At 44.3% G+C, this 72,089-nt stretch overlaps 1 protein-coding gene across 1 annotated transcript; it reads right to left on the bottom strand.

Annotated features, from left to right (window-relative positions):
- Positions 1 to 36,909: 36,909 nt before the first annotated feature.
- Positions 36,910 to 48,483, bottom strand: cenpw (centromere protein W). Its single transcript, XM_042107126.1, has 3 exons — positions 48,283 to 48,483; positions 39,330 to 39,443; positions 36,910 to 37,223 (listed from the first exon to the last, which is right to left on the bottom strand). The coding sequence occupies exons 1-3, from the start codon at positions 48,367 to 48,369 to the stop codon at positions 37,197 to 37,199; spliced, it is 228 nt and encodes a 75-aa protein (XP_041963060.1). The 5' UTR covers positions 48,370 to 48,483; the 3' UTR covers positions 36,910 to 37,196.
- Between the last annotated feature and the right edge of the window lie 23,606 nt (positions 48,484 to 72,089).

Below are 72,089 nucleotides of genomic sequence, written 5' to 3'. Positions count from 1 at the left end.
CTCTCTCTTTCTCTCTCACACACACTCACACACATACACACACACACACACACACACACTCATCTGCTTTCTATGAGGAGTGCCTGTCCAACAGAGCCCTTTTTCTCTCGCACTCCCTGACTACATAAACAGGAAAAGAGAGACTTGTAACCAGACGCTTTGCAGGGGCTGGGCTGTGCTACGCTGGCTGGATCATTAGAGGCACAGCCCCCCCCCCCCCTTCCCTCCATCACGTTCACCAAGACAGGTTGGAACCCATTTGGGGTCCTGCTGCTCTCGAAAACAAACAGTTCCCCATAAATTTGGAGCAACACACAACATCATAAAAAACATTGTGCTACATGGGGAAAAAACCCAAGAAAAAACAAGAGTGAGAGAAAAACTGAATCACGAAGCCAGCTTTAAACAATTTGTGTAGGTGGGGGGAGAATATGACTGTCATGACTGACTGAAGTGTTTCACGTCAGTGCCAGCGAGATTATGCACAAACATGAGCATGACGAGAGCAAGAGAGCAGGACGTGTTCCGACAAGTTATTTACTACCACTGTCCTGGGTTCGACATCCAAGAGGAAGCGCAACACCACATGAAAAAAACTAAACAGTCACACATGTGTTTGTTCAAGAGAAATGTAATTTTACACTTAAGCATTTTCACTTGTGCTTTGCTCATCTCTGCCCCGTGCCGAGGACGCTCCCTTGTGAACGGCTTTTGTGGGGATTCTCTGTAGCTCTGGGAGATTCACACAGATGATCGGACACAGGGGCCAGAATAGTGCTGGTACCCTATACGGGATCTAAGGGTACTGAGGAGGCGTGGCGGTGGTTTGTATGGATGCTGGACAATAGAGTCACTGTTTTAATCGGCTCAAAGACTTATGAGCTTTCTTTTTTTCCTCTCCTTCTTGTCCTAACATATGCCTCACTCTGTCATTGACTTATCCAAATCGGACTCAAACATTGACTTAATTGAAACAAATTCTTTCATAGCCAATTTTGTTTTTTGGTATTTCCCGGAAAGTATGTTTGAAAAAAAGTCATAAATTTAAGGAATAATAGATCATCCCACAAAATCTGCAGTTCCTACTTGCTGTGTTTGTGGTTCAGGCACAATTTACTGGTCGCTCTAAACTTAAACCCTACAAAATTCCTAAACAATGCCTTGCGGGCTCATACATTAAACCATGTGAGTTTGTTTTCTAACCTCTTTTTCAAACAGAGCTTTCATAAATAAGAACGATTTATTGTAAAGCAGTAGTGGCGATGGACTCCCTGCCAGTCTGGCTTATAGATGACCGTGCAGAATTTTTAATGGAGCTCTGTTGCCACGGTGCTGCAGTGTGTTACTGTAGGCTAGGGGGTAAAGTCAGCAGCGAAAGCGCTGGCTGTAGCAGAAGCCTCTTTGCCTTCGCAGACCACAGCCCCTGTCAGACATTAATCAAGAGGAGGAAGAGGAGGTTAACAAGCCAAGGATAAATGAGGAATCATTCATTCTGTCTATCAAGGTGTTGAAAAGCCTTCAGAGGGAATATAATCAAAAGTAATGAGTTTTGTAATAAAAGTAAAAAAGAATAATGTACTTGCATAAAAACAATCAGGGCTCCTGCTACATTGAGATAGCTGTATAGTTCAAAAGGGTGTCTTCAAAGCCACAATGAGCCTTTTATACCAATTCAGCACAGCGTTACAACAATCCTAAAAACTGAAAAAGAATGGCTAAAGTATGAGACCAGAGGATGCGCTGGCCTGCTTAGCTCGCACCTCTCTGCTCCACATTGGCATTCCTCGTCATTCCATCACTCTCCTCTCTCTTCCTGCTATCTGATCTCTCTCCCTCTCTTCATACCTGTCTGGAGCGGGCCCATCTGTGGACCCCCACTGCAGAGCCTAATCTGTCTGTCCGTCAGTGGCTGAGTAATTGGAGCCATTTAGGGGGTCATATAATCCAGGTGGGTGGGGGAGGAATGTGTGATGGCCCATGGATCACAGCTTCCCACAGTTGAGCCCCACTCCGCCTATAGAGTTCGAGCATTACCCATGGACACTGAACAAGACCCCCTACAATCAAAATGTTTCCCTCCTTAAGTCAGACTGGTCATCAGAATGCCCCCCCCCTCTATCTATCTATCTATCTATCTATCTATCTACATTTCTTTAGTGTAATTATAGTGAGAAATGTCTAACCCATGTGTAGATGTATTTGATGTTGTCTGTGATGAGTCCATTCTGCCAGATTTGTCAGCTCATGTTAAAATCATCCTTCAAGATCTTAGCCGCTTTCACTGTCTAACATACCAATCAAGTTACCAATGGCCACATAATTATAGCTGTCTACAATCAGCTAAAAAAATCTTAGATGCAGTTGAGATTTTTAGAAACAACCACAATGTGACTTGCAGTTAACCTCCTCAGAAGGCATTAATCTAATTTGGCAAAGGGTGTTGTGTGTGCTGCGTTTGGATTTTGATGTAGTGTAGACATGACTCCATCTATGAGAGGCATGGGTGGTACACGGCTTGAGTTCATCTCCCTTTTGTTTTTGTTTTTCCCAGCGCGTGCTGTGCCGCACTGCAGATGGGAATACCCGATATCGCTTTAAACTGATGTAATTACCAAAGCTGAGTAAAGCGCCGCGACCTGAAGTGAGTGCACTTGTGTCAGATGTGATTATGGTGATGGCTTATAACAGTGCTTCATTTGCCGTTGTGAATACGGCGCAGGGGGGTGATGGGAAGGGGGTAGAAAGGGGAAAATAAGCACCAGGAAGGAGCCAGGTTATCTTAAATGACTCTGACAGATGCAATTAGCAAAGCTTTATTTGTCCCAAAATACTGCCAACACTTTGTTGTCTGGCCTGGATAGACTGCATGGCCATGAAAAGCAAGTCTGGTGTCAACCCTGGTCAGGTCCTGCTGTTACCTAGAAACATAGACCTCAGAATGGGCCACAGTGTTTTGGTATCAGTTTATGTAATCGTTTTCTCTAAGCCCAGTTCGTGAAGGATACTGTAATTTGTATCCATTAATTTACTTTTGAAGTTTGTAATATGCAGTGAGTTTTTATTCACTTGTTGCATTAATATATTCAATAACTATTCTAAAAAATATGTGGAATAGGAGATGTGATCACATGTTGCATAAATAATAATGGATGTGGGCTTGTATTTAGACAAAATGCATCTTCATGTGTATGGATGGTGAGACAACATCTTATGTATATGTAAACACTAACAATAAGAAGAAAAAAAAACTTCTTACAGGAAAACCTGGAAATGCCTCCTGATGCAAAGGAAAGATATTAGTGTGGCCCAGTATGATGGGGCGAGAGGGCATGACACACACTGATGGTTTGTTGTCCTGTCTGTTGGGAGGTCATAGGGCACAGCCTTAAAAGCCACCCGCACTCCTGGGAAGAAGTCATCATTTATCACCTGATTATTCACCCAGATAGAGTTACCAGCAGACAGAGGGAGAGAGAAAGAGCGAGGATAGTTCTAAACCCTTTAAGTCTTCTTTTCAAAGTACATCAGATAGAAATTCACTGAAATCCCAGCAATGTCAGCACAGCAGCTACATTTTTATGACGTGTGGTTGCATAACATCTGAAGGGTTACCGGGTTTGAAAAATGTTCTTGCTGGTGTAATATTCTCTGACGTTGAGGGATACTTGGTTTGCACATTAAAAATGGAATTTTAAACATACTCACACTGTCCTGCCAGCAAAAATTATACAAGCATAACTGCGGGTCTCTCCAAAAGCGCAAGCAAAATCAAACCGTTGTGATAACGCAAGGTGTGAGGTTTGTTGATACTGAAGAGGGAAGTTTTATGAGCCTTGTCAGGCCATACCCCCATGGATACTGGCCTAGCCTGGCCGCAGGGTCTGCTGCAGAGCTTGCTTCACTGCTAAACTGGACGGGCCTAGACCTTGGTTAACTTAGCAAAGATGTGTGGAATAAAAAAGCCCTTCAGCACATGCCAATAGCTCGCCAAAGACAAAACAGTTTCGAAAACGTGCGCTCTCCTCTCCAAAACCCCAAAAGACACAAAGATGGGATGAGAAATGGAATATTCGAGCGGGCTTGTCTGCATCGATTTTGCCAGCGATGACGGGGCTGGATAATTGTAAGCAGATAACATCTGTTCCAAGGGAAATTAGGACGGAACCCCGGGCATGCTTACTCATGTCCTAATTCGACTGGAAGTTCAGGGGATATCGGGGGACCCCTATTTTTCTCGGAACCATGCTGGGCTCTGAAGTGTCTGGGTGACAGCGACTAAATCTTTAGGGGGAAGGAATGGAGTTGTTGTTGTTCAGGGGACAGTCCTGTCCCAGCCCCCCCCCCCCCCCCCCCCCCCCGATCTGTGGGATGCTGTCTGTCAGAAGTAACGACCTTGCCTATGAGCTCCCTTTGGAGTGCGGTGACCATGCAGGGCTGGGTTCACTGATAGGACTCACTCACTGCCCCCCTGCTTCAAACGCAGCCTTCCACCAGCGCCGATGAGTACATAAACAAGAGGACTGCTTCTCTGTCGCTTACCATGAAGGAATGGACAATAAACCTGAAACACAACAGCATCATCCCCTGTTGTTAAACAGACGTTCTGGGCCCATACTTTTCTAGCGGGGAGGGAAATCCATTGGAAAGGCATGCTAGGGCAACACTTACTCAGTCACCACTAACTGACTTGTACTGTCTTGTAATTGAATAAGCAAAAATAATGATCAGTGAGGAGAAGATATATAAGGAAACAGAATACGTTCCTATTTCTTAGTTTGCTATGGAGATGCATTGTTAGTTGATGTAGTTGTTCCTATGGAGAGGATGTTTATGCCGCCCAACACAACTTGGCCTGAGGGAAAAAGCAATTGGTACTGCAGTGCACTAGGGACATTCATTGATGAATTAAAAACAGAATCAGCATTTCACTGATTGGCATCTTGTTCATTTACCAAGCAGAAGAATAATGAAAGGGGATTACATTGCCCAGAATATAATGATGAAATTTTACCATACGCCACCAAAATGGAATAGGTATCTTTACTTCTCTTCCAATGCTCCATCGGCTCATTTTTTTTTATTTTCGAAAAGTACATGTTGACATTGTGCGGCCAGCAAATCTAATTACTGACCAATTACAGTCCTCTAGGAAATGGGGCTGAGGTTGAGGCCAACAAGTGTGTACTCATGGGTGACATACGCTGACTTAACCCTGGTGGCAGGAATTTGGCATGTGCTTTTCAAAAAAGAAAATAGGGTATAGGGTAATTCCAAGACGCCAATCCCATTTCGGTGGGGTATGGCACAATTTCATCATTAAACCAAGTGCAATGTCATCCCTTCTCACAGTTTTTCTGGATAGTTGTTGAACAAGACGCAAATCAATGCATTGATGATTTTGTTTTTCATTGTGGCATGTTCACGCCACTCCATGCAGTGAAAAGCAAAGCCTCTTGTGCGTTTCATTTCCACACGGCAGTTTCTGCATCCTGCATGCTGTAAAACAATATGTCTAACCAATGTTTTACTCTCATCACAAATTAATGATTGAAATTTAAGGTGGCATGAAATCCAATACGTATTTCCCTCCATAATAATACGAATATGAAGACCCTGGAATGGAATGCCATGTGTGGAGTGAGTAATTATTGTTCCACTGATTTTCTTTGTGGCCCGCTGTGCCCAGGATACACCGGGGTCTTGATTGCACATGTGGCTTGACATGTCACCACATTCCTTAAGTGTTTTTCGAATCGAGCCTGAGATGCATTTGCCACTGGTTCGTTATGATTTTGTTTAGGTTTGTTGCGGTAGACAAATGGCTCTCTTCGACTGTGCCTCCTGCCTTTTATTTTCCTTCAGTTTTCCTGATCCCTCGACCTCACAGGCTTCCACCACCGAATTTTCCACATGCCAATGGGACAATTTCAAAGTAGTCTTTTTAACAAACAAACAAATAAACAAACAAATCATGAATGACCTTTCACTAAATGCTAATGTCTGCATCTGTTCAAATTTAAAATGTCTTTTCAAATAGGCTTGCTGCTGTTTAAAGATCAGACCATGGGCCTCGCAGTGGTGCACCATGGGAACCTCCCTGTGTGTTGTGAGCCATTAGTCCAGGCCACAGGGCAGTATATCCTGCGACAGGCCCAGACCTACTCTTAAATTCCTGGGCTGTGCAGTATTGGATTACGGCCTTGTAGCGGGGAAAGCAAATACCGGCTTTATTGCAGCTCATCCATTTGGTTTATGCCTTATTAAATTATGGACCAGCCGGGGTAATAACAGGTATGTCAGACATGTTTTCCCCCAACTTTATATTGTTTTCATTTAGAAAAACACAAGGAGGAATGATGTTCGTTAAGTGGAGAGCATTCATGTGTTGTTCTTCCCTCTGGACAAACATACCCAGTTTGAGTGCCGTTAGGACTCCAATCTCTGACTGATGAGATCTCATACAGATTGTTGGTTCTACCTGAGAGTCTGAGAAACAAATCTGTCAACATGTAATTTAGTCATCTGTATCCATAACAGAACTTGTTATAACCAGGTGTGTCTACCTACTACCCTCACGTTACTACTGTGACCACTGTAATTAATCGGTATCTGTGCACCACTGTTATTTATCGCTAACACTTTAAATTATTGCCTGAGTATTACAGGATAAGAACCTGGTACAGTAAAAAAACAAAACAATGGATTTCTTATTGTACATTGTATGCAGATACATGTAGTACTAAAACATGAAATGTAATGCAGTTTTTGAAATGCCATCAAATGTGAGTATTTTGAGAGGCGTAGCGCAGTGATTGACTGTATGTTCCTCTTGGATTGAAAACATGTGCTAGTGTTTTAAAATAATTATTTAATATTGAATCAGGCTCCCTATGTTTTCATCAAGTTGTGTGTTTGGAAATGTTATGGTTATGGTTACGCTTTTGTCCAAAGCGACATAAAAATACAAAACAATATAATGCTTAAAATTTAACAGGGAACAAATTAAGATGTTGATCAGACCATAATAAGGAGAATAGCAATAATAAACAACCATATAAATTCAATCAATATGGAGAATATCAATAATAAACAACAATGTCAAATTAATCAACAGCCTAATGAAAATAAAACAATACTATACAAGCCATAACACATAAGAAGTGCTTAATGAACTAAGTGTATGTTGAATATATGTCTTTAGATCCCTCTTAAAAGACCCAAAATTATCACAGGAACGGAGAGCACTAGGCAACTCGTTCCACCAACATGGAACCACTGAGGAAAAAAGTCTTGAATTTGTCCTAGTGTTTATGACTGGTCAACACAACAGATGCTCTTTAGAAGACCGCAGTGGGTGGTTGGAGATGTACGTCTTGATCATTGAATTAAAATAACAAGGAGCAGATCCAGTCAGTGTCCTATAGGCCAAAGTGACTGTACACGAGTATCTGGTCTGGAGTATCTAAAATATGGTTTTCAGCAGAAAATTAACTTTGGCTAATTGGCTAATTGTCTGATGTAGTATGTGTTGCTGTGTCAAGAGTTAAGAAAAAGTGTTTATATGTAAATGCTTGTTAACAATTGTTAAAAACGTTTAGAGGAAGCTAAAGGAAAGTAAAAGGTACTTACGCTAGACCTAGTGGCCAGAAAAGTAGAAGGTGAAGTTTCACTTTCATTTACAGCCGGTGCAGCCTATGTTGCAGTGTAGAAGATGTTATAGGAAATTACAGGGTAATAAGCTACTAGTCAGCTACAGCCCTCACAACATATATACGACCTGCAAAATAACTGTAAATGACCCAGTAATAACCACTTCTACAAACAACCCTTAGTAACAGTAGTGTTCCTTATTTGTAAAACGTTTGTAAGTTACCCAGTAACCACTTAATTCTACCATCATGTCCATTAGTACATTTAAGTAAGTCATAGGTACGTTTAGAAAAACTATGGATTTAAAACACTTCCTGAAGTGTCTGTAACATATTTGCCACTTACAAAGTAATAAGCGCTTAGTTCTGTAATCATACCCTTTACTACTCCTTACTACTGTTACTATATGTTTGTTATGCCTTATTTACCCACTACTTACCCTCTAATGTTCGGGCTGTAATTTTTGGCCTGTAAGTCTTACCATTTCCTGTAGGAATGAATATTTCAGGAGAACATTCTGAGCGAAGAACATTCTGCTTTCCAAGAGTTAAGACAAACACAAAACACGAAATGTGTCCAAGAAAAGCTAGTTTTTCCAAAATAACGTCATGGAAGAATGCGCTTCCTCTTCACGTACAAGGTGATTGCAGCCTCTCCATACGGGTCGTTAACCTGGCCTGATATTCGGCTGCTGTACCATTGCCATGGAGATTCTATCAAGCTTTTGGCAATGGAAGGGGTGATTTGGGTGCACCACAACAGCACCATGATGTAAGTAAGGTTGGAAATGCACTATGTCCTTCTCATTTACCGGCATCCAAATGCCTTACTGATCTCGGCAAGGAAAAAATAGAGCAAGCAAGTCTGGTCTGTTCTGACCTCGGTATATCAATGTTATAATTAAAACTACATTTCATGTCTCAGTTGCTTTTCCCTAATATTTACCCTCCCATAGGTATACATCAAGAGAATTCCCCTGAATATGATATCACTACACGAGTTCAAATAAACAGCCGCTTTCAGGGTAACAGGTTTAAAATGTCACAATCAGACACTCATCCATCTTGCTCTATGGCAACTGCCTGCTCTCACCGCTGTAATGAATAACAGGAAATGAACATCAAGGATCGAAAGTCTGAGCTAGACCACTCATGCTGTGTGTGTGTGTGTGTGTGTGTATGTGTGCATGCACGGTGTGCCATGTTCCTCTCTGGCTGGATATGGAAATAATTAGTTGAGGAATAAATAAAGTCAAATTACAATATACACACACGCTGAGCAGAGCGGGAATACTCACACAGACTTCTGGCTGCCGTGGTGTGATCTCCTCCACGCTGCTTAGACTCAGGTTGACCTGCAAAACGTGTACACACACACACACACACATCCGCACACACACACACACACACACACACACACATATACATACACACACACACATATACATACACACGGAAGAGAGGTAGCACTTGCATTGTAAAGCTTTGATGACTGTCTCAGAAATGGAAATCGGCCGCGCCAGTCAAGTAAGGTCACCACTTTATTTGTTTGCAGCCCTCTGTTGACTTTTCCAGAGAGTAGTCACCTTAACAGCTTGAAATATCCTCCAAATGAAATCTGTCTTGAAGTCGATTTCCTCTCGCTTTCCCTGTCTGAGAGGCTGGCTTGTGGATGTCTCCCTGTAGGGCCTTGTCGTTGACTCGTAAAAGTGTCAGGACCGCTGTAGACGCTCGTACTCCCCCACCTTGTGCCTGCTGATCCTTATTAATATGTCATTCCCTCCATGGCAGCCTCTACCCTCAGTATAAAGACAAAGTGTGGTTTCCTCTTTTTTTTTGGCGGGGGGGGGGGTTCTATGGTAATGGTGCTGGAGGTTTGTGAATGACACACAGACAACTGCAACTGCTGAGCCTTTCAAAGCCTAGTGAATGCCTGTGAGGATTTTAGTGACAATGAGCCTTGAAGTCTGCTGCACATCATTCTTCAAGTAAATGAATGAATGCGGGTACGGGTAATCGTGTAGAAAAAGACCCACAAATGAGCCTGAAGGCAGAGGGAGTCTTTACTCACTGGCAGATGGCATCTATTTGTGCTTTATGGGTCAAATGGATTTTGGTTATTGCTGTAGCCGAGGCAGGAGTGTTGAGGCATAAAGAGTCTACAGGCATAAAGTGTCTGGTAGATGTATACTCGCTGTTGTGCTCAGCTTTTGCTGAAACAGCAAAGATATGATTTAAGGGCCACTGGTAAGTAAGTGCTTTCTTCAGATTTGCCCCAGGAATTAGGGCACTGTGTCAAATGATTACACACAGAGGACTTCTAGCAAGAATAGACAGAAACCCCCTCAACAATCCAGCAGCAGTTCAGGTGTAAAATGTTACATTTTGAACGTATACATAAATATGAAACTCGAGTCGCTCGAGTCCGCACACACAGCCAGAGAGGGTGCACTCCATGACTCTGAATCAATGGCCTGTTCTCACCTCATCTTTCTCCCCAGTGCCTCACACATCAGGTATGTCCCCCCACCCCAGAGCGCCCCCCCCCCCCCTACACTCCCCACCCCAGAGCCCCCCCCCCCCCCCCCAGTAAGTGGCCCACCCACAGGCTGCTCCTTAGCAATGACCACAGGGGACAGTGGCGATAATGGCCTCCACATGTATGTACTGTACATTATGGTCTCAGTGCAGACAAACGCGACAGCAGGATCGCAAGAACTTTCTCACTCTGGCTTCCGCCGCCCTTCCTCACTCCTCTCCACCTATCCGGGTTGCTGCTGCTGCTGCTGCTGCTGCTGCTGCGGGGTTGCTGGGTTTGCGGGGTTGCAGGGTTTGCGGGGTTGCAGATGTTGGAAGAGTGGGTGAGTGGGGGTTAGTCTGAAAGAGTTACGTAACGACAATACTGTGCTATATGGGGGTCTTTCCTTCGGAATTAAAACTGGTAAGGAGGACCACCACATACCTGCACCCTCGCGACCGTACCCCAAGAAAACATCTCATTACAGAGGTCCAGAGAAAAATAGCAGTGAGGTGGGGGCCACAGAAACATGATGTACTTACATAAGCACACTCTGAACCTCTCCCTGGTAATGGATATAATGGATGTAATGTGTGACCATTTGCTGATACTGACTGATGTGTGTGTGATGTGAATCATGTGGAGAAGTTAGCTTCACAGGATTGTAAATTGAATCGTTGCCCACCGAGGCAGTGACTTTGCAAAGAGTGGGGAACAGAAAAGTACTATTTAATATATCAGAAAGGAATGTAGGAATAAAAACATTATTGAAACAAGTGCTGTCAATGCTGCCAGGTGCAAGATATCCAAACACTATTCTCCCATCAAAACTACATGATCCATGACACTTTCCAGGAACTTGAAGTGAGACAGTTAGTGGAATGATTCATGTCCATTTGTAAAACTCAACATTTTATTAGAACTGATAGGCCTATTCAGTTTTGACAAAGAACAGTCCTTCAGAGTCATTCTTCTGGTTTGACTTGATCACTCTCCAAATGCATGCTGAAAAATACCAATATTTCCAATCAATCACTGAGTTCCTACGCAGACTGCAGCTGGTATGTAAAGAGCCAGAGCACCCGGCTCTACCATCAATCAACGTCTGCTCTTCTGCCTCTCTGTCAGGGGCTGCCTGGGGAGCAGACACTACTCCAGGCCTGCCTGCCGCAGCCTCGCTACAGAGAACTGCACTATCACAAGGATTCTTAAAACGGTGTGACTTTGTTCCCCCCAGATGGCTCCTCTTGCTGCTGATTTGACCTCTAACCCTGAGATGTGTTGGAGAGGAATTGTGGCAAGCGACTGTCACGGTGGACTCACTGTGACTGGGTTTCGATGGAGGGTTGTATATGTGTGCATAAACGAGTCTGTATGTGTATGTATGTGCAATGTCTGTGAGTCTGTGAATATTGTGTGTGCCGTGTGTGTGCATGCATGTTATTACGTAGCACGGTGGAGTTAGACAGCATAGTGGGGTGCTGCTAGTTAAGGCCAGGTGGTAACCGCACGTTAATAACGAATGACAAAGCTGACAAGTGAGTTATAGATGCGATCCACAGTGGGTGCTTTTCATTAGAGTGTGTTGTGATCCTCTCGTTATGAAATGACCTGACTGTGAGCCTGTGCATTATCTGTGCCAATTACCCTGAATGAAAGGCATAATTATGACAAATCTGGAAAGTCCTGAATATGGTGATGAGATGTTCCCAATATGAGGATTATTTTGTACACTTACCGACATCATTAGTATGTGTGCCATTTGAAAATGTTCTGTTCCCTTGAATCGTTCCTTGGGAAAACAGCCATCCATGTACGTAATCTTAGTGTTAATACCGCTGTCTAGTTCAGTGGAATTATTTTTATTAATGGAAATATTTCTCACCCCAAAACACATAAAATGCCATTCAAGAACAACTTTTCCTCATGTTGTCTTGTCATTCTCATATATCTCATTCTTGGGTATTCACATTTCATTATGTTATGTATAATAACACACATTCTATTTTTATTGACATTCCCTCCGTGGGTTCACGCTTAGTGAGGGATTGAAGCCCCTTTATGTGAAGCATCTCAAGGACAGCTGGTGGACCCATGAGATACAGTCTTCACAGACATAACAAGTCAGAGGTGGAGGGAAGGCACTCAGACAAACACTTTTTGGTGTTATCTAATGAGACAGGGCAGAGCTGTGCAGGAGGGGAGGTGACGCTGTGAGAACGACGCCTCCGTGTGCGGAACCTGGAATTCCAGTCGGCCCAGACCATCAATTCTGCAGTGGCCGCGGCAGTGCACGCGGCTGACAAACACAGGGCAGACATTTCCGGGAATTTTTTTGGGGGAAACACACACACACACACACACACTCACACAAATACCCACAGGGACATAGTGTACGCACACTCACAGCAACATATACATATCGTTTCCCATAAAAACACTCACATGCATGTACCCAAGTCACACACACACACACACACACATTTTCACATAGGGCCTGGAAGGACAGGAAGAGATGCTGATAGCCAGGTGTGGGGAGGGCTGACGACTGAGAGGGGGTGAGAGGGAGATTAGAGAGGCTCCTCTCACTCGGAAGAGGTGTCCTTGGATCAGCCTCATCAAAGGGCTGAGGATCCTCCATCACACAGAAACAGGCTCTCACTCACATGTGGGTGGGTTGGAATGAGCATGTATTCATGTTTGTGTGAGTGTCTATGGTTGTTTAGTGTGTTGGCTTACTGTATATTAAGTGTATGAATATTGTTTGTGTACGTGTATGTGTATTTCAATGTGTTATACTAGGCCTGATAGACTCCTTGTTGGAACTTTCATATAATGTGTTTGTGTGTTAAAGAGAGAGAGAGAGGATGTGTGTGTGTGTCTCAGTATCTCTGGAGAACTGACCATGGTTAAAGCTTTAGATTCGTCTCACACTCATGAACCTCTTCTGCCAACTGGAAATAGCCCTGCAGGGCTGGCAAGCCCACTGAAGTGGCCCCCAGGTTCAAGGGGGCCCGGGAGGTGTCAAGGAGGGGTCAAGTGAGCCGGGAAAGGAGGGTGGGGTTGGTTTGTTGGGCGCAGTGCAGCACAGCACAGCCTCCATACTGGGGCTCTGAGGGGGAGATAAACGTTACCTTCCCCACTGAGCCTGCCATCGGTCTGGCTGGCAGGGAGGCCATCTTCACCCTCCACTCAAGTTCTTTCCCTCTTCTGCTGGACGGAAGCACTGGATCTCACAGTCAGATAGATTAAAATGCAGCCCACACCAAGAGCTACAGTATAGTTATAAAGACCACTGTATACGTATAACAATATAGAGGTCCCCTGACCACATTTACATTACATTACACTTATTCATTTGGCAGATGCGTTTATCCAAACTGACTTACAGCAATAGAATAACATTTAAACTATTAACATTTAAGCATTTTAACAATTAAGCTACACAGCTACAGCAAAAGAATAACAATTAAGCATTTTAACATTTAAGCTACAGTGACCAATAAGTAATGTACAATACAGTATGTCAACAGAGAGACCGAAATAGGCAGAATGGTAGAGAGACTGTCAGAGTGAAATATAGACTATTTCATGTATGATTTGTTTTATTTCAATGTTTTTTTTTATTAGCAGAGAAAGTTACAGTGTGGCATCTGTTGGCTTGAAAAGGAACCAGACCTAAAATCCTGGTGTTGCCAGCATCCTGCTCAACCAAATTGGAAACAGACATATACTGTACAACAAATACTGTAATTATAAACAAAATGATCAGGGTCTGCATTTTATCATTGAATCTGTTTGAAGTAGACCTTATGTTGTGTTTGTCAATAAAATCAGGACACTTTATGAGGTTCATAAAACAAAAGGCTTACACATAGTCCTGCTAACGTTTGGTTCACATCATGCAACATAAAATTGATCTATTCATACTATATACCATGATACAGCGGGTGTCCTGTTTGCCTGAGTTCAGGATTGTGAGGGGAAACTTGGACCCTAAACTGTTGTTTTTAGTGGTGATTTGTTGAGTTCCTTTGAGGACAAACAACATTTGCCACGTGACCAAAACAACCCACTAATTTTTATGGCTTTCTTTGGCATCAGCTTAGAGTATCTAGTAGAACATGCACATTATCACTGGGACTTTCTGTCATGGTTTTTGCAGAATAATTGTGTCCTTTCTCAAATAGCTCAATGACACAACGAACAATCAGATCCGAATACTGGAATTGGTTTCCCGCAAGTCAAAATGACGTTAGTTGCATTATTATGAAATATGTAGAGAAACTGGATCACAGTGCCACAAAAATAAATGTGTGTGTGTGTGTGTGTGTGTACAGAGACTCTATTTCTGACTGGGATTTCAGGCCTCACTGCATTATCTGTCCAAATGTTATTTTATCCCTTTATCTCAGCCTTCTCTAGCACTCACCCTCTTCCCCGGCACAAACAACTCACGAGACTCAAAAATGAACGAAGTGGGAGTGTCTCGGGACATAATGTGTCCTTTTATGGCGGTCAGGGAATGTAGAATGCTGAAATGGGCAAATGAGCTTTATTCCTTACGTTGGATTTTAGCAGTATACATTAGCATTGATAAACTGCCTGGTAGAACTCACAGACCCTGTCAGAGATGCATCAACTACAAACCACAGCTTTAAGCCAGAAGCACCAAGGGTCTATTACAGACAGGGAAAAGGAGGGTGCTCGGTAGACACCAAGTTTAAACGTTCAAGGGCTTGCCACAGAGCCATGCAGATCTTTTTAATGGGGTATCAGATGCAGGGGAAGCCCCTGTTACTCATCACGGGCACTGATGGTGACCTACACTATAAATGCTAATCTTCTGACCTACACTATAAATGCTAATCTTAATGAACCATAGGGGCCCCTTAGTAAAGGCACCAGGCCTTAATAGCCCCAGACCAGGGGACACTCCTACCCACGTAGGCTGCTGGAATCTTTCTCAGTCATCTGTCCTGTAAACGCTAGTGTCTCCCGAGCTGGAAATGATAGCCGGCGTGACTCAGTGTTTTGGTTGGTGTCTTCAGCGAGAGGGGGGTGTTTTATGGAAATGGAAACATGGGGGGCTTAAAAAAGACAGCACAGACGGACAAATTAGATCAGCATCTGCAGCAACTTGAGTAATTGGATGTGAGCTGTGCCTGGCATTCTGATGAGTCATCAGGGGCAAACACAATCACAAGAAGGTCCATATGTCAGTGTATGCATGATGTCACCCTTGCATTGGTCGGCGCGCTTTCATTGGGGTTTGGCCTTTCCATCACAACAATTGGATTCCTCCGTCTGTCTCTAAAAGACTCTCAATGACGTGTCATTTTTTTAATATTTGGGAAAATAGGCATGTAAATCATAGGGTTTCTTTTCTGTGGATATTAATGTCATCTGAAAGTAACCATTACTTACTTGTTGACACCATAGAACTGTCAATGAGATGACATAGCACAACACAGGAAATTAAGCTAAGATGTTATTTTTCTAGCCAAACACACAAAAATTCACAACGACATTTCATTGGTGTGTGTGATGCAACAACAATTCTCAATGACATTTTATTCATTGATGTATTTTGATGCAACATCCCAGTAAATGTTCTCAAACTGAAAAACTGAAAAAAAGTGCTATTGACATCTATAAATGTGCAAAGCGTACAAGTATTCTTATGAGGATCCAAGCCTACTCATTTCACACAATGTAATGTCCATTATGATGATGATAATGAGGGGGATGACGATGATGATGATATGGCCTTTATTTCTCTTCCCCAGGTTCCCACCAGAGCCCTGAGATCAAAGTTCACACAGAGTAGCATCAGGGCACCGATGTCTGGCAGTGGACAACCCCCCATGTACAACCACACCACACGCCACCACGCCACCACCCCCTCGCTTCGTTATTCTTGGGTGTTGTGGATCCGAAGGAGCCGTAAAATGGGAAACGCAAACCTCTCAGCCATAACAGTAATACATCCTGAGTGAAACCTAAGACGGCCATTAAGATAATGGGCCACTCAGGCCAGGGTAACGGCCTCTTCGGGTTTCATTCACGGAGGCCCCCGGACCTCATATTGATATAAACACAGCGCGGCCACTCACGTTTATGAAGCATTAAATAGACTGTGATGGCAGCTCTCAGGTAAAGCAAATTCGATCCAGGTGTCAGTTGTTATTTCAATCAGAGGTCCCAGCCTTTGGTTGGACGGACGGTGAAGAGTGAGCAGAGGGGCGTGTGTGTGTGTGTGGGGGGGGGGGGCTAGGTTAGCATCACCTCAACACGGTTTCAGTTTGAATTGAAGGGGCAACCATGTCAAAGCGTGATGTATGTTTGGTAGGTTTAGGGGACGGAAGGTTGCTGTAAGCGGACGGAGATGGATGGTCTGTTAGGGCAGTCTTGTGAAGGTAGAGGGCATTTAAGGGTCAGGAGAGAGGAAACCCAGCAGTGTAGCTATTTGCATATGTGTGATTACAACTCATCTGTCTGTGGTCCATCAGTATATGCCAGGAGCAGGTACAGAGAAACTTTTCAAAACACTTCCAATACGTATGTGAACACAACACATCTCTCTCTCTCTCTCTATCTCTCTCTCTCTCACGCTTACACACACACACACACACACACACACACAGAGGTCAGTCTGCCGAGCCTGAGTTTACAGAGCACATGAGCGATATGATTCACAGCATCTAAAACTATTCACTGAATGACCAAAGACAGATTGTAGCCTAAATATTTCAGGACTAACAAGCTGTTAATGAAAGACATATTCAAGAGTAGCTGAATCAGGGGCAAGAATCACAGCTTAAGGAGAAAGAGAGAAAGGCCAGAAAAGTGAACTCAGCTCACTCTAAACCTCTCTCTGTATGAATGGATGGCTCGGAGGCAGCAGTGCAAATTTGCTGAGTTGGACTTGGCTGCAGCTCTGAGATGGCAGGAGAGAGAGAGCGAGAGAGAACGAGAACGGGACCAGGTGTGGACTCTGCAACCTACGCCAGGCTCTGTGTTTATCCACATGCACCGGAGTAGCATGCACGGACAGACACCGCGCTGGAAGGGCGAGGGAACGAACTAGAGAGAGAGTGAGAAAGAGAAAGTGCGTGAGAAATAAAAAAGATGTATGGAAAGTAGAGAGAGGGGAGAGATATAGAGTATGTTTGAATTACATGTAAAGCCCGGGACACACCAACCCATTGGACATTGGACGTCGTCGGGCGAGGTCGGTGACTCAAATCTGTTCGGTGTCCCGTACCGTTGTCGGTCAGAGGAGCCGTCGGCGTTCATTTTGCTCGATTTGACATGTCGAATCAGCCAGTGGCAGTCGCCTCAATGACCAATCTGATTGGTGGAGTACTAACCCTTGACTAAACATTATCTCGGATTAGTATGACCATTAGCCCTACATTCAGCGATGTAAGTTATGAACCCATTTTCATAAACTATCCTAACATATTTTTGCTAGAACTAGTAGACTACCACACAGTTGCTGAACGTACTATATGTTATTTCAGGTTACAGGTTAGTCTGCAACAACATACAAGTTTAACCAAAGTCCTTAGTTGCTACCTAGCTAGCGAACATCACTAGCAGTTCCCATTCACTTTTCGTTTACTATGCTAACGTTAGCTAGCTAGTTAGCTAGCTCGGTTAACAGGCAAAAATAAATTATTTATTCCATGTACGAAAGAGTATTTCATTGGCATCACACAGAAGCAATGACAATAAAATAGTACACAATATATATTTATATTTATATTATATATCTAAACAGAGAGGTCCAAAACTAGTGCCATTTCGTTCCATTGGCGAATCCTTACCAAGATAATCTTGGTAACTAGACAATCGTTCCGGCTCTGAATCTTTTAGCTCGCCTGTTATGGAAATGTATTACGCCTTGCTCACGCGCAGAACGTACGCTCGGTGTCGGGGTCACTTCGGTGTGTTCCGAGGCACGTTTTTGACCGACTCGAGGAGAAGGGAGCCGACTGATCTGTCCGACTGCTTTTCTGCCGATGGTCGGCTGTCGGCTTAGTGTGTCCCGGCCCTAAGAATATATGATTCTCGGCAGGTGACAGAGTGATGGAGTGATAGTAGCGGTAGTATTGACAATTGGTACCTGATAATTGGTTGGCCTGGGTTTGATTCCCAAACTGCTGTTGTGACTTTGTGTTGCTTTGGATAAAAGTGGCTAAAAAGTGGCTAAATACCTGTCACTTGACTTTAGAAAGAGAGAGGGTAGAATGAAGGAAGAGGGGATTAGAGTCTTGTTTAGGCTACAGCCCCTTTCCTCTCAGTTGGTTTTCAGCACACAGAGTGATACCTGTGCTCAATTAGTGGGAAAGTGCTTTTTTATGGGGCTCTGTAGGGTGCAACATTGCTGTTACACACATTAAAGACACACACACACACACAAATGCATTTTCTTTGTCATTTCCTGTCTCACACACACACAGAAACAAACACACACACACACACCTATAAACTCTTACTGTGAGGTCTATGTGAGAAAACAACTCACCTGGACCTCACTGTGACATAACAACATAACTGTCACAAAGTGACAAAATAGACTCATAAGTACTGTAAGCGATGTTTCTAATTATGTGTGGCGCACTGTCAAAAGCTTATCACAGGACGAGGAAGAGAGAGAAAGAGGCAACAGAAAAATAGAGGACCGTAATGACACGTCACCTTGGTATGACATCGACATGTCACGACCTGTGATGTCATTCTGTCCATTTGATCTGTCATCACTTTAACTCAGTGACAGACTTCATCTGGAGGGTTTCAGTATCGCATCGCGAGAGCGTTTCTCTTTGAGTGTTGATATTGAGTGTGGAGAGCTGAAAAGAGAATGCATGAAGACTGAGGAAAGGGGGGGGGGGGGGGGCGGGTGGAGTAGACTAAAAATGGCTAAGACAGAAAGTAAGTATATGAGGGAGAGAAATTCACATATATATATATATATAGAAACTGGGAAAGTCTGGAGAAATGGAAGAGCAGAGCAAGTCACCTGGGGAGAGAGACAGCAACAGAGGCAAGGAGCCACAGAGAACAGTGAGTGCCTGAAAAGAGGAGAGATGGAGATGGTGAAAGTGAGTGTGAGAGATGGTGAGAGAGAAAGAGAGAGAGATGTGATAGTAAAAGAGAGAAAGAGAGAGAGATGTGATAGTAAAAGAGAGAAAGAGAGAGAGGGTGAGTAGAGTGAGCGCCTGAAAAAAGGAGAGTGAAAGAGAGAGATGGTGAGAGAGAGAGATGGTGAGAGACAGAGATGGTGAAAGAGAGAGATGGTGAGAGAGAGAGATGGTGAGAGAGAGAGATGGTGAGAGAGAGAGATGGTGAGAGACAGAGATGGTGAGAGAGAGAGATGGTGAGAGAGAGAGATGGTGAGCGGACTTTTCCCAGGGCCGTGCTGCGCGGCATCTCCACAGAGAGCAGCCCCCTGAGAGGAATCTCCAATGGCCCCGGCCCACTGGCCACCCCAAATCCCTAGACCCACTGGCCACTCCAAATCCCCAGACCCTCAGACGCGAGCTTCATTTTCCCTCTCTGTATGCTCCCCGGCCCACCACCACCACCATGATATCCTCAATCCCCCACTCACACTGTCCACCCCCAAAACACACACACACACACACACCTCCTCTGCACTACAATGACAAGAGAGGTGTGGGAGCGCTGAAGTGGTGGAGGTTTTCCTTTCTCTTCTAGAACTAGGGATGTAAATACCAGTTGCCCCCCCCCCCCCCCCTCCCCCCTGGGGGCAAGAGATAAAGCGCTGTTACCCCTCCCACTCCCTCTGTGTGCCCCCTCCCTCCCTCAATTCTCTTTTCCACCGTGTCCCTCCCTCTCTTCACCCCAGCAGGGTCTCCAGAAAGTAATGAGTTGGGGACGGCGGGGTCGGGATTCCATGCCGGCGCTGTGGAGAAGGGCTTTCTTGACGCTCTGCGGGGCAGGTCCTGGAACGCCGGGAACGCCTGGAGGCCTGGGATTCCAGACCCAGCTAACCCTATTTCTCTGGTGACTGCTCCAGTCACGGGGGTGAGGTATTAAAAAAATGTTGTCGCTATCTTGCCGCTACTTGACTACATTTTCTCTCGCACCCTGTTATTCCCTGTTAAATTCAGTTCTTAATTTCTAGCATGGTCTATGCTGCTTGTTTGACTTAGTTCATATATTTGTGTCTCTTTACACCTTTTGCTGAATTAAATTATTATCCTTCTTTGGCATTAATCCCCCCCCCCCCCACCCCATTTCTCAATACCCCCCACACAGGGTTTAATTTCTCCTCCCCTCATTTCCTGTCCATGCCTGTCTTCTCTTTTCTCCACCTCTCTCTCTCTCTCTCTGTCCCTCTCTCTTTCTCATCTGCAGGAGATCATTCACACACACACACACACACTTCTCTTGAAACTCCCAGCCACACACATATTTCTCTTGAAACACCAATCCATCTCGCAAACAGTTAAAGTCTCCACACACTGCTCAAAATGGATTCCTTCACTGCTATTCCTCACTAAGACGTCCATCAACATACAACCTAAGACTGCAGTAGACCCTAGGGGTGGTGTTGGTGTGTGTGTGTTGGGGTGGAGGGTGGATGTGAGGGGGATCCATTTTATGTCCCCCACCCCACCACCACCACCACCATATAAAAGCTCATTAAAGCTAATGTTGCGCTAACATGCCACTCACCAGGGGTTGGCTGAGGCAGGTCACAGTTCACCAAAGCTGGGGCGATAACGAAAGTTAATTACGCTCTCTGTGGTGGTTTCTGGGCTGTTAAACCCCCCAAGGAGGATGTGAGGATGCCCCATGGAGACAGAAAAGAAGGAATAAGCTTTTGCCCTCTCTGCCAGACCCCACTTCCTCCTCTCTCCCCTTCTCCAAACCCGTGCCATTATCCCCAGTCACTCTGACAGAAAAAAGACAAAAAGACCCAATTTCACACATTGGAAATGGCTGCAATAGCTTTCATATGAGGGCCATTTTCTCAGATTGCACACGGGGATGATGGCGAAAAGCCAATCTTTCCAGACATCTGAGAATTTAGTGTTTTTGTGTGTGTTTGTGTGTGTGTAAGAGAGAGACAGAGAGAGAGAGAGAGAGCATGTGTGCATGTTTGGTGTGCGGTGACATTTTTCAATCTGTTCATTTGGCCCATGGGGTCCAGTTCTCTGTAAAGTATATTTTTGACAAAGGATTTTGTTTAAAAAAAAAAAAACACTGCAACAATATACCAAATTAAGTCAAAATAAATTAAATAAGTTGTTTTTGTAAGAATGATGTTAAATTGTAGCAATAGTGTATCCCAGAAGACTGTCTAGAGCCCCGATTACCACGGTGGAGGCCTTTTTTTGAGTGTGTGATTCTGTGTGTGTTTTGGTGTGTTTGGAAGGGGTGATTTAGGTAGAGGGCACAGACTCAGACAGCCTCCAGAGAGTTTTGCCAGTTCTCTCAGGGGGGTGGATTTGCAGAGTTACACTTTATTTTCACTGCATTACGCACAGAATCTGTCCTGCTTAGTCAAGTTTCCTGTGAGGAATGGAACGCGACCCCCTGCAAAAGACAACCTCACTCCTCGTCTCCATGAGCAATGGCTACTGAGTGAGACAGATGGAGAGAGACAAGGTGAGTGAGTGAGTGAGAAATGAGTCTTCAGACCTGGAGACAAGCTAGTAATCATGGCTACCATGAGAACCATTTATATTGGTACAGATATTCCACGTCTGTGACATTTCAAACTGAGATTAACAACATCTCCAAACAAATTCACCCCAACATTTTCTGGCAGCAGCCCTCCTTGTGTTCTGTGTAGCATAGAGTAGCGAGAAGCAACCGTGGCTAACTCACCCACGTCCACCCTGAGACAGGTCTTTATCACTGGATATTAGGGAGACCTTCATTCACACACTCAGTCTCTTCTTGCAACGTACGTCACAGATGAGTTTGTCCTCCTCCAACCAAGCCTACATTATTCTCATGGCATGGGGTTGTTGTAGCCCCTCACTCACCTCTGTACAGCATCCCGCAGGGTCTTGCATTTTAAAGGGGGGGGGGGGTGGCAGGGTGTCCTGCTGGCTGGATATAGATGCTGATCTGCACTGGAAAGAGGGATATGCAAGCCCCACGCACACCCACAACGCTCTATCTTTTTGGATCCTCCCTTCCCACTTTTCTCAGTGAATCACGGAGGAAGCGGACACATCCCCTGGACCTTTTCCATCTGTAAACATGGTATATAATGTGATTACTGTGTCTATCCTGTTTCGAGGGAGTTACTAAATATTTGCCCGATGCACCCTGCCCGCTCTGATTTAACCCAGAGCGAGACGAAAGGGAGGCTGAAGTTTCCTTCCCCTCTGTGGGCGACGGCGTGGGTCTTTTAACCCCGGATGTGGAGCCGCATCCTTGGGGGAGCGCGTGTGTGGCCTCCACACTGTAACTGCTGACAAGCGTGGATGCAGGATGGAGCGCCTAGGGACTTCAGACTCCCGCTATCAAAGCAGACTCTCTCGCAAGTCTTTCTCATATTCCACCCTCTCTCACTCGCTCTCAGCTGTTATCACTATTACAAGGCTGTTCAGAATCAATGTGAAGCTCATTACAGTCAAAGCGTGAAATGAGCATCTGAGCATCTAGGATCAGACTGCCACGCAGTGCAACAACAGTACAAATTGGAAACGAAAGCTCATAAGCTCTGAAGAAAAAAACAAACAATGAACAACAACAAAAAAAATATTCCTGTCCTCTGAGTTTCCACTACAAACTTCAATCCGCTTCAAATCAACTTGTCTGACAAATTTGAAAACAGATGGTCTCTTCCAGACCATTTTCATGGCAGCCTTCCCTGATATCTGGTACCACCAGAGGCATTCCACATCAAAGTCTGGACCTAGATATCAGGAGAGACCTGCATCCAATCCCCAGAGCCATTAATGAGCGGAATATCCACAGAGGGATTCCGAAAGACAGCACCACAGCCCACTTTGCTTTTCCAAGAACACTTAATCTGGTGCTTTTTTTCCGAACCACAGCGTGACAAAACAAGTGCAAAACAGGTTCTTTCTCAGGCTGTGGGCTGTAGTCCTATAGGCCTTACCTTAACCCGACATCTACATTTTATATGGGAGGGGGGAATCTAAGTTAACTTCTACCCAGAGGTAGAACTCAAGTTATGAAGTGGTGGAATGTCTACCTTGTTGTTGTATGGGGTTATGATAAATTCTTAAACTTGTTTGAGGTAAAACCATGAGGATATTTTTACCCATGTAATTTTGTTACAGATAATCACTGTAATTAATTACTGATAATACTGTCTTATAACCCCGCAAATCTAATGTTCTTTTTGGTTGATAAGATAAATTGGTATTTTATTAATAGGCAATCAATGCCATGATTGCTGCATATCACATTTTACGTGTTTATGCGCATCAGAATATCATAACTGTGCCAGAGATCGGCATACTACAGATGTAGTGATTTCTGTGAACGCTGCTCCTTAACCACATATCCAAAACATTGGAGGAAGGGAAAAAAACCCAGGAACAACATTCATGAAAAATGTTTTTATAGAAGGTGAAGTGTGGTTTTCAACACACTCCTTATTCCCAAGCAGGGTGGTTTCAGAGTCACTGCAATTTAACCTCATCAGGCTCTGAAAAAATCACACTCCGACGATTATACAGCACATCTAAGTGCAAGTCATAAACGTAGCATGAAAAGATGGAGAAGAAAGGAATTTGCTTGGGAAGCTTCTGGCGTTAGCTTTGAAAAAGAGCCAGAGTGATCGGCCTCTCTCCGACCATGCAAGCCACCGTTGACAGAGGTAGAGATGGCATCCACTGATAGAGAGGCATTCATCATCACGTTTCTCTTCCCGGCTGAAGTGGAGGACTATGGTGAGCTAATGAGGGGGGCATGTGTGTGTGTGACGGCTACGCACTGTGGGCTTATGTGTGTGCGTGTGGTTGTGTTGGGAGTGGGATGAGGGGCTGTGGGTACACTACGACGCCCTTCACCACACCGACGACCACTTGTGACCGCATCTCTCGTACTCTTACAACAGTGTGTAAAGAATGTTCAAATAAACCCACGGGCAAGAGAGAGAGAGGGCGAAGACAATAAATAACGTCCAACTGATAGATAGACAAGGCAGAGGGGGAAAAAAGAAAACATACAGAGTCTCCCACCAAACAGGGATTCCTCTGGAAATGGGCTTGCAGTTGGATTTTAGTGTCAGGAGTGGATGATGGAAGGCTTGCAGCCAGTAAGAGGAACATTGTTTATTTTGGAGAAAAAGAAGAAGAAAATAAGGGAAAACCCCCTCTGCATCTCAGACCATATATAGCTTCATGACAATTTGACATGATTTAATAAAGTAATCTGCTTAGTGATATGAAGACGGGACATTTTGGCTCCTCCATTTAGATCAGTCAATGCCAGAATAAAATATGTGGGCATCTTGATACCATCAGCCTATATTTGCCTCACTGCTGAGTCTTGAGGTCCTTCTGCAAAGGTTTAATTTGTGGAGAGAAGGTGGCCTATAATCTGCTTCCCCTTGATGTGTGCATGGTGTGTTTTTGCCAGTGTCAAAGTGAGGTTGTCCATTGCACAAGGAGAAAGAGAAGAGTAAATGAGTTTTACAGTTTGAAACCAGTTACAGTTTCACACTCAACTGATGAGAAGCTGTATTGACATAAAGCATACCAACATAAAGAGAGACCAGTTCAAAATCGATCATTTGAGATTGATAGGTGATTCAAGCAAAGAAATGCCCAGATGGAAGCAGATGTTTTGGAGGAGGATTTTGTAGCTAAGATCAGACATGCACTATTGTATATGACAACATGACAAAGAATGTGGTCCTCAGACGTTTGTATTGTGTTTAGGGTTGCAACGATTAATTGATTAGTTGTTGACTATTAATTTAATCGACTGCTATTTTGATAATCGATTAATCAGTTTGTGTCATTTTTTAAAATGTTTTAATCAAAATTCTCTGATTGTAGCTTCTTAAAGGTTGTATCAGCGATTGCAGGCCCAAAAAATCTCAAATCAAATGATCACATTCATCTAATCTTTCCTAACGATCCGCTAGCTGCCCGCCCCATAAGCAGGCCGTCAAAAAAATGCGTCTGTAGGCAGCCTAGGCTCTGAGAGCTGCACATAAAAACAATTGCTATCAACAAGTGTTGCCAACCACTTAAAGGCAAAACCAATAACCGACGAGATTATTCAGGAGAGTTTCAATTGCACGGGAGAGAGGGGAAGGGAGTAGCGAGCTAGCTCTCTGTTTTGTTTGAATGTCAACAGAAGTGACGTTAACCCGCCATCGCTGATACAACCTTTAAACTTAAATATTTTCAGCTTTACTAACTTCTCTATGATAGTGAACTTTGGTGTGGACAAAACAAGGCTTTTGAAAACCTAATCTTGGGCTCTGGGAAACAATGATCAACATTTTTTCACCATTTCCTGGCATTCCTGGCGATCAAACAACTAATCGATTAATCGAAAAAATAATTGGCAGATTAATCGACTATGAAAATAATCGTTAGTTGCAGCCCTAATTGTGTTATTCTAAGTAGGCTCTAAGTATTGTTTTAAGAATTTAAGTGCATTGTAAAGTGACAGCCCACACTAGTCCAGACATGACTGGTAACTGCAACCTATATAGTATAACTCTGTCAGGCGGGTACACAAAAAACACTTTTCTGACTAACCCATTGTCAGCAAAAATGATTTTTGACTCTGAAAGAGCCAGTGAACCCTCTAATCTTCATCCAGTTCATTTCCAATGGGTGGTGTAGATTGCCCTCTGTCACCTCCTTGGAGTATGGCGCATATGAAAGTAGGCATCGCGGTCAGAATAACTGCGGTCGTCCCTTGTGTAGGGGGAGGACTCTGACGCCTCTCCGAGCCCCAGCTTGCTCTTGCAGACCAATGAGGGCATCGGAATCAGAAACACATTGGGCAGTGTGGTGGGAGAGGGATAGTTTTTTTGGGAAAACACTTTGGGAAAAGGGGTCACTTAATGTCTTCCATGTCCTCCTCTTACTCAGTTCTCCACCTTCTCTAAGCATGTTTTTACGCAGACTAAGCAAATGGACACTGGGTTACTGCCCAGTTGTTGTTTTTTTCTTGTTCTTTTTCGCTCTCTCTCTCTCACTTTCTCTTTTTCTCTCTGCAAATGCGCACACACCACTTTGTTTTGCTTGGCAAGTGAAAGCAATGCCAAGCCATGGCACAGCGTGTACTGGAGAGGGGCCTTGTCAAGAAGGCTCTCATTCTTTCTGCAAGATCGGCTTCCCTGCCCTTCACCTGTAAATGCACCCTGCCGTACAAATTATTTTCACAGCAGGAGGGTGAAGCACATATCGCTGTATTTACCGTAAGAGCACATCACAGTCATGGAACCTGCTCTACAAAAGAGAGGAGGAGCAGTGGATAATAACAGTGATAATCTGTGGATGCACATGTCAACAGATGACACTACACAACAGTACATTTAGCATATAGGCATATCGAAATCACAAAACATCTATGTCGTTCCACTCCTTTGCTTTAAGAGTTTACTGCTTTCTTGTTGTGTGTCCTTCTTTACTTTTGAGTTACTTTGGATAACAACTTCTGGCCACTAAAGACTTCAAGGTAAATGTGATACACCAGTGCTCTCAGTGTTGTACCTGTTACTTATGGTAATCCACAGTATGCACATGAAACTTCCTTGTATCCTTGTATCCTTGTATCCTTGAAAGGAGTGAGACCCTTATGGAGGGAGGCAGAGGAGAGGGGAGGGAAGGCTCCATGTCCGTTTTGCTTTCTGCCAAATAGCTGGTAGAGTGGGGCCTGCCAGGGGCGGTCAGGGACGATTGGGCCTGGGGGTTTGTTTTCCCATGATTCATCTGTAAACACCGCTCAGGTGCTCTCTGTACTCCCTCTGTATTTTACGCACACACACATTCACACACACACATTCTCTCTCTCTCTCTCTCACACACACACACACATGCTCCACAATGATGTCACTGTGATGAAAAATGCTCAGAGCAGCAGAAACATAGTTTAGCTGGTTTCCATGGTTTCTTGCAAAATACTTACAAAAGTGAAAAGCTACCACACGTAGAGCAACAATTTCCTTATTTCTGTTAGTGTTTTTCATTCAACAGCAATACATCTTTCCTAATGGCTCTGTACTGTAATAGGGAAGATACTCATACATTCTGTGATCATGTGCAAACCCTAACCGTTTTATTAAAGCAGAGGTTAATAAAAAAACATAAACACACTCATTAATCAGGAGGATAGTAACAACGCTTTAAAGATGATGCGTTGTGGAAAAGTGTTGAGCCTAAATTGAACTTAAGTGACCCCCAGGTATATACTACTAGAGTATACTGTACAGGCTTCTGAAATGGAAATTAAACATTATTAATATAATGACGACATCTCAGTTATACCACAATAACTATGACTATACAAACTTTGGACCATAATGCAGTGTGTGCACTGCCCATCCAAAAAAAAGGAGATCCTTGATAGGCCATGGGCAGACCATTACCACAGGCTCCTGTATTGGATGAAGAAAGGCACCAGTTACCTGTTCACCTTTGCACCAGATTTAGCTGGACAGCAAGTTGAGTCATTGGTTTGCACTTCGCTACAGTAACTAAAAAGCGGGGAGCATAGTCTTCGCTTCTTCCCTTAAAAATAGCCGTTAAACAAAAGGTTCTTTGGCCGAGCCAACATCAACATCCAATAAAGCCCAAAGATAAACACGGACCAGGCTCCATGGCTGAGTAGATTTCATCCCCTGGGAACGGCAGCCAATTCTCTCCCATCTGCTCAAACACAAACCTGCTGGGAGACAGAGAGAGAGAAAACATAAAAGCCAGGCCTTGTTAGTAAATTGTAGGCCTACCTGGAGTCTTTTTTTGTTTGTAGACATCTTAAAACAGCCTGGCTTCTACTACTTTTTTCCTTGTTTCATTCCTTAAATGCAATAAGAGGAAGATGAGATGTAGAATGTGGATCTGTAGTACTTCGCTCCCATCTGCTACCTCTTTCTCCTCTCGCACAGCTTGGAGGGAAGAGGGAGGCCTGACTTAAAAAAAAAACAAAAAAAAAAAACATCTTCATTGTTACCATCTCACTTTCACAATGTCCTTGACTTCTTACCAAGATAAAGAGAAATCTCAGTGTTGGACTTGGGTCAGAAAACTGGACGAGCTGCAGGTGTTTCATGTCATGGCTGAGAAAATGGTTTTGAAGGTAAACATACAGCATACATGTGGTATAGTATGAGTTCTGATATAAAACACGAGAGGCTGCTAATACTATCCATGACCGAACTATCATTGCCAACAGGAGGGGAGGGGGGGGGGGGGGGGGGGGGGGTAAGCCAGCTAAGCAGGTTTTTATGTATTTTGGGATGAAAACAGATAATTTGGGGTAGATATGATCCCACCTCCCCCTATATTTATTACAATTATCATGTGGTTATCGCTCCGTAAACATAGCTGCACTGTGATAGCTATGTTCACTCACACTGCTTTTGATGAGTAGTTCCAATATTTTTCATAGATCAAAAATACATTACCCACTTAGGTCAGGATGATCAGTCAGTTCAATACAGAAAATCTTGACAGTGTCTCGTTAGTGTGCCGGTGGAAATCACAGCGGAGTGTTTTGGTCAAAGCTCAAGTATCTTCATCTTGAAAGTCTTCTGTGACGAGTTGCAGTTCAGTAGGCTGTAGCCATCATCTGTGCTTTATTTGCGCTGTAACAAAGTCCACAGTCTGTTGGCAAATGTTTCATGACGAAATGACTAATAGCTCATCAGCTTTATCAGGCAGTGAGGACTGAGCCAAGGTAGTGTGTCTGAGTCTTCTTTTCTTCCTCCTCCAAACCATGTGATTTTCGGTATGGAAAGAAGGAATGACAGGCCGGCTTCACACCGAAACTTGTCCAATGCATACTCGAATGCAGATGTGCATTGCTCATATGCACACACCCACACATATGCAAACGGGCAGCTGCATTGACGAGACATCAGTGCAACCTCTATCTCTAAATGGTTGATTGATAATGTGGTCCGCCTTCATAGCAAGATAAAAAAAGATCTTTAACCGAAAGCAGATTTCTTAGGGCCCACATGTTTACTTCCAATATACATATACTTGATGAAAAAAAAAATGGCATGGACTCCAGCTTTGAGCCCTGGGATAAAAATCTGTCCTGAATTGCATGACTGGTAATGGCATCGCATACATAGCCTAGTCTAGCAGCTGTTAACCTATAGCGGTTTCACCTCCTGCAGAGTAGGCATGGTAGAGAAAGCAGGGAGAAGGGGCAGGGGGTTGAGTTGAGTGTTCCTGTTCAGGAAGGAGGACCGTGTTCGTGCATCATACCAATATATTGCCGCTATGTCACCCCGTGCCAGTGACCAGATGTCTGCTTTGGGATTTCTTAGGATCTCTTTAAACCATACATTCAATTAAACAACTGCTGTTCTGGTCAAAATAACAGCAACATGAGTCACAGATGAACATCCAAAAAAAATAAAACCCCAAACACTTAAGATTTGGACCAGGGCCTCAGTCAACCCTGAGAGTAACAGTCACTGCAAACGGTTGATTTCCATAGTTCAGCATTGTTTAGACCGAATCTCATGACCAGTCTTTGACCAAAACTGCATTTATGTAAACTATAGCCTCATGCCAGGGCCACTTGTTCAGAACACACAAAATACATGACGTTGAAAATTAATTCATAATTAAGTTTTCAGGTGCCAGTAAGCGAGAGATTTCAGTAGGCTTCCTTTTGTTTTGCAAGGAAAAGCAGCACAGAGAGCAAACTCAATTAGACCATGTGTAAGCGTCTTGAGCCCGTAAGCGTCACAGGACATCTGGAGAGAGAGAGAGAGAGAAAGAGAGAGAGAGAGATGGCATATGAGTTGATGCATAACACAGCAGCGTGCAATGCCAGAGAACCCTGATAAAAAACGTAATCTGATGAAGGCCTTGCAGAGGACCAGAAAGCCTGTTTGATGGATGGTGCTGCACTTTGAGTGGGTGATTCCAGCACTGCATTACTCTGTGAGTGAGGATATGTGTGCGTGTGTGTGTGTGAAGTGATGATTTTGTGAACCTTCTGGCCATAGCAAGGCAAACCTTGTAGTTTTTTTTTTTATCTTAAAATAATAATGGCTTCAAATTCATTTGAATGACACAGAGACATAACAGACAGAGCTGCATCTCTGTTGATACTGATGCACGCAGAATGCCTGCTATTGTACTGTATAGCTTTGTTGTGTTAGCTCACCACACAAGGACATTACAGTTGGATGGGAATCACACAGAACAGCAGCAAGCCATAGATTTTCCATTGTTTGCTATGGTTCTGCCTGTGACAGTAGGAATGAGTGAACTTGATTTAACTTCCACACACAGCATAACACCAGGCTCATCAATGTCAATTTAATGTGTCTGAAAGACATTTCCAGCATTCAGACCAATAAAGCAGTAAGATTCTTTATATGGACGTTTTTTCTCTGTTGTACAGACATTAGTAGTTAACATCACTTAGCAACAAGAGAACTCTGTTTAAATGAAGATAATTATCATGGTATGAGCATTGCAAGTGTAAGCTTTGCTGTTTCATTATTTCCAGTGTGATCTTGGCGTTAGACTGAAATCAGTCAGGTGTGCTTATGTTAGGTAAGAGGTTACAATGCAGGAGTGAGCCACAGGAACGCTGAGAATAGCTGCCCTTAACAAGTCTTTGCCCCAAGGAAAGGATGCAGACACGAAAGCCACGGGAACATAAAGAAGTCCAGAAACGCTCTCGGTCTTTAGTAGCTCCAACAATTCCCGATTGAATATCTAGGCCTGAGCATAATCAAATGCACCTGAATCGTGCATATTCTAATTCCCCTCAGAAAGATCATGTTAATATTACATCCCCCTGTTGTTAGAAGGCCTCGCCCAAAGATTTTACCAGCTACGTCACTGGAGACTGCACAAGGTCAAACTGATGTAAACAGTTGTTATTGCTTTCCAACATAGCTCAACTGCTCGTACCCTCTCTGCTGGGCTCAAACATCAATGAATCGGGGATCATTTGTTTCCTGGGTTAATCCATGCCCTATGTCTCTTGACAACTGAAAAGATTACAGAAAATCCCGGGAAAGTGGTTGTTTATGTGGCTACATCCTTAGTGCTTGGAGAGTTTTTTTGGGGGGGGATCTGACAGAAACAAGAGACATGGGAGGCTGAGCGACTGCTGTTCTACTTCACCTGTGTTTGATCTATCAGAACTTGAGCCCAACTTCTGGTCGGTAAGGGCCCCAGCTAAATCACACTGGGCCATCAGCCAAGGCACATCAGGGTTCAATGTCTGATCTCAAATTATCTTCATTTCACAATCACAAGTCACTCAAACAGCAAGGCTACACAGGCGCCTTCCAGTGCCTATACGCATTTTGTAAATTATAGTGTAACAGTGGGCACAACTAAACTGGCACAGCCACAACAAGGCACAATACGGCACTAAGGGCCACATGCTGCTAGATATTTTTGCACAGAAGCTGCTGAGTGTGATAAGCCAGTGTCACATGCTCTGTTCAACCCCTTGAAAAAAAAAAACAGTCTCTTCCCTGCAGGCTTTTCCCAAACTGCACTGCAGCTTGAGGAAGCCGTGCCAAGTGCCAGTCCCTGCAACACCATGTCCAATTTCGATCCTTCAGCATTTTATTCGGTTATCTAATTAAATCTGCGCTGAGTTGGTCCCAGGCATTGTTGGAGCAATGTGGGTTTTTTGGACAAGCAAAACAAATCGAGACCCCAGAAAAGCGAGATTAGAAGCAGACCCGCCATGTGCCTTTAGTACAGAGAGAGAGAGAGAGAGAGAGAGAGAGAGAGAGAGAAATCTGTATTTGTGTGTGTGTGTTACGGGAACAGTGGATGATTCAACTGTGAATTGAGGTCTGTACTGGTACTTTGCCATGGCTCATCTTCATTATACAGCCAAGGCTATTAGTAAAATGTTCCATTCGGACAGGTGGCTGGTGAACTGCTGGCCATCTCTGTGAGGGTTAAAACTCTGCCACCACTATGCCCGGTCCGTGTTAAGAAGCTTCACCTGGATCAGCATCTGTAAATACCCAGCTGTGTAAATACATATGTGTCGGCAAGTAGCATGGGCCAAGCACCCCGCATGAGGGTATCAGCTAAGCAAACAAACAAACGCAGGGCTGTTTAAAAGAGTAATGACTTCTTAAGGACGAAAGCAGCGATGAAATTGGCTCTGTATATGCACCTTTTATGTTTGTTCTTTCTCACACATCTCATTACATGACTTCAGGAGCCACAAGGGCCCTATTTCCACCACTTGCACTAGTAGTGTTTTGATGTTTGAGTTAGCATTACACAATTAGCTATTGGAAACAATACAATACACTGGGGGAGGAACTTAGCAGCAGTTTCTCAATACATGGAGCTAATCCCCATTCAGAGAATTGTGAATGTGGATGCCTGGCTCAGTTCAAATTGAAAATCACTGCAAGTTTTTTTCTATTTCCACAAAACACACCACCAAGCAACAGAAACATACCCATAGGTCCCTCCTCATTTGGCAATTCCAGTTGGCAATGTTGGGCTCAATTATTGATAGTTTCGATTCAATTTCTGTGTGGAGGAAACCAAACTTCATTTCAATCAGGCCTGTAGAACAGGATGGAGAACATTGTATGATAAAAAAATGGAAAAATGAGGGCAGAAAATCGGCGGTAAATATGGAAAACGCTCACTGTTGCCTAGGACATGACTGGTGCCAACAGTGATCAACGGGACAGAGAGTGGTGTGTGTGTGTGTGGGGGGGGGGGGGGGGGGGGGTACAACATTGTCCCCCAAAGCCCCATCAAACACGCCACAGTTCAGAGATGGAAACATCACCTGGACCTTCAACTACTGCCAAGGTCTTTTCAAACACACACACACATACACACAAAGCCAAAGTGAACATAATGGCAAGAAGGTAAGCTTTCCTACCACAACTGAGAGCGGCATGCTTTGTTGCGAAGGGTAGAGCCAAATCAATAGCCTGACTTGTGTTTGGCACCCACCTGGCCCTGTAACACCCCAGTGCTTTTTGAGGCTGCAGCATGAGATCAGGGGGTCCAGGGGCCTGTTAAAGGCTGTTTTTCCATGAGGGCACTTGCCCTCTGAGTCATGATGTGGTCCGAGCCACGCGCTAAACAGGTGGAGAGACAGGATCCTGAAACGGCCCCCTAAAACCCACAAGGGGGCCGTCTCCAAGGTGACACCATACAACACCACACCGCTGTGTGTGTGTCTGTGTGTGTGTGCATGAATGTCAGCCAAGAGCTGGGCCTGCATCTGGCAGCCAAATATGCTTCAACAGATTGTATTGAGCAAGCAGGAAGCACAGCTTTTCCCATAATGCTACCGTAGGTGGCAGTGTAAATGGCCATAACCCTGTTGAAGTGGCGGCAATGGTTCCGTTACCTCAGTCCTGTGCATGACTCACAAAAACTTAAAATGGACTTTTTTTTTTTTTTTTTTTAAATGAAAGGGCTGGTAAGCTGTGACACCACAAAATGTTACATTTCTTTTTCTTTCTAGCTTTGCTCTTTCTTGACAAATATGTTTGGCGATCTCTGCGCTTTGCCTGCTCCTTCTCAGGGAGCTTGTCAACTTCCATCCTCCTCTCTGGGTATCGGGTCTTGTCGTTCCAAAAACATATTTCACCAGGCAACACATTCCCTTCCATACAACCCCCCCCCCCTCTAATGGATGAAAAGCATGGAGACAATGTCCATCATCCATGAAGTTCTGACCAGCATTCATACTCATAATAACAGGGTGCTCATAGGCTTCCACATTTCTGAGAGTATTGTAGCAACACTGAATCTGAAGCTATATGGGCCTGCAACTTCTTTAGTTGTATACGATTGCCTGAATGCTATGGACATATTCTTGAGTTTGGACATTATGCTCCTGCTGCCACCCTTTAAAGGTCTAATAAAAATCAAACTTACTTTAAACTTTTACACCATTACCAGATATTTACACCAGGGTGTTTGGACTACAACCCTACCTTAGTGAGCCATTCAGCATGGTCCTTCATACTATTTATTTATTAGACCATTTTAATCTGGCAAAATACATATTTGATCACATCATACATACCATGTGTGAAGATTTATTCAATCAGAAAAATCAAATATCATAAAGGCTTGTCTCAAAAAAATTGAATATAGTGGAAAAGTTCATTGCCCTGACCAGACTGAGAGATTAAAGGCTCAGGAAAACATTGGCAGTGTTTTGACTTGCAAAATTATTCATCCCCCTTGGATATTTCCCCTTTTATTGCTTTAATAAATGCCATCTTTGTCCATTTAATTTGGCCTTTTTTACACTAATTTACAAAAATCCCTTCTTTAATGTCAAAGTGAAAGCAAATTTCTACAAAGTAATGTTAAGTAATAAAAAAATATATAATGCAAAACAAGTGATTGCATAAATATTCATCGCCTTCAAATCAGCATTTAGTAGATGCGCCTTTGGCCGCAATTAAAGCATGGAGCCTGCGTGGATAGGTCTAAGTTAGGCTTGCACATCTGGATACTGCAATTTTACTCCATTTTTCTTTGGCAAACTGCTCAATCTTTGTCAGGTTGGAAGAGAATCAGGTGTGAACAGCCCTTTTCAAGTTGAGGTCTGGGCTTTGACTCGGCCACTCGAGAACATTCACCTTGCCATCTTTAAACCATTTCTGTGTAGTTTTCGCTGTATGCTTCGGCTCATTGTCTTGCTGGAAAGTGAATCTTCTCCCAAGTCGTAGTTCTCTTGCAGACTGAATCAGATTTCTATATAATTTGTTGAATTTAACTTTAACCTTTACAAGCCTTCCAGGGCCCCACAGCATGATGCTACAACCACCATTCTTCAAATTATGGATGGTGCGTTTTTGGTGATGTGCTGTGCTTGATATCCGCCAAACATAGCATCTAGTCTGATGGCCAAAAAGCTCAACTTGGCCTCATCAGACCAAAGAACCTTCTTCCATTTGACCTTGGAGTCCTACCACGTCTTTGGGCGAACTTTAGTCGAGATTTAATAAGAGCTTTGCCACTCGCCCATAGAGCTTTGACTGGTGAAGGACTCGGGCAGAAGTTATTGTATGCAGTTTCTCCCATCTCAGCTGCTGAAGCTTTTACCTTCTTCAGAGTTGTCATAGGTGCATTGGTGGCCTCCCCCATCATTATTTTCATTGAACGGTAAACTGAACTCAGTTTATGGTGACTGCCTGCACTAGGCAGATTTGCCCATTTGCCATATTCCTTACATTCCTTAATGATGGATTTTTTTTGTATCCATCCGCTCAATTTTTTTTCACCTTGTTTGGAGTGTTCTTTTGTCTTAATGGTGGAATTATAGCCAGGAATACTGATTGTCCAAAGACTGGACTTCCAGATATGTGTTTATTAAATGCGCTATATCAATAACGTTTTGTTACCTTACCTTACCATAGACTGTCAGGGCTTCTACACAGTTGCGTTCCGTCAACGCATGCGGGTGAGTGTTCCCGATGGTAGCTATGCAAATGACTTAAGGTATAACCGTAATTTGATTGGCTGGTGCCGTCCGTCGGTGCAGCAACAGCTGAACTTCTCAACGCGAGCGACGGGAGCAACGCGACGCAACGGACCCACAATTCAGTTCGGCAACGGATGACGTAAGCCCATGTAAAGTGAACGGGATGCGTCTCCAGCATTGCAACGCACACAACTGTGTGTATGAGCCATCAGTCTGGCTCTGGATAGGACATCATTTACAGACATCTTGGACATCTTTTACAGAGCCACACAGCACTCTAATAACTGAGCCATGGGGAAGCGGGGGGGTGCTGTGGGGCAAGTACTGATGAAGACTTCAAGCTTGAAGATAAGGAAGGTGGTGCCAGAGGTCTGGAGAATGTTCTCATTTTTTCCCCTTCCCTCTTTCTTTGGGGAGCTTGTTATCAAAGATTGACTTTTAGCGACCCTGAACCTTTTCTTGTAAGCGAAATGCAGAGGAAACTCGCAGATCAATCCCTGACAGCCCAATTAATTCTGACAGTCGGATTAGGGTGGGGTTACTCCTCGGTCATGTGATTGCCATTAGGTGATATGGTTTCGACACCCACACACTTCCACACGCACTCTCATACATTCTCAGTGTTATGGAGGTCAAGCTCCCTTTGATCCTTATTAAGCACCAAACCAAGGAACCAGAGGGTTTGAGTTGGTCCAGCAATTGGTCAGATTATCACTCCAGGATCCTCTAGCCTGGGACCAAGGGAATAAAAGTCAGCCAATGGGCCGTAATTAGGTTTGTGGTAGTATTTTCTCACTTCTGATAAGCAGTTCTTCGAGTTTCTGGGGCTGACAGATATATTAGGTCCTAAAATAGCAATGTTAGCAACCGATTATTAAGGCACAGCTGAGAGATAGCCATCTCCTTACAACAGGGAAAAAAATGAAATATCATCTGAATGAACTTTCCTACAACGAAACCTGCTTTCGTGTGCGGCCAGCCATAATGGCCCCACTGTTGTCTATGGCCCACAGCCAAGTATTTTGTTTTTAACAAGGAGAGGGGGGAGAGAAAAACGTAGCCGGTCACTCCACCATGTTAAAGCGTGAAGCATTAGTCGTGTAAAGTGCCAAAAAAATGTTTATTTACAAGCATTAGATAATCACTGAATACAGAAAAAAAAGACTTCAATGTAGTGGTGCAATGATGGTTATGAGGCAATGCATTGGCTTAAATCAAGATTACTGTTGAATAAAAGACAAACACAAAAGCCATTTCCTAAAAAGCAAGATTTAAACAACTCTAAAATCTGCCTGTGTGTTGTACAATCTAAGCAAAACATTACGACTTGGGATCTTCAGGCCATGATTGACCAACAGAAGATGACGAGGAGGATCGTCCCTGTGTAGTCAACCCCGGACACTTTTGAGAAGTTTCTGAAAACGGAGTTCAGAAAGAAAAACAAGGTTAAAGTATGCACAACAATGTACAATAAAAAGTACCTGAGAGAAACAAAAAACGCTTTTGGTCCACAATGCACATAATATACTGTACATCGAGCTCCTGTTAATGCTAAATGGTTAAGTCTGACGGTCCGATGTCCAAAGCTGATGAAGTAGTAACCCTGTCAGATCTCAAACATCTATACAAGCTGGATGCTAACCTCTTTTCAGCCCCTCTCACTCTGTTCCCAGCCCATTTCCTTCACATTCAACTTCAATGTTTGTTAGAAAGTTTATTTTTTCTGATTCCGATGAAATATTACACACTTGTTTTTCTGGAGTTCCTACATTGGAAGGGGCCTGTTTGAACTGCACAAAGTGTGTAATTTCAAGCGTCTTGGTTGTGACAGGCCGTCACGGACCCTTGCTTTAATGAAACAACCGGACCATTCTTCACCCTCCCGGGCAGCGCCGCATCTGTGCAAAGAAGCCCCACAGCCCTGCAGTGAATTACCTTTTAATCAAATAAGCTTCCCTTCGTCATAAAATAAACGCAGCGTGTTGACTTTAAACGGGCCGGATCTCTGCTCAGCGTTACAGTGACTGGCCTGGCCGTGGGCACGCTGATCAGTGCTCCTCCGAGGGCCTGACTCAGGGCAGGGGGGTGGTGGTGGAGGGGGGGGGGGGGGGGGGGGTGGTGGTGGTGGAGGGGGGGTGCGTTTTTAGCACTCCGGCTACCAGCAATGCAGCCGGGAGCTGCTTCCCAGCGCCTGCCAAGGCAGCCAGAGAGAGTGGAGAGAGAGAGAGAGAGAGAGAGAGAGTGGAGAGAGAGAGAGAGAGAGTGGAGAGAGAGAGAGAGAGAGAGAGAGAGAGACCCGGCGAAACAGAAAAGGGTCGCTTCTCTCTCCTACATTGGGCAGAAGGAGGAAGTGGAGAAAGGAAAACAAGAGCGCTGGGAAATGCTGCAGCTGTTAGCAAGACAAGAGAGGACAGACAGAGAACGAGAAAGAGAGAGAGACGGAGAGACGGAGAGAGAGAGAGACGGAGAGAGAGAGAGAGAAAGAGGAAAAAAGAGAAAGAGACCAAAAAAAGAAAGGGAGAGAGAGAGAGAAAGAAAGAAACGGAGCAATCCACACTATGGTTTTACATCATCATCATTCATCGTCACAGCACACGGTCATTACCAGTCAACCCACATGGGAGCACATTCCCACCCCTGACGGTCCAGAGTGACAGTAGAGCGCTGGCTGGGAGTCTATCGCAATCAGCCCACGAGGTGAGGCGGAGGCCACCATGTCAAGCCAAAGGGGCCAAAGCGTGAGAGTGTGTCTGCCATATGCGCGTATGAACTCATTCATGCAACTGGGTGGCAAAGCATGTTTTACACACTCCTCGTTCTCGGCAGTGCAAAGCAGGCAAACACCCAGAAGTGTACATCTGAATGTGGAAAAAAAAAAAAAAAAGGAAAGCCCTGCCACTGACGTTTGACAGATGGGCTAATGACTGTATTGATTGCAGCAACACATACTGATGAAGGAAGACCAATGAAAGAGCAGCATCGGATTACATCTGTTTGCAATAGGGCGTGATTAAATTGATATGCACTGGAAACACTATCCCACTAATCAGAGGGCACATCTAGCTTTGTCAGAGGGGCATGTTGCTTCGGCTGAAAAACTATACCCTTTCCAAGATGCAAGTCGTAAAAAAGAGACAGAGAGGCATGCGCGCGCGCGCACGCACACACACACACACACACACGCACGCACGCACGCGCACACACACACACACACACACACACACACGAGTTGGAAGAGAGGGAGAGAAAAGTTCCTCAGATAATGGTTTTAAATGCAGCATGTTAACAGAAATAAAGAAACCGCAACAAAGGCGTCAGTGATGTGTGAACCGCTTAAAAGTTCCTTACAGGAAACACAAAGTACGCCAATTTTATGCATGCATGCACGCAGTCTGAGATGAGGGCCTTGCTCCAAGGCCTTTATAGACAGACTTGAAACAGTACTTGAGGCTAATAAGGCAACACATATGGAGAACAACGACAGGAAGCCTAGTGCGCGAGGCAGATAATAGCTTTGTTACCTTGGAGACGGCTTGGACGTGGTGAGCTTTGATGGTGGCTGATTTTTCCTCGAAGGCCTTGGCCCGTGCCTCCTCAGCCAGTCGGTGGAGAAAGAGCAGCATGTCCAATTGCACCTAAAGGAGACACATACGTCGAAGCATTAAAAGAACAAAGGGGAAACTGGGCATAGAATTAAGCCAGACAACCCGTGTTTTGCATGTATATAACCCATAAATGGTTCATTGATGGGCATGCCATTCAAGTTGTATTGAAAAGGCTTAACGACAGTTAAGTGCATGATTTGGCATGCTGCTGCAGCAGATTTGAACGTGCCAACCTGGACCCTCTCTCTGCTATAGACGCAGAATAGAACCTGGCATGTTAGAGCAGGGCATGAGGTACTTCAGGTCATGGATAGGGACAACATTCCGTGCCCATTGCAGGCGCTACCACTGTTGACGTCCCTCATTGACACAGCTGGGCCAATTACCGTGGAATGCGTCTGATGTGTTCCATCAGGCCAACATCACAGAGCAGACTGATCAGCTACTATATTTCAAGCATTGGCACCGTGATTGTGTGGGTTTTTCAGCACAGCGACCTTTAATACTGGCACCACAACCGCATGATGAACCCCATCGAAAATGTATGGAACTCAGGTGCTGGTCCGTCCACAAAGGGAGCAAGGGAGCAGGGGGTCTGACTGCGAGAGGAACTATAAATCCATCAATCTCTTCCCACCCCCCGTGTTGCAGCCTGTGCCTCCCACGAGGCAGACCCCCCCAATGCGCACGGCCATTCTTCACATTTAGGCCTGGATTACACCAGGAAATTGTCTCCTTTTCAGCGGTTCATCCATCTTACTCCACCTTGTCACGAGATGCTGGGCACAGCGGGGTGGGGGGTGGTTGGTCAGCCCTGCGCGGGAGATCTCTGCAGGCTCCCTACGCTTAAGCGACCAGGTCTTCGGCTTATCCACGGCTTACCTGGCCAGTGCCACTGCTCCCTCACCTTGCCACCGCCCTGTGGGTCTCCATGTCCCTCCAACTGCCCATTACTCTGGACAGGTGCTTGGTTTGTTCACCCCCCCCCCCCCTCTCATCATTACTGGTCTTTCTCCTTCTGTGTGTCTCCTGGTGGCCATCTCTATCCAAATCTTTTTGACCCACATATTTTACTCTCTCTCTCCCTCTCCGAGTACTGGGCCTTGAGTCTTCACAAGTTGCTGATGACAGGCCACAGCTTAGCATATCTGACTCTTGACCGCAGTGGAAAAAGAAATGGGCTGTTGTGGAGAAATGGAAGAAACGAGAATGGAACACGCCGAACACTGTATCTCTCTTTCCAATGGAAAATCAAAAGAGGTAACAAGAGAGCTAGCGCTTCGACAATCTAAACTAAACTCTTTAATCTTTTTGTCTGTTTGAATTATTTTGCCTTGATCCAGCAATATGACTCCTGAGCAGAGGTGGGAGATCTGCCCTCATACCGATGATTGCTTAAAGTAAACCTGTAAACCATGTGTTGTGAGTTTGCCACTAAACGGAGAAAGGCGTCATTAACCACCCAGACAAATTTTGATTAATAAAAACATTGGCAAGTGTATTAAATGAAGTTTCACAATCATGAAAAATGGGCGGTACACTCTGGTCTTAAACGCTGTGGGCAGGTCCACTTACTGTGTCGTCATGCCCAATCGGGGCTAAGGTGCCATCCCTCTCAACTGTCCTACGACATATTGTTTCAACCAGACCCACAGAGAGAGAGAGAGAGAGAGTTGCCACACTCTTTCGGCTCCCGCACACAGTTGCGTTCTGTCAACGCATGCGGGTGGGTGTTCCCGATGGTAGCTATGCAAATGACTTAAGGTATAACTGAAATTTGATTGGCTGGTGCCGTCTGTTGTTCGCTTGTTCGTAATTTGATTGGCTGGTGCCGTCCGTCGGTGCAGCAACAGCTGAACTTCTCAACGCGAGCGAGGGGGGCAACGGACCCACAATTCAGTTCGGCAACGGATGACGTAAAGTGAACAGGATGAGTCTCCAGCACTACAACGCACGCAACTGTGTGCGGGAGCCGTTAGACGTTGCCACCACCTGGTCATGTGCTTCATGCACGCCTCAATAGTTCCTAAAAACCAGCTGTGTGCTGTATGGTTATCCAGTAAGAGGGCAGGATATAGGGCTTAAAGCAATACAAATGTCTGTGCCTGAAGTTATCAGACATTTATGAGGAGATCATATATACTGTAGTGTCATTGCCTACTTTCAAATCTTAAGCATACCAGGTCATGCCTGAACGCCCTGGGGATGTATTTCTGGATGCTGGAGGGCGGGATCTAGTAAACCATTGGCTACTGACTAGTTTCTGGAACTTTCACCGTCTCCATGACCAGGAAACTGGCATGGAAAAACGCTGCCATTTGTCTCCTATGGGAGTGTCGCCACTCTTTGTCTCTACGGCTCTGGTTTCAACTATTCTCTCAACAAGCTCATTCTAATTAGCACAACTCTCCAGCCAGATAGACGAGCTATTTAGTGAATACACCTGTGTTAAGTGCACAAAGTAGGCCTATGCATCTTGTTTTAATCTATGGATTTAAACTACGGAAAGCAGATTTTTAACAATGCCTGTAGTTTTCTAACCTATAAAAGGGGTTTCCATACAAATCTCCAACAAATAAACAAACATGCACACCACCACATTGTTTGTCGAATGCTTGTCAGCTGAAAATGTCAGCGCTGGTGTACGTGGGCAAGTGACATAAAAGTCGGTAAACTTATGTCGGCAGCTATTTGCGGAAGCCTTGAGGCTTATCCACCTACTCCCTCGACTCCTAAGAGGAGGGGTTATGCTAAATGCGGAATTCTCAGCCCACCCTCTCACAGCCAAACGCGTGGGGCCCACACCCTGTAAAACATACATGCCAACAGGTTATGTACTTGCAGGCTCGTCTGTAAAGCGTGGACACACACACACGCACACACACACACGCACACGCGCGCGAACACACACGCTACACAACTCCCCACTTTCTAAATCACACAGCCAAGTGTCCACAATCCCTCTGAACCACATCCAAAAAGTTTTCCAAACACTGCTAATGATTTCAATGGAAAAAACCAGCCGCTTTTCCCCGTGCATCTACATGATAGCCATTTGGATGCAATTTAAATCTATTAATACCTCATTTTCATAATTGTAGGTCATCTCTGGGCCGTCTGAATATTTCCCCCAAACAGCTGGCCCTGCAAGTGTCTTGGGCGGAACGAGAGCCGAAAGGCACGGACCTCGCAGCGTGCCAGAGCCCCTGCCAAAACTTAATGACCCGACTGAATTGATTAAAGGAGAGGGTCTCCCTCCACCGACCACCTCTCAAGACACGGGAGAGAGAGAGAGAGAGAGAGAGAGAGAGAGAGAGAGAGAGAGAGAGAGAGAGAGAGAGAGAGAGAGAGAGAGAGAGAGAGAGAGAGAAGAGAAGTGTTTGTGAAGAAAGGAGAGTCACTTTTCCCCTTCCTTGTGTTTTACCGGGCTTCACGCCGGACCTGCATCGAGGCGAGCACATTTGTTACCACTTCACCAATACCCCTCACAGCACATCCGAGCTGTACACAAACCCCAGCAAAGATAAATAAACCAGCAATTGGACAGTGAAAATCGAGCATTCAAAACCTGGCATAACAATTATTAAAAAAAAAAAAGCTCCTCTGGACAAACAAAGGACCTTCATCTTTTTTTTCTTGTTGAATTGCAATTACTTCACAATAAGTCCTCTAAATTGAGCCCTGCAAGTTTACAGTACAGGTCATGCGTCAGTCAAAGAACATGGTAATTAAGCAGAGGAGAAACTGTAGAGCTAACATTGCCAAGACGATGGAAATTCCCATGATAAGGTACACTGTAAGAAATTAACCTGGGCTGAAACGTACAGTATGAACTGGCCCCCCTAAAACACCTTGAAAACCAGCCCTCCCTGAGGGTCTGACCTAGCCTGACGCACAGTATAAACAGAGGTGTGACTTACTAAATAGCTTACCAAAGTCTCCAAAAAAATGAAAGGTAAATAAGCAGGGTGCCTTTAGTAAACGCTCATTAACCTGGTGTGAGAAATGGTCCCTGTGAGCACCAGAACGCTGTTAGCTGCACCTGCAGTATCGGAGGGCTCTAGGGTGTTTCAGGCTTCCCACATATCTCAGAGAGAGGGAACAAGCAGGACACTAGAGTGGAAGAGGGAGGGGGAAAAAAAGAACAGGAAAGCGGACACTTTCACAGCTTCCTCGCAGGATGGAACTGATTGTTTTTGCGTTCAATCGACCATCAAATGCCGCCAGGGCCATCGAGGTTCAGCAGCAGAACAAAGCCACCACAGAGAGCGCACCCCGCCCTGCCCTTTGGGTCGCCTCAAACACCAAAAGCTGCAACCCGGCAGGTCTGCCACGGGCTCCCAGAGGGACACAGACCAAACGCGGCCTGCAAAGGGGGACAACACACCGGCGGCCTTGCTGCCGAAGTACTTAATCTGGGGCACCAAGGCTGGAAGAGACAAATTATGATGGAGCAGGCTTCTGCGCCTGCTAGCTATGGCATTTGAACCGAATAACAGGCCAGTAGAGTTGAGACCACCAAGAACAGTCTACAGTACAGTCAAGTATATTGTTTGTTTGTAGTGAGATTTTAAAACAAACAAAAATGGACCTGGACTATAGATACTTACAGGCAAGTCTGTCTAGGGAACTCAGTGCCATCTTGGAAAAGTATTCCTTGTTATGGACACACAACAAGGATAAAATTAGGATAGGATTAGGATAAAAAAGTTTTAATATTAAAAGGTGTTCTTGACATACTGACAGTATATAAAATTAAACTAAAAAAAAACATTGGTTAAACTAGGCTACATGGCTTTTCTACTACATAGAGAGTAGGACTCCACCATCATAAACCTAGTGCGAGTTAGCAATAGTTTCCCATTTATTCACAAAGTAGTCTGTCTGTTCCTATACTGACTGGAAGCTAGATTCTCTATTAAAGTGAGCCGTGGACTTGAATGTGATTCAAGTCAACGATAATTTCTCATTCAGCAGGAAATACATCAACACCATAAGCTTTACAAGGTACCTGAATCACCTTTGATAGTAGATGATGAGAAGAAATTTTATGGACAAAGATTAGCCTACACATGTCTACATATTACCTCCTTATGTTAGATCAAGAGGCATTAACACTCTTGTGCGTAGGAGGCACCACCTATAGAATCCAATTAAAATTACACAAAGTGGAAATATATGACCGCAGCAGAACTCTGGCCAGCAGTGTAGTCCAAAATTAATTACAAAGAGAACAAAAAAGTGAAACTGTACAGGATGTATGGGCCGGGAGGTCGAAAACTATTCCCTTTTTCATTCCATAGCTCCCTCTTTCTTTCTAGCATTTGCTTAATTGTTGGATTAGACCCCTGTAAAGCTGCACACCTTGCAGGTGGTTTTTTTTTTTTTTACATCTCTGGCGGGCCTCCATCTCCACTCCCAATAAAGTCCAGTCCAGCTGGGAAAGCCTCTTATTTGGAGCGTGTTACAACCAGACGGCCACAGTACCACCACACTGTCATTACACACACACACACACAAAAAACCCCCTTTACAATCAGCACAGTGATTAGCCGTCTGAACCATGGCCTCTTAATACACATTAAACAGACGGTACACATCCACGCACTCAACAGAAAATGGGCTGGAGACGGTAATATTTAAAAACATGTTTAGCTTTAATGATCAATGCCATCTGTTAACTCAGAAAATAAAAAGAACAACACATTCTGTTAAGTGGTTAGGCTACTTTCTACAGTGGCATGTGGGAGGCTGGGTCAGTGACCACTTCAAAACCCTGTGATTTCTTTATAATGTCTGCCGGTCTTCCTGCGACTTCTTCCAATAACAACGTAGGGCGCAAAAACGATCTATCCTTAACCGTAAATTACAAAAACCCATACCTTTTTTATTTACATGCTTTCCCCTATGGTGACTGGGAGCGCTTGTGGTGGTGATCTGTCTATTTTGGTGTGATGGTCAACTACTGTGCATTCCTGTGATGCTGTGAAGTGGTTGACATAAGGCAGCAATCAAAAGAGTGGCAACCGACACTCACACACACCACGCCTTCCTGGGGCATCTGTGAACGCCACTTCATACAGATACATTAAGGCAGCCTAGGTCTGGTCTTTATTACCCACAATTTTGCTAATTTTGTGAATTTGTGTACTTATAAAAGTCTCTTAGCAACTGATGAATCATGGCAGTTATAAGGCCACATCAGTACAATGGCGTGCTACATTAGTGTAAGGAGTCATGGCACTCTGAACTGCTTTGAGGACTGGGCTCTCTCTGTGACTGCCTAGTGCCTATTGTAAATTCACGTCATCACAAACATAATTAAAATAGCATGTCAGGGGGAAGCCATAGTTCAGCCGGTCGCATCGGAGTCCTGTACCACTCATGGGCTCAGTCAGTGGAGTCCTATACCACACACGGGCTCAGTCAGTGGAGTCCTGTACCACGTAGGGGCTCAGTCAGTGGAGTCCTGTACGGGCTCAGTCAGGGGAGTCCTGTACCACACACGGGCTCAGTCAGTGGAGTCCTGTACCACACACGGGCTCAGTCAGTGCCCGCAGTGGCCGTGGTTTGGGTCAAGCCTGAGGCCATCTCCCGAACCCACTCCACATCTCTCTTTCCCATTTATTCCTGCCATCTCTTCACTGTCCAGTAGGATACAAGCTAACACCCCCCCTCCCCCCCTGGGCTACAATAGAGTTGTAACTTAGGGAAGGAAATATTTACATTTAGGAGTTGGTATACTACTACATGAATATTTGCATGTCAAAATTGTTAGGAGGCACACAACACTCCCCGCATGCCACTTTAATGATGCAATTCTCGTAACGCTCTGCGTGCGCGGGACACAGACGCAAGACTATACCAAACCTATTAGGCTATACATTGATAACATGATGGGGCAACATTTTATCAATGAACATAGTTCTATGAAGGTTGAGTATATAATTCTGAGAAATTACAATTGTAATAGGATATGGGTTGGAAAACAATTTGTTTAAAATTAGGCAGGCCTACAATCAGGAAAGACTGGCAATCAGGCACATCAATGGTATTCATGTTGTAGTGGGAATAATTACAAATTCATAAAGGATCTAACACTGCCCTATGCAAAATGAGCAAACAAAACTATCAACAGGACTAAAACTGCTACTATTTCCTTTAGTTGTAAAACCAGGTTTTTCAGGGATTACATGCTCTGGAATGCAGGGGGGGCATCTTGGACTTTTCTTTTTGCTAACAAGGAACACGTTCACAGATGTGGAGGAAATAAATATTTGATCCCTCACTGATTTTGTAAGTTTGCCCACTGACAAAGAAATTAAGGGTATATACTTTTAAAGGTAGGTTTATTTTAACAGTGAGAGACAGAATATCAAAAAATAAAATCCAGAAAATCACTTTTAAAAAAGATATAAATCGATTTACATTTCATTGAGTGAAATGCCCTACCAACCATAAAGAATTCTGGCTCCCACATATTAGTCATCTCGCTTTAAGAAAGCACTCCTAATCTCAACTAGTTACCTGTATAAAACACACCTGTCCACAGAATCAAACATTCAGACTCCAAGTACCATCTCCATCATGGGCAAGACCAAAGAGCTCTCTAAGGACAAAGGACAAGATTGTAGACCTGCACAAGGCCGGAATGGGCTAACTTACAAGACCATTGGCAACAAGCTGGGTGAGAAGGAGACAACTGTGTGATTATTCAAAAATGGAAGAACTCTTGAATTCTGACTATGACCCCAAGAACACCATCCTCACCGTTAAGCGTGGAGGTGAAAGCATAAAGCTTTGGGGTGCTTCTCTGCTAAGGGGTCGGGTCGACTTCACTGCATCGAGGAAAAGATGGATGGGGCCATGTACCGTGAAATCCTGGATGACAACTTCCTTCTCTCAGCCAGGACACTAAAAATGGGTTGTGGATGCGTGTTCCAGCACAACAATGACCCAAAACATATAGCCAAACAAAGGAGTGGATCAAGAAGAAGCACATTAAGGTCATGGAGTGGCCTAGCCAGTCTCCGGACCTTAATCCTATAAAAAATCTGTAGAGGGAGCTGAAGCTTTGAGTTGCCAGGCGACAGCCTCATACCTATAACGATTTGGAGAGGATCTGCAAAGAGGAGTGGTCCAAAATTCCTCCTGAGATGTGTGCAAACCTGGTAATAAGAAATAACCTCAAGAAACGTCTGACCTACTTGCCAGCAAGAGTTTCTCCACCAAGTACTAAGTGATATTGTGATAGGTGTTCAAATACTTATTTCACTCAATGAAATGCAAAATAATTTATATCTTTTATTTAATGTGATTTTTCTTTTTGATAGTCTGTCTCTCATTGTTAAAATAAACCTACCACCAAAACTATAGGCCGTTCATTTCTTTGTCATTGGGCAAACTTACAAAATCAGTGAGGGATTTTTTTTCCTCACAGAGGCAACGGACAATGGTTCAACCATCCACCACAACCCCTGAAGACCACTGGCCACTTGAAGTCATTACCTCAGGTCATCACGACAGTCACAAGTAAAATCTTATATCCCATATTGAGTCAACACAAAGGCTAAAGTTTACCCACTCGTTGACGTTACCAAAACATGCTGGCGAATTTGATTAACGTAGAGCCAAACTCCGCGTTTACGCTAGGATGTGTAGGCTAATTTCTTTGCAAAGAATCGGTCGTGTAAGTTACCGTTATACATATGTTGGCACTGGACAAAGCACTCGAAAATGTTATTCACTGAATGAACCAAGCTGTGGGTAGGTAACGTTAACGTTAAAGGTAGACCTAACCTGTGTCGAACAAACATGCATGAGCTGTTTTGTAGCGTTGTACACATACGCCGCTAAAATAAAAACTCACCATCAAATCTGCATTAGCACCAATTCGCATGTTGGTTTTCTCTTTTAAGATATCTTTGATAGCTTTTCTTGGTATTTTATTCGGCATTTTGTTTTTACTTTTGCGCGCGTTGTAAAAATACACGAGTTGACTATAAACAAAATCCGAAAGTCTCTGTGGTTCAGTTTTTCAATCTGCCGCGCATTTACTACCGGCTTTTGTTGATGACGTAACACGACGCATGTATATGACGTCATGTAATTACATTTTTAGTAGTTCGGAGAAAGTAGGCCTAAATCTTTGGAGATGCTTCTTGGGAAATGCAGAAAACATAGAGGAGCCAACTGAAAAGGTTTTATGGAGAAAGGCATGGGGAAAATGTTAGAGAAAGCAACAGCCCTCAATGCATAAACCAGGAACTACTCAGTTTTATATTAGGCCTAATGCAACATTTTTACACTTAGGCTACAGTATAGCCGAAGTCTAATTAATTGAATAAATGTGAGTAAAATAGTTATGCATAACTGCATTTAATACAAATACAAATAAAATTAGGTAGGTATAAACATCTTAAAAGTCAATTATTTAGGCTACATTTAGGCCTAGGCCTACTTGTACTTGCCCAATTCATAGTTTTTATTTTTTATTTCTTTTTAACACAGTGCATTTCCCAGAATGCTACAGCCCCATATTCTGAATGAGATCATACTCCTAACTGAAATATGACTTTCGACCTTCTACAATACTAAATGACAGTGCTAAAGGCTTTAGGCTACAGGATGTTGTGTATTTCACGTTGATCCCACACACCATCAAGTAGATGATTATCCGCAACACACTAGTCGTGTGGGTGCACATCATTATGATAAATGATAATGATGGTAAGGTTAATTATATCAAGCATGCTGTATTAACAATGTGGATGTAATTGTTTGTGCTATGTCATGAATGAATCACTAGGATTAGTTAGAATGTGCAGAACAGTTAAAATGTTGCAGTTCTGATTCTCCATGAGCCTTTTTAAGATGAGTCTTAAAATTGTGATTGTCTGACATTTTCTGTACTGTAGACTATGATAACTTCAATTGAATCTGTAAGAATATTGGAAGTAAAGTCAATATCTATTATGACACATGACACATGAATCTGATGGAGCCATCAGTAAAAGAGTTACTCTGATTGATTGTGTAGCTTGCAAAGCTGTTCCTGAAGAACTGCAATGTAATCATCAGATATTCCACGTAAAGAAGAATGTTGATTTTCAATGCATAATTATAGTAGTTATTGAAACCGATCAGTTTAAGTACCCCCACACAAATATTTGTTGAATATCTGCCAGAAATATGAAGGATCGTAAAGATGCTATTTCTGTTGGATTTTTAGATCTTTAAAAAATAAAAAGGTCTTTAGGTGCTATTTATAAATGTGATCAAAGTAGTTGCTTGTTATTGCTGTGATATTTACAAAGCAACTGATTTTAGTGAATGTTCACATGATGATTGGGCAGAAGGTTAATAAAGTTGTGGTAAATTAGTTAAATGCATTGCATGTTTGTGTCTATCAGCGATCTATAAATGACCACTACATCAACAAATGCAAGACTCAACCTTTATCAATAATAATTTGCAGCTATTGAAAGCCTCATTTTATGACACCAAAAACTACCCAAACCTGTATCTTATAGATATTTGTGTTTTTATGCTTGGTAGATTATTCTGTTTTAGAACAATGGAAAGTATAGCTTGTGTTGCAGGTATTTTGACCACCAATAGGCTACAATTTTGGACATCTGCAAAACATTTTCTGAATTAAAAATAAATTAATAAGTATAATATGGAGCTGAAACCATGCCAGAATTCAGTCCATGTAAATGTTGCATGTTCATGGTTTCTATTAATTTCTCATGGCTTTGGCATTTGGCAGAGTTTTGAAAGAGGGTAGCCTTAGGACATAGCCACCATAACTTATAAAATATTAGCTGAATAGTTGCAGTTTGTTCAGTGATCAGTTAAAGGTAATAAAGTGCAAATGGCTGGAGAGAATAATTAGACCATGCACATGTTTTTCTGAAACATATCAGCATAATTAATAAACAGACTCAGGCTCAAGATCCTTTCTGATAAGGGGTGACACAGCAGAACAGGTCTTTCATGGTTAAAAAAACACTTTTTACATTTTAGATTTGTGATTTTGATGGAACTCTTCCAATGGCACTGTTTCTTTTCTGTGTTCTTTAGAGAAATACATAATTATAAATGTCTGGGACTATGATTGTTCCAAAATGACGTCATTTTTATATTTTGCAACTATTTTCTGCATTAGGTTTAGTAAAATGCCTATCGCACGGTAACAATTAGAGGCCTTTTTGTTCTCATAGCTTTTCATGTGGGTTGATGTTTTATAGGTTATTAGAGAAATAGACATGCTCTTTCATGAAGGCAATTTAAACACTGCACATGGCATCAGATATTTCAATCAGATATTTAGATTTAAATGCTATGGAAATATTTAAGCAATGGAATGATGACTACTGTAAAATAGCAGCAGAGAATGTGTTTTAGCATCCAGGTCATTATGTTAATTTTAAAACACTCTAATTTCATTGAGATGAATGTGTGAGGGGATATATTGAAAAATAATGATTTATTAGTTTCTGTAAAATTGACAACATTTATAGCCTACACAACTGGAGTTTTTAAATATAATTTAAATTCTATGCTTTATTTACACCATCAATTGAAGAGTTTGGTTCCAAAATGCTATATCTCCGTTTTTGAAAACATTCAAGTCATGTTGTTTAATTGTGTATTTCAGGTAATATCGGTAAAATTGCAGTTGTGTTGTTTTGATTGGGTAAAGATGAATCAAATAACCCAGTTACAGTTCCACTGCAATTAAAACAACATTTAAAAAATATCTATGAAAATTCATTCAAATGGAGGATATAGCATGTTGGAACCAAACTCTTCAATTTTGCTTATACATTTTGAATACTAAATGTGTACAATCTACACAATTTGATTCCAGAATTCATTTCAGAACATTTTTATTATGGTAACATTCCATATCATTGTTTTTTCATATAATAATTTACACATGTATAGGAAGATATGAAGTCAATTATGGAACCATGAATGTAAAATTGGAACATTGTTTTGTGGATGTTTCACAGTGTTTTTGTTTACAGCTGCCTGAAAGCCCATTCATAATTAGTATGTCATTCGTGGGCAGCAACAGATTTTTCCACTTTTTGTGTCGACAAAATCCCAGCTTTCAGCTCACTAACACGATCAAAGCACCTTCATACATCATTAACTGGGAAGTGCAGCTACAACGACTTTGGACAATAAAGTTTTATCGCCCTCATCTTCACGCTCTGTTTTCAATTCCTTCATTTCCTAACATCTCAATAACCCAAAAAATATTTATTTCAGGCATTAAAAGAAAGAATTTCTTTCAGTTTACCCTTACCCAGTTTCTCCAATCAGCTTGATTTCATTATGGAAACTGCTTTCATGTCTACTTTGAGTAAGCTGACAAAAAAATCAAATGGTGCGAACATTTCATATCACGTTTATAAACAATCTCATTATATACATTTACTTTTGATTCTATTTGTTTATGGCTGCAAATGTAGAGAGGGTAAGTAACCAGATCTCAACAGAACCCACACGTTCCAGAAGCTCTTGGTTCTATCCAACAGCCTTTGTTCCCTCTGATTCACAGGCAACAGGGTGAACCCAACATATGTTTCAGTGGTTGACAGATACAACATTATACACAAGCAAACTGTCATCTGTGAAATACTTAAGTTTTAGATGTGCAGTGTAATCACTCAAAACCGTTTAGGGGGGCCCGAAGATTTATTTTATCCCTGTGGAAACCGCCATCTTACTAAATCAAATGAAACTGACAGATGGCTGTAGTGAGACCGGTGGCGGCGGCCATAGATTCAGCGTGGTGAATTACCTATGTCCAAACACTGTCCCAATCTGCATCTAATCCATCTGCGGAGCGGCCAGGGGAGGAGGGCCCGCTGCCTGGGGGACGGCAGAGCTCTGCTCTGTGTCTTGCCATATTAACGGGAAATGGCGAGTATCCTTTTCACCTGGCCTGCACCCCGCCCCGTACCCCGCAGCACAGTGACTTCATCCCTGCTGCATGCATGCCCGTAGGATACCTCTCTGTGGTCAACGAAGGCCAGTGAAGGTCACTCCCATCTCTCTTTGAAAGGTCATCCTACTGTAGGTGTCGTCTGCCACTGCACTGAGGTCATGTTGATGTTTTGCAGATCTGCGGGGCTCATGGTCTATATTCTGAATCCAACACGTGTTGTGTAGGCCATACTGTCGCCTGGCACTCATTCAGTTGTGATTAGCGATGAAATAGCCCTATGTGAAGTATTTATTCATGTCATCAAAGGCCATGGTTTGGCTCCATCTTGTTCTGGGGGTGTAATTTATGACACTGGGACAAATACAGAGGCTTTAAAATCTGAAGAGAGCCTTTGATATCATGTGATAAAAGTCTTTGATAAAAATGTGGACCTAATATGGTACATAAAGCACAAGGCAGGCACAATTATTATTTATAACGGCTTATTTTGAATAGAGAAAACAATCTGAACAATGCTGAATCTACATTAAATTGTTAGTCATAAATATGTTGGAAGAGAGGTAAATGGATACTTTGATTTTTACACGCACAATATCATTTGAGTCTCACATGTTGGAAGATATGGGAACTTTATGCGAAGAAGTCTCTCGGACATTTCCCAGCAACCTGCAGTATGCTTCAGCAGGCGTTGGGGCATCTGGGAGTCAAACATGCTCTGCAGTATACTATAGATTCCCGTTGGAGGGCTGCATAACCCATTTGGACAAGGTGATTGGTTTAAAGTGTGACCAAGCATATGTCTGCTTGAGTGCAGCTCTCCAGAGGAAATACCATCTGCATTGCAACCCACACTCTCGGAGAGTAACTCTCGGGAGACAGATGTCAACTCCTGGGTCAAAGCCAGGGTGAAGACCTCCAGTATCGAATGCAGACTTTAAACAGGTACTTTGTAGAGGGCGTAATGCTGCAAGTGTATATTCTCATGGGGGAATAAAAAAGGTGTTAAGAAGTTTCTTTTCTGTTGAATGTCAAGACACCTAGGCTGAAATCCCTCACACATGTGCAACAGTGGGTTCTGCGGAAGCGCTAGAATGGGGTGAAGGAGAACGAGAGTTTCTCCTGTGAGAAGGAAGATTTAAGATGGTCTTGTATCTTCTTTTGAACTTCCATAAGACACTTGACTAAAATCAGGCTAGACATTTGATACATGTAATGGCAGTTGTATTTGAATAAGAAACAGAAAAGCAATGACAGAATGCTGATTTAGCCCACCTACTCACTATTTGAATGTTTGCCACATGCCTCCAAACACATTTTCTTTTTAAAAAAATAGGCCTACTTTCATGGTATCGTGAGTTATTACATACGAATTTCAAATAAATCTACGTGGTCATTCAACTCAACACACAGAGCACATGCTCTCTAATGGGCGCTGGGCTTCTCTCCTTCTGGCCCCTTACCTCAAAAGAAAACAGATAACACCCTCAAGATGGCTGGTCTTGAAGGAAGCCATAAAGCCATACCAGCACCATGGCGTTGCTCAGAATTAACTTCAGCTGTCTGTGGTGGGATGCCGTAAATATCACCTCTGCTCGGAGAGCATCACACTATGAAGGTGACTGTTGGAGTGGACTGACTGGTGGAGAGTGTTTTGAAGTGATCTTGTTTTGAAGTGATCTGCATTCTGCCTGTGGCATGTAGACAGAGACTAACAGAGAAAAAGAGACAGGGAGATGTATTCATGTATGTTTGGATCAGAGAGCTCCTGGAGAGAGCATTGCTCTGGGCAATGGAGACAAGTAATCTCAGAATTCTACACAATCCGTCATGGGTCCATGTAGTATTGCCATAAGCGAGACTTCAAAGGAATATATGTGTTTTTTTTTTTTTTTAAATGAGTCAAACTCCTCTCCAGGTCCAACCAGGGTTCAAGGGCCACCCACCGCATTCATATATCAGCATATACACAAAAAGCCCCCAAGCAGACGTGAATCGATCAAAAGGCCACTGGACTGGTAGTATCCCACACCGGTGGACTGCTGCTGTGGCTAGGTCTACTACTACCTCCACTATACATACCTCCCCTTGGGCAGCACTTCAAACCCTGCATATAGACCCTTTCAACAATAAAAACAAAAACAATGCGTGAACATTCTATTTCGTTCCCAATCTACTTCCTCTGTATTAAGATAACATATGGAATGTTAAAACGGAAGCCTTGTGGGGCCAACTATGATGCTGATAATGGAACTCTCTTGAAAGGGTCTATATCTGGTATTCGGCTTTCGACTCAGCAGGAGGCATGTAGGGAAAGCTCTGAAGATGTGGCTTCAATTCCCCCTGCGGCTCACCCAGCAGCCTCTGATACATCACAGAAGGAGAAGAGAGAGAGAGAATGAAAGAGAGAGGGAGAGAGAAAAAATTAGGGAGAGAGAGAGGTAGAGAGAGAGAATGAGGAAGAGAGAGAGACAGAGAGAGAGAATGAGGGAGAGAGAGAGAGAGAGAGAGAGGCGCTGCTGTTGTGGGCTGTGCGGGAGCCGGGAGGAGGGTTCGACTGGTACCGTGTCCTCCACGCAAAGTTATTCCTCCTCTTGTCCGAGGCCAAGGAGGAGCTCTTATCACATCGGCCCGTTTCATCAGAGAGGCAGCAGAGAGGGAGCAAGGGGAAGAGGTTTCACAACACGCTCCGGAACATTCCTGGCCTGGCGCTGGCCTCGTTTCTGCCTTTGTGGGATTCAGTGGGTTTGCAACATTTAAACATTAAGCAGTTACATAACAAACATACAGTTTGTATATTCAGTCCACATTTTTTTTGTCAGCAATGTTGTGCACTGGTTTGTGTACCAACAAGGAGATGCTAGGCCATGGGATATGTGTCCCGTTGTTTGTTTTACTATTAAGAGCCAGCTATTGTCAGAAAGTGTTAAGATGTTTGCAAAGAGAAATGCACACGCTGATTGCACTGTAAGCATTTGTGAGTGGGGGAAAGCGAAGAAGAGAGAAATGCTGCTCGCTCGAGTTTGAGGAGAAGCTTGTGTGCAGCTTGCCATTAACAGCTTCCATCCAACATAAGGCACTCACGTACTGTTACCATGAGGAGAACATACAACTCGAGCTCAACTCAATTTTTCAGTCGTCCATCTAGGAGCTCCATGCGGCCCATTGTTATTCACAGACCAGAGCTCCCCTTACATCCTATTGGAGTTATTACTTTATCTAATTGCAGGCTTAATCCATCACCTCTGTGATTATTTTACCAGCTCTTCAGATTGGGGGAGTTTGAAGGGAGCCCCGGCCACCGGCCTTTGATATGGAGTCGCTGCGGAAACGAACCCAAGCAACGTGGCTCGGAAGGAGAGCAGGCGGGGTAAAAGGAGAGCGGGATAGTTTATTTGCATTCCCACGCTGTGTTTATGCCTACTGATTCCCAGTGACGGAGTCCTCCCTGTGCACCGGTCTGCTCTGCCCACTGAACAAGACTAACAGGTCCTATATTTTAGCTCTGTAAACTTCCCCACCTTAATGACAAACCCCCCCAAGACTCAAAAAGAAAAATGAACCCAAAGGGAAATGTTCTTTGAAAAAAAGAACACCTATTAACAGCTGTCAAAACTGGACGCTGGTCTCGCTGTTAGTGAAAGGTAGCTTGCACGCTGATCTGTCCAGTATGAAGCATGTGCTGGTATTTCTATTAAAATAAGCTTTCAAAACAGAAGACAAAAAAAAAAAAAGCCACACAGAAATACCCCTATCAATGTTTTTAAAGTCTTCCAGAAGAGTCATCTGGTCTCCTGCAACCATAGAAGCTTTTTGGAAGCAAGCACATGTCTCCACCCTCGCACTGTGTGGCTCTCCACCAAGAGGCATCCCATGATGCATTATTCAGTGTGTGTGTGGGGAGGGGGGGGGTCTAACCACCCCTGCCTCATCTCACACAGCCGTTTATCAGATGACATTCCGGTGTGTCAGAGACACAGTGGGTATTGCAAGAGCACACTCTCTTATCGGAACATCATGAGCTCCCACCAACACGCACAACTGTATCGTTTCTGCTGAATTTCATCACTGGACATGACACATCGAGACCTTTGTGAAAACAGAGAGTGGTGCATATAAAGTTTGTTTTGGCGCATGGCTCAGTTAGTTCTTCAGCTCTATGTATTTTGATTTCATCACAAATATAGGGTGGCTGAGAATGGCTTTTTCTGCTGGGCTACAACCTATAGTGTGGGAGACACAAGGCCGTAGCTCTGTGTGTGTGTGTGTGGGGGGGGGGGGGGAGCTGTCCCAGGAAGACCCTAAACAGAACAATATTTAAAAAGAGGTCAAAGGCTAAGAGAAGAGTGACCCGTGTAAACAGCAAATAAAACAGATTTACAGCACTTTTTTTTTTGAGTGCACTTTATAAAACTGCCACAGCCTAATTTAGCACCAAGGTAAAGCACACACAAACATACACAAGGGCGCGTGTTTGTTTTCTTCTCCAGCCCTCTTCCTGTCCTCCTTCCCCCAGGACTTTTAAGGCAAAGGACAGCGCCTCATAAAATGATAGCAATCTGGTCCTTTTTTCCTAATAGATCAAGACTCGGCAAAGGAGGGTGCGAGTTCTTCCCGGAACTTTTATTTCTCTGCAGGTGTATGACGTGTGCCTGGTTGCATGACTGCACATGGGTGGATCAGAACACACGTTTACATGTTTACATGTTTACAGTACATGTAAACATGTTTACACATGTTCACATGCTCTTTGGGGTTTTGGCCTTGGGCTCTATAAAGCTCCTTGAGACAATTATGTTTATGGTTCTATAGAAATGAATAAAAGTGAATTTAATTGATTTCCCTGAGTGTATTTGCATGTGTGCACTTACACAGTTTGGGGTCTGCTGAGTCCATCGGTGTGTATGTGTGTGTGTGTGTGTGTGTGTGTGTGTGTGTGTGTGTGTGTGTGTGTAAGAGAGAGAGAGAGAGAGAGAGAGAGAGAGAACGAGAGCGTGCCTGGTGGGCTGTGCCATGCTCCAGCCAGAATCTCTTGTGTAAGAGCAGGACACTCTCCTGAGGGAAGGGGCAGCAGCCCTGGAGGAATGGAGGGGTTAGAGTTTATCAGAGTGCTCTGCCACTCAGGGCTCCCTCTGATAACAATGCAGCCACACTCTCTCCTCCCATCAACAATCCCCTGGCTGAATCCAATTAACCGCGGGGCACCAGGGTGGAGGGGGCACGAGACGGCCTGGGGCGAAGAGGGGGGGTGGGGGAGGGGGGATGGCGGCAGTCAGACAAACAGAGGCGCATGGACAGATGAGTTCTGAGACGTGGACTGGCTTGGGTGTCAAAACGGCAGTGGCCCCGAACAGTAAGGGTCAGTAACTGGTCAAGAACTGTTATGAGATTGAGAGAGACCAAGGGAGAGAGACAGACAGAGAAAAACAACACTACTGCTGTAACTCAAAAAATGTGTGTTGTCAAAAAATATTGACTTTTAGTTGAGCAACATTTTTCTTACATAAATTCCAAAGTGAAGCTGCTCTTGTGACCGTTTTGGTCTACATTGTCATGTCATCCTCTCCTTTAATGAATTTCTCTGTGCGTTCAGTCAGAACCATCCTCCCTGAAGCCTGCAGCTCCTCCTGAAAAGAATGCAGTGCTGGCGGTGGTGGTGCTGATGCATGGAGGCCTCTGCAAGCCCAATGGCTGGTTTGATGTTTTCAGGTTCAGTGAACCTCGTCTGTGAAAGTATGAGGCTACAGGGTTAAACCACACTCTGAAAAAAAAAAAACATGGCTATTTGAATAACACATACCTCCTTCACATCAATCCCTTGCCTTTCTGGCATTCTTATCATTATCCATCTTGTAGTCATTGCATTCTTTCCCTGACATTGGGCTTCTATTCTTCACCAGTCAGCAGGTTATGGAGACCCTCTCAACACCAAGGCCTGGGACAAGTGTTCCCATTTTTTTCGGAGGAGAAAAAGCAGAGCCATCACTTATTGGCTTAAATCAACATGGCTACTAAATACTCCCCATCCGTAAGTCATCCTCTGACTTAGGGCAGGGGTGCTGAAACTGTGCAGATGTGCGTGTTTTATCATTGTCAGGCGGCTACTGAGGGCTCAATGCTGGCTGTTGACTTGGTGGAGGGCACTCCTCCATTGTGGCTCCCGTCTCTTTTCACAGTTGCCTGATTAACGGCACCTGTTAGTGCGGACTGGTGAAGCTGATTACCGAGCCCCCCTCGCTGTAATTGATCCTTTTAGTGCGCCTTTGACAGCAAGGGGTTCAGCATTGGTCAAGGCAACCTGGACTGACCAAACATTTTAAGTGTATTTCAGAAGATGAAAGGCCACGGATGACAGAGGAGAGGAGCACTTATGGGCAAAAATGAAATGCAAGATGTCTAATCGTAAAAATATACAGGGCTATAAAGAATAAAATGCAGGGAAAGGGCATTTGAGGACTTTGAAATTCTTTGTGGCTGTGTGTGTGTGTGTGTGTGTGTGTGTGTGTGTCTGTCTGTGAAGGAGAGAGAGAGGATGGCAGAAAGTGGAAGAAAGAAAGAAAAAAGAAAGAGAGAGAGAGAGAGAGAGAGAGAGAGAGAGAGAGAGAGAGGATGAATCTCTCTTTGTATCCACTTCCAGGGATTAGTATCCGGTGTGGGTTTTTGGGACGTGCGTCTATCCGGCATGGCACTGGACAGTCTTGATCGATCGTGGACGAGGATCAAGAGTGTTTCAGTCGCGAGAGAATATTCTGGAATGCCCCCTCGGTGCTGAGTGGAGCAAAGGCCAAAGACACCCTTGTTTGAGTCGGCACGGGATGTGGGAAGGGGGCAAGGGGGCACTGATAATCTCTCCCCTCAGACCGTTTGTGTATGTGAGCGAGAAGGGGGTGTAGCGGTGCAGAACTGTCCTATGGAGGACCGTGAAACATCACACATGGGGGCAGAGGGAGCACCCAGGAGAGAGGTCACAAGTAGAATGTCAACTATTTTGGAAATGTTCCCATGAGCCATTCTCTGTCTCTCTCTCTCTGTCTTTCTTTCTCTCTCTCTCTCTCTCTCTCTCTCTATGTCTTTCTCACTTCAAAGTTGCCCCCCCCACACACACACACACACTCACACACACACACACACACACATACATACACACACACACACACACACACACACACACTCACACACACACATACATACACAGACGTGCATGAGAACACAACCTGTGTCAGTTCAGTATTTTAACCATCTAGCTCCAAGCACAAACAAAGATAAAACTAAAAGACCACACACACACACACACACACACACACACACATACTGATACTCCCAACTCTGGTAGACACTCTTGTTCCTTACACATGCTCAGTGGATGGTCCAAAAAAAGCAGCCGGAGTGATTACGTGTGCTCCGCACTGTTGCTGCTGCCGAGGTGGCGGCGGTGGTGGCGGCCGCCGCTCGGCTACTCAGAGGGCCCCCGAGATTAAACGGGAGGATTCCTGGAGTTCTGTCAGCACTGATCCACGTCTGCATCCCGGGCAGGGGAAGGTGATCCCTGGGATTAGGGCCGTGTTGGTTCAGGCTAGCTGGCCAGAGACAGGCTGGAGCTGAAGCTAGGGGGATAGAGCAATGGAGCTGGGGGATAGAGCAATGGAGCAGGGGTTGGGGCTGGGGCTGGAGCTATGGAGCAGGGGCTAAGGCTGGAGCTATGGAGCAGGGGCTGGAGCTATGGAGCAGGGGTTGGGGCTGGGGCTGGGGCAATGGAGCAGGGGCTAAGGCTGGAGCTATGGAGCAGGGGCTGGAGCAATGGAGCAGGGGTTGGGGCTGGGGCTGGGGCTATGGAGCAGGGGTTGGGGCTGGAGCTATGGAGCAGGGGCTGGGGCTGGAGCTATGGAGCAGGGGTTGGGGCTGGGGCTGGAGCTATGGAGCAGGGGCTGGGGCTGGGGCTGGAGCTATGGAGCAGGGGTTGGAGCTGGGGCTATGGAGCTGGAGGATGGAGCAGGGACTGGGGCTGGGGCATGGAGCTATGGAGCTGGAGCTGCAGCCAGGGGCCGGGGCTCTGTAGCTCCACTACGCTCTGCTCCAGGCCTGTCATCCTGCCAGGGCTCAGAGTCACCCAGAGGTGAGGCCCCCGTGGTGGAGCTGCCGACAGAGCAGCGAGAGAGGGAGAGAAAGAGAGAGAGAGAGAGGAAGAGAGAGAGAGAGGGGTGAGAGAGAGAGATGGGAGCGGCCCGTGGGGAACGACTATCATCCCTCTGGAGGGCATGGAGGTCAATGCCGGGGGTCATGGGAGATAAATAGTGAGCTGTGCTGATTAATGTGGTTATTATTACCCCCAGACGGGAGACGTGACAGAGAAGCGCTGTATGCCTGTATCTGTCAGCGGGGTTGACGGATAGGTGCAGAAATACACCTCTGTTAGGACAGCGCGAGGGGAAATGTTTGATTTCCAGTGCTTAAAAAAGACATTTGATTATCTTTTTTTCCGGGAGGCCCATAACTGGACTCACAAACTGCATGTAAAGATGTCACACACAGCGAAACTGAGAGCAGAAATAGAGTGTGTTGTGGCATCTTCGTCTGACCTCTGAGTTTGTGTGGGCACAGATGAATATTTGATGCGTTGGCATCTCCAGCAGGTGTAAGGCCTATTGTGTTTCAGACAAGGCCCTCTGTGACCCTCCAACAGAGGGATGGGAACCATCAGCACCTTCTAGCACTGACAATGAGCTGCTTCTGCTGACTGATGTGTGTGTGTGTGTGTGTGTGTGTGAGGGTGAGTCATCCCACTAGTGCAGGTGTGACTGTGCGGGTGTGTGTGTGTGTGTGTGTGTGTGTGTGTGTGTGTGTGTATGAGTAAACACATTTAACTGTATCTCTATGGGGATATTAGCTCACACCCAACCACTCATCTTCCCCTTCCATGATGACCTTCCCCTGACCTCATCAGGTCTCTTGTTCAGCTGTCTGCTCCAGAGACCGGCTTATAAGACTCTGTACTAATCTCCGCCAGTGTTCTCCTTGCTGCCGTTACTGGAACAGTCATAGACGCGAAACCTTCAAGAATGTCAAACATCTGATTAGATTAAATCACACTCATTCCACAGTTGCCTGTACGAGGATGACGGATGTCTCTCTCTCTCTCTCTCTCTCTCTCTCTCTCTCGGGGCCGTGGCGTGGATGAGTTATTATTCCGGCAGAAGAGGGGTGACAGGGAGATGCTGACCCACTGTCTCCCTCCTGTGGCCGACTTTAGAGGAGGTGTTCCACAGAGGAGCCCCCTCTCCTCTACCATATCCCACTAAGTGCTGGACTGTCATCACTTGTGCTTTCTGTCTCAGCGTTATAATGTGTCTCTGATTAAACCGCACAATTTAGGCATCAGGAAACTTTCTTCTTTGCAGTAATCATCAAACAGCAGCAGCAGACTGTGTGTGTGACCCATTAGTCGGTTAAACGAATAAAGCAGCCTTTTTTCTCCGGCGGATTACTGCGTGAACTGAGCCGCCTTGTCTGTCGGGGAGCCTGCTCCCGGTATAGAAAACCGATCAAGTAGGGAAGCTGTGTTCCTCTGAGCCGGACTAATTCCCTCACAGAGGGTGCTGACAGACCGGTGGGGATACTGAGCCGGGTAGGGTTGAGTGGCCTGAACCTTTGGGGGGTTTAGAGAGGCAGCACACTGCAGCTGAATGACTGAGCCCTGACCTGGCCATAGAGAGCTGGATGACATCCATTCCATGCTGAACAAGAGGCGCTGAAACCAGAGCAGCGCTGTGTGCACTTACACACAAAGCCTCGCCAGAGTAGTTTGACGAGTGCTCTCAAAACAACCAAAAAAAAAGAATGAGAGAGAGAAGCTTCATGTGAGTGTTTGTGTGTGCATGTTTCTTTCTTTTTTTTGTCCTCTCTTTCTCTTTTTGGGGTCCGTGGTTCTAATGATGGAGATGTCCTGGGACTACTTGGCCCTCTTCGATCTTCAAAGGGCGCAGGTGAGAGCGGCATTGTGTTCCCTTTGGTTCTCACGTTACCCTTTCAACTCCCCAGAGAAGGCGAGGGGGACATCAAAGAGGGGGCTGGAAGCTTAAAAAGCCCTGTCACTTCTAACCTCCGCATACCTGCAGACCTCAGACTCAATAGCCAGCGCAGGGAGGCCCAGGCTCATCTCAAAAGGGCTCAAACTCCAAACTGTATCATGTCAGACAACACAATAGGCTTCTTAGTGAGAGATCGATATGAATGGCAGGAGGCCTAGAAGGCCAAGGCTGTGACAGAAGACAGATGCTGATGGGCATGGGTTTGGGAACGGGCTGGTAAGCGATGTGACTGGATGGCTATCAGCAGAGGTCCTTATATAGGATCGTGATCAATCAATTGCACGGATTCCTCAGAAGTGGTGTGCCTGTGCGTGTCTGAGAGTGAGTTCATTTACAAGGAGCTGTATACTGACCATGAATCACCTAAAAGGGAAATTACTTCATCTACCGCTGGACACAAGCTCGAGAAAGCCAGCATGGAGGAGTCATTCCATTCCTTCATGTGCAAACGAGACCCAAAAAAGCACAAAAAAGGCCAGACAGAAATCGTACCCAGTTATCATAATTTCAGAGAATTTCAAGCTTTGGATGCACTTGAAGGAAGTCTGTCAAGGCTTGTTAGAGCAGAGGTGAACCGTCCAAGACTATAAAGAACAGACAGAGCCTCTTTAGCACACATCCTGCCTGCTCCACGGACCTTGTCCTGGGTGCGAAACCCTACCGAGAGGCTCGAGCCCACAAAGAGAAATTTATTGGTTGTAGAAATGATAATGGCAGTGATAACAACCTGATTTGTCACGGCTATAAACTAAACTCACGTCTGCTCCCTGTTTTTGACCATATCGCCTCCTAAAATACCATGTGCTGAGGTGCCATCATGAAGTATTTTACGTATTTATGTTCTTGTGTGGAGAGGAATCCTGCATTACTCCACTGGGCAAGTGCTATTGTGATAATGCACCTGGAGCCATTGTGTCAAACAGTGTAACACAACACAAATACTATAAATTAATATTGACTAGTGAGTTATCACTCTATTGTACTAAAATACAGTTCTCACCATGCTGAAGATGAGAAAGGATGGCTTAAGCCAGAAGAGACTAGTGAAGAGGGACTTTGGAATATGTTATTACAGGAGAAAAAATGCTGGTTAGGTGAAATGGAGCACGGCAAAGTTAAACTAAGTTAGACTTTTAAGGCGACGAGTGAATCACTAGCAATGTGAATGTAGCTTTATTATACTGTAGATGATATAAAAGACTGCATTGGAAAATGATATGCACGTTTATAGGAGCCTTTATCTCGGTGCGATAAAACATTGTAGATAGTGCTGATATGGCACACAGATGGATGTGGGGAGACTCGATCTTAGGTGGGCATATAGGAGTGAGAGGGCTTTTAATGGGGAGGGTGATCGTACGATAGTACATCATGAGGGCTTCATGAAAGACCCCCCACCCCCACCCACCATACCCCCACATACAAGTCAGTGTCCTCATAAATCACCAAAACAAGCTCTCTCTCTCTCTCACACACACACACACACACACCACTCTCCCCTCTGTAATCAAATAAAATTACGATTTAAATCTTTGTCTCATTAGTGTTATGTTACACTTTCCATTGGCACGCACCAGTTATCTCTGGCGGGTGGTCCCGCCCAGCAACACCTGCTTGAGCAAGGCCATATCTACTCCCCATGAAACCTTAGCAAAAAGCATAAGGGAGGCAAAGACCTCTGTGACCCTTAATCTGTTTCTACATTTCTAAACATACAGTATATGTCCCAAAACAGTTCTATAGGTGTGTTACATTGACCTAAGACAGAAAATAGAATTCTTATTTCAGCATAAATAATTGTAATATTGTAAAATATTAAAAATATTTTTACACTGAACAATTTGTTGCAACATGACACACTCCGGGCAATGTTTTGTTTTCTTTTCTCCTTGCCATCTAAATCCTAGTGCACTGTTATGATGCCAAGTGCGAGGGCCACAGGGAAATTACAAATAGTCCGTTTAGTATTTATCAACCGTACAAAATCAAAATGTTGCTCAACAGTAACAGCAATAACAATCTAAATCAAAGTCTAAAGTTTACTTTGTGCTTTTAAGTTCTCTTAGTATTGTGTCCAAGTTCCAAAACCTTAGTTTGTCCTTGTTTTTGTGTATCATTAAGATCATTTTAGAGGAAAAATGCCAAAAGCAAAATAGAAATCCCTTAATAGTTTGCATATACACATCTTAGTTGTTAAACTTGAGTTTGATTCCTTTGACATTTAAAAATCAAAATCGGCAAAGTCCAGAATTGTAATTTATGCGTTTCTTTTCAACACTGGCCAATAACAGTGAGCTCGGCCAAGACTCTGACTCTGAAGTCCGGGCAGTAGAGAACCCTAACAAGCGTAACATCTGCCCATGCACATTTTGACGGCAAAAACAGAGAGTTAAAAGAGAGGAAAAATGAGGTGAGGGTGAGTGTGCAACTCATGAGATTCAACATGCAATAAATAACCTGAGAACTCAATTATGATCCATTTGTGTCAGTCAAGACAACAACAATTCAAAAGCCTATGACAGCATGCTTGGACGCTGCTGGTGCTTTCAGTTTAAAAAGGTGTTGGTTAACCTGGGCAACTTTAATGTTTATCATGTCAGTAAAACCCATAAACACCCTCTTTCACATTTCCCTCAAAACCCTGTGATCAGACAGATATGAGGTAGCAAAACGCATTTTATTATTTGTCAAATTGAATCCAATTACTGGTAAAAAGGTGAAATGTTTTGTAGAACTACACAAATGGCTTTTCTTTGTCAGGGTGAAAATGTTTGTTGAGCAGAATTAACCTAATACCTTTATCATTTGGCCAACTTTTATTTTCTTCCAATTTTATCCCCATAGTTTTATTTTTTTTTTCTTCTGGCAATCAGTGTCTTTCGCCCATTATCCAGCATCATTTTTTTCCAAGACAAATTTCAACGTAGATCTTTCCAGCTCATCTCCATCAAAGACATGTTCCAAACAGAATACAGTGTGTTCAATGACGTAACAGTAGAGAGCATTGTGTACATTCTCGTAATGCAATAATATGTTTATATAAGACCAGGTTTACATAAAGGAAGGCTCCTGAAGTGTTCTCCGCTACCCCAATGCACCCAATGTCCAAGCTTTAATTCATTCCTTATAATGCAACATTCCGAGGCCCCACCTCAGGGGAAACACTGGCAAGGTATGAAACAGTATCTTTGCCTGCTTATGGTACGCGGGTGCCTGCTTTTTATTACAGCCATTTTTGTAGTGCTTTCATTACCCTTATGGTTCCTTTTTTGGAGGGTGGGGTGGGCCGGTGGTGGTGGTGTGTGTGTGTGGGGTGAAATACAGTTGTGACTTTTGAGAGCACACAGTCCAGAGAGCTGCTGAAGCTACATTGGCCATGCTCTGGTGTGGAGCCTCCAGACCTGGTTGTGTTGATGAGCAATGTGGGATTTCTGTCTATTTGCTAATACAATAAACTCCAGAACTCCTCAGTTCACAGTATGCTTTTCCATTAAACAAAAAAACTATTTGAATTCAGAACAGAACCACACACTACTTCACTTACTACTTTCCGTGTACACCATAAAGAGTTCAAAAATCGTGCCAAATGAAGCCTGAATCTCAACCTCCACCTCCTCCTAATGGTTTTGGAAAACATAACACACTGATTCTAAAACAAAACAGGGATGTATGCTTTCTCTCAAGGAAGCCTTTGAGGAACCGTTTCAGCTCTGAGAACACCTTGATTGTGATCAAGGCAGGCCAGGCTGTGGTCTAACACGCCACCATGGCTTGGTGGAGCTCCAGACTCCATCTTAACAGCTCCATGTGGGAGATGGTGATGAGGTGCTAAGAGTCTCATAAAGGCAGATCAACACTCAGTAAATCAGGAGTCCTTTCAAAGCCCACCAAAAACACCACCATCTAAAACAATTTCATCTCCCATTGAAGTTTAATAGATCCTGCCTATATCAATCAAAACGTGTTTTTTGGAGAGTGCTGGCTGCCCAACAATGGATGTTGTTCTGTCTTTTGCTGACAGAAGAAACATTCCAGTGGACTCATGTCAGGTCCACATGGCAGAGGATAGCAAACAAGGACAAACTGAAAAGTACTCCCGACAAGGAGGGCGGTCATATTTTTTTAGGCAGTTACAGGTGCATTCTGTGGAATTCGAAGAGGGATTTTGCCCCCTACAATCTAAAACAAAGAAACAAAACCTTAAAGATGAGTCATGTCAAGGGCCTTTGGGTCAAAGTGCTGTTCCAAAAATTGACAAGAAATATAAATATACGTTTAGGGAAAAGGAAAGTGGCGCCCGAAGAAGAAATGCTTGCGGCCGGTGCCAACATAACTAAAGCTGTGAGGTAGTTTCGATACATCTCTTGCAAGAACAAAGAGACATGGCAGAGAGGGCTGCCCCCCAGATGGCAGCGCTCGTGAGTGAGTGTAAATGGGCTGCCGAAAGAAAGAGGGATCGATGTGGCCCACTGTTCCACTGAAAATGCCAGAGATCCTTAACCAAACATCCAGGCCCCGGGACGTTTTCGCTGCCTCTCTCCAAATGCGCATGTAACTTTATTTGATTTGATTTCATTTACAAATATTTCCATTTAATTTTTACTTCGGAAATTCCTGGCAGCCATAAAAACAGGCTAAAGGCCTGTGTGTTTCCATCTCTGCAGAGCTCTTAACTCTCTCCCAAGACTCCGCAAAGCCAGAGCTTTTAAAGTCCGCTCATGAAGGACATCTTGTTAAAACCTAAGTGAAAACACAAAGAGATGACATCTTTATTGAGAATCAGATTTCTCCTGATTTATTGCTGGATTGGCTATGGTGACAACTGTGTATTGGACAACAGACTGTCAAACTTAACAGGGACTGAAATCCACTTGAACTCAGACACACCAGAGCCTGAGCATGACAAGGACCTGACCGCACAGCACAGTTTCAAATGAACGGAACATCTGGACACTGACTACCATTACCATAGCAGCATGCTGCATGGGTTCATGTTGGGGTCTGGACTGACCATTTAGAATTTTGTCGTTAAGAAGTCAAGTGAAGGAGACAGGTGTAAAAGTCTTGATGAGAGAGGAGGAAATGTGGGTTAACATGGGCTGTGAGGAAACATTAAACATTTTTAATTGCAAAAACTGACACTGATGAGTTTATTGTTGATGTTTAGGGTGTGTAGCTGTCTACACAGAGCCTTTTTGGCCTCATAAATTCAACAAATTGCACACATGTAGGCACTGAAACTATACTGCATACAATCTCAAGTCAAAACCACCTCTGTATGGTCCTTTCAATCACAACTGAGCCAACATGGAAAACAACTTAACATTATGTAAAAGCCACGCTCTAAATACTATGAAGAACACTTTAAGAGTTTAGAACCTAGTTTCAGGCTATTTTCTCAGCTTGACTGAGACATTATGCCTGCACAGAAAAGAAAGTTAACATCGTGGTGGGCTGATTCGTTCTTGACATTACAGAAAAACAATAGGGTTGCGTGGCAACATTATTTAATATGAGTCAAACTAAACAGAGCAAAAATAAGCAGATTTTTCGGTGGGCAGCTTAATGACGTCAGTTATGAAAGAGACTTGTTAACCTGGTCATAACACAGTCTGTTTAGGTAGTTTTATACCCCTGAGGTTTCTGAGGATTCTTAGAAACCGTGGTCCGATGGCATCACAAAAAAAATATATACTAGAGAGAGAGAGAGAGAGAGAGAGAGAGAGAGAGAGAGAGAGAAAGAGAGAGTGAGAAGGGGAGACAGAAGGAAGGCAGGAAAAAGGGATTCTAGAATTTACTGTTCACCAGAACAGCATGCTTCTGCATGAGATTTTGCCCACCTGGGCTCACATACCCTGTTCAGAGGACACCGAGGGAGTGCTACCTGCAATGATCCAAGCATGACGTCTTCCCCTGCTCCTGCTATGAAACCCCAATCCGCAAAAACATCAATACTCCCATCCAGTGACCTAACACAGACCCTGTGGAACAGCTACCAAGGTCACAACGCTTTACAGAAGACTTATCACATTATTACAGTTCACAGAATGCACTGTGAACTGTGAGTGGTAATTTATAATTATGTTTAATATGAATGATTAAAATGATGCCAATAACATTAATAAATACAGAACAACATAAACGTATATATTAATTAATACAATTAATTTCATATCTTCATACAGATTTCTATAAACACTGGGCACAGTGTTGGCTAATAGTGCCCACATTCTCCACTACCTCAGTCGCACACAACCCTGAGCTGTGGTCCTCTTGAGGCTTGTGGCATGAGGGGGATTTAGATCAAATAAGCTGAGAGTGGTCTGCTACTGTCTGCGGTTCCCACCACGGCGGCCTGCGGCTCTAACATAGGGCACCTGTCAGAGAGAGAGCAGCTGCAGGTCAGTCCACCACTAACAAGCCTAAATACCTGTTATACAAATTGTTGTATCAAAAGTTGTATCTTTATCCATATAAAAATTGTATCAAAAGTTAGGTATGTAATGTATGTATACATTATACATTGTACATATAATGTATATCTATTCATATCAAGTAGAAGAAATAACGGCACATGAACTTTTAATGTGAACATCTCACCTTCTGCAAATCCCTTACTGAACTTGAAGGTGTGAAAAACAACCCTGTCTTTTTTTCTTCCAAGTATGGCTACCCTTGAGAAGAAGCACAGCGTGGTTTTCCCCCTCGTATGTTTGACAGCGCAGATGGTACAACTGAAGCTGCTGGTGAGAGTTCATGGAGGACACGGTCTCAGGTTGGCAGCCGTGCAGTGGGGCTGGCTTGGGCATCGGCCGTAGTAGGAGCCGACAGGTAAGAGACTGAAAACAGGGATAAAACGCATGTCTAGATTGGTTGCCTTTTACTCCCCCCCCCCCCCCCCCCCCCACACACACACACCTGTGCGTCTCAGACAGGTGTGAATCTGCATCGACCAGGGCAATGCCGCCATGGGCCATGCTAACCTGCACAGATCTGCCCGCTGGGATAGGGGTGAGGGACTTTGAGGGTCTGGGAGAAGGGAAAACAATGCCGGGCCGGTGTGCGCATTTCCTGGGCCCTGCTAACGCAAACCCTCATCGGCAGGGCATTCCAGTGAGCAAGGGAGCCGTGAGAGGCTTGGGTTTGCTGACGATCCCCATATCAATCCCCCCCACCCCACAACACACACACACACACACACACACACACACACACACACACACACACCACCACCACCCTCTTGTGCACAGAGCCCTTTCCCATTGTGCATTAGAGCCTGTAGCTGAAAACCAAACCTGGCGACCTCACTGCCTAAAAATACTTCCGCGCCGAGACAAGCAAATTATTTCAACCCAAAAGATGACATTCTTGTAAGAGCATTTTAATAGGGGAACTACATGCGCTAACTCGGCAAGTGCAGTGGACGTAATTTGGCACGATGACAGCGTGTGTGCACCAGAAAATATTAGCGGAAAGCCATAGCAAAGATCAAAGTGCTTGTTGCTTGGGAGTTAAAACATTCCCTAACCGTGATTTTGGGTCATTTGGGTCATTTGGGTCATTTGGCCCCCCCCCCCACACACACACACCCCCCTGCCCCCCACAAACGTTGTGAGCAGCAAGCCTTTACACCTCTGCTCTTTAAGAATGGGACAAGACGTGTGGAGTGCTGTGATGGTGTCATAGTCACCCCTCATGCCCACTTGGCATCCCGCAGTCATTAAAAAAGGGTGGTCTGAACTCGCCCGGTAGTTCATCTCATTAACAGAGAAATGCTGAGCTGGGCTAATTGTGCGGATCACCCAGAGAATACGGGCTTTTTCCTCTCATAAATCCATGCCTGTGCCTCTCATTCCCATCTTCCCCAAGAGGAAACGCGACTTCCAGTCCTCTCCACACAGAGAGCGGAGCTGTGTGTGTGGAGCCCTGATGGAATGTTGGGGCAATGCCCTGAATTCTACAACATGAAAGGGGTCCGATGCTGCATCTGTGTTATACAAGGGCAATTCTGTGCACGTTAGTCATCTAATCAGGGCCCGCAGCACATGGAGGTCTAATTTCAATGGCAAGACACTTATGCAATGATAATGCCGAGGTTGAACCAGGCCACTGTGAGCAAGCCTTCGATAAGGCCCTGGGGTGGTGGAAGTTTGAGTGTTAGGACAGACCGGTCACTGACACTCTCCGCTTCCAGGTCACAGACTAGAGCCACTTTTTTGGCGCTTATGTTAAGGAGCATGTCGTGCGTTGGGGTGTTCATCTGGGCTTTGTCAAGCGCAGGCAGAGCGGACAAGGAGTTTGGGGGCCTCTTCATAGTTTGCAAAACATCTTTTTGACGCACTATTAACTACTCAAGCCTGTCATCTAGTGGCATTGCATCCTCATTGGAAACATTCTCAAATATTTGTTCTACTTTGAGTTCTCAATGTGGGGACCATTACAGCACGAGAGATACTGCAGAGCTCAATTGAATAAATTCTGTATTTATTTGCTCATTGATCCTTCTAGTTTTAAGCTCAAGGGGGGAAAAACGTTCAACTCTTATATGTTGACCAATCCCATTAAATACCAAATTCTGTTATTTGCAACAAGACAGATGTGCTTCTGTTATAACACTTTGTAGTTTAAGCCACAACAATCATTTCTATGAAAGCACTTTGTGCAAATATAAATCTCTGCTCTGCTTTTCTTAAAATGATTACAATATAGCACACATTTCTCTGGATGCACTGTACTAGTGTGACAAAGTAAGAAAATAAATAACCATGATACTCTTAGATTCAGTCCTGTATAATAAACAGTATTATACTGTCAATACTGTAAGCAAACTGTGTCATACAGAATCAGGTCATGCAAATGTGCAATAACTCTGTTGCTGAATCTAAATTAGATTCAGATTCAGATTAAATCTAAACTAGATTTAGACCTGTGAAACAGTATAATACTGTCAAAAATCTAACTAAATAGGAAAGTCAGTGGCCACAATAAGTACATTTACCAACGAACACACCAGCACTGCTTCACTACTTCAACAGCACTGCTTCACTACTTCACCAGCACTGCTTCACTACTTCAACAGCACTGCTTCACTACTTCAACAGCACTGCTTCACTACTTCAAACATGAAGTACAAAACGGTGAGTGATGGGGGAGCTGCAAACTGAGATTCCTACATAAATGTAACGTTACACAGGCACTTGACAGTGAGTACACACACACACGCACACACACACACCTGTGACTCCTCTGTGTCAGGGTGGGAACGGCAGAGTCTGCGCTTGTTCTGTGTGTGAGCTGTAGAGGCGTCGGGTGTCTCCTGCGCAGCTTAAGTTTCACAGGGAGTCGTGTGAGCACCTGAGACCGGGGCACGCGCTGATTTGTGGCACTCCGTAATGACCGTGTCCAGTGCCCACACACCCCGGTCACCCCTCACACAAGTGCTCTTACCTTACCGGCTGAATGCGCAAACGAGGAGGTGAAGCGGGGTCAGTGCCGTGGAGAGGAGGCGGACACAGGTGTGTGTGAGTGTGTGTGTGAGCTGTGGTTGACAGCAGACAGGTGCAGCACACCTGCTACACATATGTGAACACACACACACACACACACACACACACACACACACACACACAC

The sequence above is a fragment of the Alosa sapidissima genome, chromosome 10, assembly GCF_018492685.1.
Source record: "Alosa sapidissima isolate fAloSap1 chromosome 10, fAloSap1.pri, whole genome shotgun sequence".
Taxonomy (NCBI): domain Eukaryota; kingdom Metazoa; phylum Chordata; class Actinopteri; order Clupeiformes; family Clupeidae; genus Alosa; species Alosa sapidissima.
This window is presented reverse-complemented; position numbering and strand designations above follow the sequence as displayed.

What these genes read in the sequence shown, in the direction of transcription:
- cenpw (XM_042107126.1), bottom strand. Translation starts at nt 48,369, where the DNA reads ATGCCGAATAAAATACCAAGAAAAGCTATCAAAGATATCTTAAAAGAG. An exon ending in GTGCTAATGCAGATTTGATG is followed by an intron (nt 39,444 to 48,282) that starts GTGAGTTTTTAT and finishes TGTCTCCTTTAG; the next exon opens with GTGCAATTGGACATGCTGCT. An exon ending in ACGTCCAAGCCGTCTCCAAG is followed by an intron (nt 37,224 to 39,329) that starts GTAACAAAGCTA and finishes CTCCGTTTTCAG; the next exon opens with AAACTTCTCAAAAGTGTCCG.